The sequence below is a fragment of the Ptychodera flava genome, chromosome 13, assembly GCF_041260155.1.
Source record: "Ptychodera flava strain L36383 chromosome 13, AS_Pfla_20210202, whole genome shotgun sequence".
Lineage (NCBI taxonomy): Eukaryota > Metazoa > Hemichordata > Enteropneusta > Ptychoderidae > Ptychodera > Ptychodera flava.
In genome coordinates this window covers 33,641,570-33,704,531 of record NC_091940.1, presented here as the reverse complement: position 1 = coordinate 33,704,531, position 62,962 = coordinate 33,641,570, and the positions used below count along the sequence as shown (strand labels likewise).

Genomic DNA, 62,962 nt, shown 5'->3' with positions numbered 1-62,962 from the left:
AAAAGTAAAAATCTCCGAAATAATAATGTGTGCGCTGGTATTGCGCAGTCGAGTGACTCCACTAGCTGTGTAGACTAGTCGATACTCTGTCTCTCGGAACACGCTGTCGATGACAGCCTGCACTGTTCTACGCTACGGCGTGATTATTATTAGTTTGATAAAATCGGTACAAGAACACATATAAATAAAAGTTTGAAAAAATAACACGAGTCAATCTCTCCCGTCGTAACGAAGGGCGACAAGTTTGCAGTGCGGTGCAAAAGCTAAGAAAATACGACAGACATTTTATGTTGTCAAGAGTTACATGTGTTCGTCTCATCTTGAGGTAGGAAAACTAGCAAGTGACGTCCCGTTCGCACAGTGTCGGCGCTAACATGAACTTGACAATCACTTTTCACAAAGAACATGCATAAATTGCCGATCGCGAGACAGGAAGTAGACAACTTGAGTCAAGAACAAGTGAATGCCCGACGCGATCGCGCGACGACAGCACACAGGTCTCGATCTGATAGACTTTTTTACACAAGTTTCGACGTCTTCGTCTTGACTGTGAACACTGGTAACCAGATTGTAACCGTTGAGTTAACAGTATACAGTTAATATGCTAGTTAAACGTTCCAAAAATGGATTAAATCGCTAAGTACCCCTCTGTGTTTGTTGTGTAAATACCACACTGTAAAGTTAAGTGTTAAAGGATAGAACACCAATTAAACGCCTTTTTGTAACACTTTTTGAACGCGTCTAGACGTTCAGAAATTTAACACTACGTGTTCAACCAACGTTCAATTTTTTAACACACGTGTGCAGATTTTGAACGCTACGTGTTCATCAGACATTATATTGAACACCATGGTGTTCCATATCAGAACACTCGTTGCACATGAAATGTGTTCAAAAAATTGAACGCATTTACGCGTTCAAAGGGCTGTAACACTTTTTGAACGCATGGACGCCGTTCAACGATAAGTGTGTTAAAGGCTAGAACACTTGATGCGCGCTTGTTGAACACCTTTAATTTTGGGCGTTCAGGGGGTGTTCAAGCCTTGAAATAATATTACAGACCACTGATATTCAGTGAAATTATTTTATTCTAAATATGCACAAAACATTTACATGGTAAAATACAATAATTTACTGTAAAATGGGCAAATAAACATTGCTACTTTGTATGTAAAGTTTGTCAGAGGAAACTACCAACGGTGTAAACACCCTATCAAAAACATAAGCAATAAAAAATCCCCATAAACACTGTAGATCGTTTTTAAAAATATGAACAAAGTAATAACAAAACTGGTTTTACTTAAATATTGTGGATTACGTTTTATGTTCATACTTGTTTAAAACGTACAAAACTCATCTGAAAAAGCTCACAATTTGGCTTACTTATTGTGTTGAAAACACGTATATGTATGAAATGCATACTCCATTTTTTGTGAGATGGCTTCTTAAAGACATTTCCTCTTGTGTAGACAATTGTAAATTTTGAAGAAAAACAGTTAGTCAAGGCTTCTAGTGCACATGGTATATAGTTGTCCATATTTAAGTAAACACAACATGTCAAGTTGTCAAATTGTCACAGTAAGGCACAACATGCAGAAAGTGGGGAAAGTGGGTCCTTGGCAGAATAAAACCTATTTCCTTGTCCAACGAAGTCCTTCATAAACAAAAAGGTTTGTTTGTTTGTAATATCTTTAAATAAACCCTGAAATAAATCGGTGACATTTCAAAATCTACTTTTCAGAAATTAAAAACATATTCGTAAAGACCTTTCAAATTCTGGTGTACCCTGCTATTAATTTTTATACAATATTTTTTACCAAAAATGGTAAAAATCGCCCTTAAAATAAAAGAAATCGTAGATTTCATCATAACTTGAATATATCACATTCTGGTAATCCCTAATATCTTAAAAATATCTGAAATGTCTTTAATGTCTTAAAAATACAAAGTTGCAAATTTCTCCATAATTTGAACAATCTGAAAAAGGCTATCAGTAGAGATCTATGTCCTAAATATCAAAGCTGTTAAATTGGCAGTTTGAAGAAGATTTTTTAAAGATTTTTTGACCAAAAATGACAAAGATTGCCATGAAATATGAAATATAAAAATTTGAATATTTCATCACAATTAGCACAAATTTGACTAAGGTCATTATTAGGGACATGTTTACCAAATAATGAAGACGTCAGTAAAAGAGAAGAAGATTTTTACCAAAAAAAATAGCAAAATCAGCCTCAAAAACATAAATTTGCATATTTCATCATAATTTAAACACATCTGATTAGGGTAATGCCTGGGAACCTGTAATCCAAAGATTAAAGGATTCGTACAGGCTGTTTTGAAGAAAAACCTTGTTATGTACAAATTTGAGTACAATGCTACACATCCACTTATTTAGCTGACAGCAAAGCTAAAAACCAGTTGCTAAGAACAAGAAACGCGTTGAGCTACAATACAAAACAATCTTAGGTTCGATAGCAGGCTACGATCAACTAAATGTTACAGGGGCATAAGCTTTCAAAAACGTGAAGTCTCCTTCATCAGATGCAAGGGGAATGAAAAATTGAAGCAGAAAGTGACAGAAAATTCAGAGTGAAATTTAAGAAAATTCAGTAATTCAGAGTGGACATTTTTACTCTGAATTTTCTGTCCCTTTCAGCTTTAATTTTTCATTCCACTCTTGCATCTGATGAGGGAGACTACACGTCTGTGAAAGCTTATTCTCCGGCAACATATAGTTGATCGTAGCATGCTACTAAAGCTTATATTAATTAAGTACACAAATACAGAAACTTATCAAAATTCAGTTACTGACCCTTGAAAGTTTAAATCGACATTAGAGATGAATTGGGGTTCTCAAGCTTGGTTCCAGACAGCTACCTCTTCTGTAACAACTCTTCGATTTTCAGTTAAGTCAATTGTTTTATATCCTGAAAATAATGCAACAATAGGTATTATGGCGAGATGAGACTTTCTATAAAAGACAATGGGCTGATTAGGTTAAGGAAAAGGGGAGCCTCTTTTCAATACTGTTACAAAATATTTGCTTATTCTTGTCATCAACTGATTAAAATAAAAAAGCCAAACTCTCATATGCTGAAACAATACATTGTATAATCTACGATGTTTAATTGATGTTTTCCATGCGATTGTCTCTACTAAAAGACATGTGTTAGCTGTGATTACGCAGCGGTACTATGCAAGGCGTATCGATCGCGCTCAGGTCAAGGGTTATCGCTACAGTGTGTTCCGATGACCCTTGACCCGAGAGAGATCGATCGATAGGCCATGGCCAAAAGTACCACTGCGTATTCACAGCTAGTTGTTGGTATACCAGCCACTGAAAGAAAAAAGGTTTCTTCACGTAGTTAAGCTTTTTCAAAGCACAATACAATTAATTTCAAAGGATAATAATACAAATGTTTCAAAATCTAAGACCTTTTACTATTTTGGAGAGAAAACTTACCCTTTCTGGTCTTGTTTCCGCACGATCACGACTTCAGCATGCGCTTACAAGAAAAATGTCGCAACTTCCGTTTTGATGCATCATGGGATAAGAAAAGGCACCAAACTTGAACACCAAGTGTTTAGAAGTAGAACGCCTCTTGCACGCCGATGTTAAAATTTAAACGTTCATGGTGGTTTTCTGATTGTCTTTTCAAATTTTCAAAATTTCAACCCGAAATAAACGTGTAAAATTATTTTTTATACTTCCTTTTTAGAAAAAACATGCTTTCAGCAATTGTAGACCGGAAATATTTTTCACTTAGTGTGAAATTTGTCATACCAAAATCCGTGTACGTATGCCGGACAGCGAGGCAGTAGTAAAGTTAATATAGCCATTGTAAAGTAAAAAACACAAAAGATTGTTAACTGTTTCAGAGTATTGTAAAATTTCTGTGATGCTGAGTTTTTGAACACTTGAAGGAGATGGTTGTTAACACATCGTGTTCAGGCTTAGAACATCATTGTTAATAATATGAACACTAGTGTTAACAATGTGAACACTGGCCGTTCAAATTTGAACACCGACATGTACATTTTGAACGCGTAAAGACGCGTCTAGCGTCCGCTATTTTTACAGTGCACACTGTAAAAATAGCGGACGCTAGACGCGTCTTTACGCGTTCAAAATGTACATGTCAGTGTTCAAATTTGAACGCCTAGTGTTCATATTGTTAACACCAGTGTTCATAATATTAACAATGATGTTCTAAACCTGAACACTATGTGTTAACAACGATCTTCTTCAAGTGTTCAAAAACTCAGCATCACAGAAATTTTACAATACTGTGTAACAATTAACAGTCTTTGTGTTTTTACTTTACAATGGCTATATTAAATTTACTGTTGCTTCACTGTCAGGTAAACGTACACGGATTTTGGTGTAACGAATTTCACACTAAGTGAAAAATATTTCCGGCATACAATTGCTGAAAGCATGTTTTTCCTGAAAAAGGAAGTATACAAAATAATTTTACACGTTTATTACGGGTTGAAAGTTTAAAAATTAGAAAAGAAAATCAGAAAACTATCATGAACGTTTTAATTTTAACATCGGCGTGCAAGAGGCGTTCTACTTCTAAACACTTGGTGTTCAAGTTTGGTGTCTTTTCCTATCCCATGATGCATCAAAACGGAAGTTGCGACATTTTTCTTGTAAGCGCACCCTGAAGTCGTGATCGTGCAGAAGCAAGACCAGAAAGGGTAAGTTTCCTCTCCAAAATAGTAAAAGGTATTAGATTTTTGAAGCATCTATATTATCGTCCTTTAAAATTAATTGTATTGTACCTTGAAATAGCTTAACTACGTGAAGGAACCTTTTTTCTTTCGTGGCTGCTATACCAACAACTAGCTGAGACTACGCAGTGGTACTTTTGGCCATAGCCTATCGATCGATCTCACTCGGGTCAAGGGTCATCAAAACACAACTGTAGCGAAAACCTTGACCTGAGAGCGATCGATACGCCCTGCATAGTACTGCTGCGTAATAGTAGCTAACACATGTCTTTAGTAAACACAATCGCATGTAAAACATCGTTAGACATCGTAGAGTATACAATGTATTTGTTTCAGCATATGAGAGTTTGGCTTTTTATTTTAATCAGTTGATGACAAGAAGCAGCAAATATTATGTAACAGTATTGAAGAGAGGCACTGTATATGAAAGTCTCCCCTTTCCTTAACCTAATCAGCCCCTTGTCTTTCATTTAAAGTTTCATCTCGCCATATTACCATTGTTGCATTTTTTTTCAGGATGTAAAAAGTTGGATCAAACTGAAAATCGAAGAATTGTTATAGAAGCTGGTGGTACAGATAATGAAGAAGATGAGTGTACAGGTAGCTGTCTGGAAACAAGCTTGAGAACCTCAGTTCATCTCTAATGTAGATTTAAACTTCCAAGGGTCAGTACTGAATTTGGATAAATTTCTTTATTTTTGTTCTGAATTAATCCAAGCTTTGGTAGCATGCTATGATCAACTAAATGTTGTCGGAGAATAAGCTTTCACAGACGTGTAGTCTCCCTTATTTAAGTTAAAGCTGAAAGCGACAGACCATTCAGAGTAAAAATGTCCACTCTGAATTACTGGTTTTTCTGAAATTTTCACTCTGAATTTTCTGTCACTTTCTGCTTCAATTTTTCATCACACCCCTTGCATCTGACGAAGGAGACTTCACGTCTTTGAAAGCTTATGCCCCAGTAACTTTATTTGATCATAGCCTGCTACCAAACCGTAGATTATTTTGTATTGTAGCTCAACACGTCTCTTGTACTTAGCAAGTGGTTTTTAGCTTTGCTGTCAGCTAAATATGTGGATGTGTAGCATTGTCCTCAAATTTGTACATCCAAAGGCTTTTCTTCAAAACAGCCTGTACGAATCCTTTAATATTTGGATTACAGGTCTCAAGGGATTACCCTAATCAGATATGTTCAAATTATGATGAAATATGCAATTTATATTTTGAGGCTAATTTTGCTATTCTTTGGCAAAAATCTTCTTCTCTTTTACTGCCGTCTTCAATATTCGGTAAACATGTCCCTAAAAATGACCTTAGTCAAATTTGTGCTAGTTGTGATGAAATATTCAAATTTTTATATTTCATGGCAATTTTTGTCATTTTTTGGTCAAAAATCTTTAAAAAATCTATTTCAAAAATGCTAATCAAACAGCTTTGATATTTAGGACGTAGATCTCTACTGATAGTCTTTTTCAGATTGTTCAAATTATGCAGAAATTTGCAACTTTGTATTTTTAGGACATTAAAGACATTTCAGACATTTTTAAGACATTAGGGATTACCAGAATGTGATATATTCAAGTTATGATGAAATGTACATTTTTTTCATTTTAAGGGTGATTTTTACCATTTTTGGTAAAACAAATTGTATAAAAATTAATAGCAGGGTACACCAGAATTTGAAAGGTCTTTATGAATATGTTTTAAATTTCTGAGAAGTATATTTTTGAAATGTCACCCATTTATTTCAGGGTATATTTAAAGATATTACAAACAAACAAACCTTTTGTTTATGAAGGATTTTTTTGGACAAGGAAATAGGTTTTACCCTGCCAAGGACCCACTTTCCCCACTTTCTGCATGTTGTGCCTTACTGTGACACTTTGACAACTTGACATGTTGTGTTTACTTTAGTGTTGACAACTATATACCATGTGAACCAGAGAAGCCTTGACTAACTTCTTTTTTCTTCAAAATTTACAATTGTCTATACAAGAGGAAATGTCTTTAAGAAACCATCTTACAAAAATTGAGTATACATGTCATACATATACGTCTTTTCAACACAATAAGTATGCCAAATTTTGAGCTTTTTCAGATGATTTTTGTACATTTTAAACAAGTATGAACATAAAACGTCATCCACAATATGGTGATTTTTATTGCTTATGTTTTTGATAGGAAGGTGTCAACACTGTTGGTTTTTTCCTGTGACAAACTTTACATACAAAGTTGCAATGTTATTTGCCCATTTTACAGTAAATTATTGTATTTTGCTCTAGAAATGTTTTCGTGTATTTTTAGAATAAAATAATTTTACTGGATATCAATGGTCTGTCATGTTATTTCAAGGCTTGAACACCCCGTGAACGCCCAAAATTAAAGGTGTTCAACAAGCGCGCATCATGTGTTCTAGCCTTTAACACACTTATCGTTGAACGGCGTCCATGCGTTCAAAAAGTGTTACAGCCCTTTGAACGCGTAAAAGCGTTCAATTTTTGAACACATTTCCCGAGCAACGTGTGTTCAGATATGGAAAACCATGGTGTTCAATATAATGTGTGATGAACACGTAGCGTTCAAAATCTGCACACGTATGTTCAAAAATTGAACGTTGGTTGAACACGTAGTGTTAAATTTCTGAACGTCTAGAGGCGTTCAAAAAGTGTTACAAAAAGGGTTTAATTAGTGTTCTATCCTTGAACACTTAACTTTACAGTGCACCCACTGCTGGCACTAAGCATTTGCCAGTTTAGTGTATAATTTCTTTCTATTTTCACACGATCTGCAATCCTAAACATATTCAAAATTCCCAAAACTGACTCTAAATATTTCAACTTATTCCTGGTATAAGAAAATTCGCAGAAAATAGTGCGCGAGTCGGACTTCTTGGTCACAATGTGTGACGCATAGGTCGTTTACACAAATCGTCGATTTACTCAGTTCCGTTTTTGGCAGTGCGTACATTATTCAAATAAGTATAAGTCGGCGGCGCCTGGACAGACTAGCCTGATTTTTCACCTGTGGACAGTGAATGAATATATCTGAAAGAACGTGTCTCAGATTTCCGATAAAGGGCCTGGAAGTGAAGATATCCTGACAAACGTGAACAAAGGCCGATAATTTATGCAAAAAACGTCAAGTTGACACTTTGAAGGTGCATTGTGCGAAAACAAAAGCGAATTTCAAAAATCCGGGACACGGTTTTTTGCCCAGTATACCCAGCCGTCGATTGCCGTAAACAGATCACCAAGGCCGATTGGAGATTTGTACTTACACTTTTTTGAGTAAAAAAACTAAAAAACACGTGTTTTTCAGTAAAACAGCCGTATGCGCACTGTTTTTGAAAAACTAACAAATTTTCTGAACTCTTCGGTGACCGAGCAGATAAAAAAGTACCACATGTCGGGTGTGTGACCACGTCTTCTTTGTGAAAATGAGGATTGAAAATAAGTGACAATGAAACTGTTCAAACTTGCTCATTCCATCTCAGTATTTACTTAACATTACTGGCGTACATGTCCCCAAGCAGGAACACTGATAATTTTATTTGAAAGAAAAAATCCTCAAAATGATCCGATCCTAATATTTTGATGCTGTTTTCGCGACAAATATGAAAATGCAATCATAGCTACGTCAGAATTTAACATTATGTGACTGCTTTCGACTGAACATATGGGGGAAGTGTAGCCTGCCTTGTTTGCCAGGGATATATGAAGCATGTTTAGCACAGGAAGCAATATAGAGGCGTTAGGACTTAGAAGAAAACAGTTGCAGTGGCTGTATTATTTGCAACTTCCTAACTTTTGTTTGTTCTCTTAAAAACTATCATCACTTAATTATTATCCCAAAATCTTATTCTTTTCATCAAAAGGGGTAAAGGACAACTTCCTCAACGACTTTCTGTTCGCCACGGTCGTGTTTCATCAGCTAGAAGGTACCTTTCCGCGCAATAGCTTTCTTTTGCCACATAATACTATTCTTTGTTAAACTCATTGAATACAAAGTTTGTCGCTTGAAACAGCCTCTTGTATATTTCTCAGTATGGTGAGTCCATTTAAGAGCATACTGTGCAATCGGGCTGGGTGTGACCTAACTTTTTAATGATATATGTTAAGTCGAACAACATTCCAATGTATACATCATACTCATACATGGATTATACGCACGCTCGCAATTAAGCTAGTTCGTGTTATAAAAGTCAAATGTGAAACTAGAAATCGGAAATTGCACAAGCAATAATTCGAAGAAGGATGGTATAAGAAGACATAGGCGGCTGATGTTAAGAGATAAATTGCACAGAGAAATTGGACTCTTCTATATGCCTTAAAGTAAAATACGCCTCGGGGGATGTATATTCTGACTCTAAAACTTTTATGATCTAGCAATTCTGTGGGCTCATTTTAAAGCTCTCGGTGTAAGAATAATTTTCACCGTTATATTTTTTCGAAAATCTTAGAGTTAACACAGGGAGGCGGCCATTTTGAATTTCAACTATTGGTAAATCTTGGGTAATTTGTTTCTCTGATACCAAAATTAGGTGAATCCCCCTACCCACTTTGATTTTGATTTTGAAAGAAGTGATTGAAAGGTTCCTTGAGTAAATTTTGAGCGAAATTTTAATTCTTTCACGTTCAAGCCGCATACTATATATACTTTAAGGTAATTGAACATGTGGTTATTAAGTTTAGGGTATTTTCTTTACGCACCTTAAAAGTGAAAGACTTGTTCTCAGTCTCCTAAATGAAATTTCAACCAAACTCATTCCAAATCAAGAATATAAATCGGGGTACATAGTGCAAAGTTGTGTAGAAGAGGAGCATATTACCAGACGTTTACCGATATTTGAAATTCAAACTGGCTCAGCCATCCCTGTTTTAACTCTATGGCGAAAAAAAATCCATTTTCGAAAAAAGACTGTGAAATGTTATCTAGACTTTTAAAATGAGTCACCACAATTGGCAGACATATTCATTGCTTCGATAAAGTTTGTGTGTGATGTTTGATGGTGAGCGTGTGAGCGTAAGTGCTTCTGAATGCTACAACGTGTGGAGGAGTCTCAGTCAGAAAAAATGTGACAACTTAGCCGGTTATTGAACCACTCTTTTCAGAGTGAGGATTTTGCCGAATGGTTCTGTCAGTTGCTTCTCCGCTGGGTGCCTGATACCGTAGGTTGTGTGTTCGAACCAGATTGAAAACACCGTATGTCTATCCCCGAGACGTTTTCTATGTTGACTTGAACGTCGCACAAGAACACTTAAGTAGATATCACATATGACTTCCAAAAATCAGAGTTTTGATTACGTTTGGGAGTTGGATACATGTGTCATTGAATTCATCAAAAAGCAGAATTAAAATCACAGTACCCACAAGCCAACGGTGATAAAAAACTGTGGCTGTGATACGCATAATAACAGTCAGTTTACGTCATAGGCCATAGTGTTAGAGCCTATCTTTTGCTTTGCAAAGGCAGTCATTGATAAAGTCAATACAATGTATGCTTTAGAGGTTAAACGGTCAAGTCTTTTTGCTGTATTTTTGATACTCTAATGCTCTTAACTGTCGAAACAATATATATATATATATATATATATATATATATATATATATATATATATATATATATATATATATGCTATATATAGGATATATATATATGATCGCTACAGAGGTCACTTGTACCGTGAAGTTCTGAGTAACGCCTAATTCCTGTTTTCTACTTGTTATCAATTTTTACCGTATATCGCTCTGCAATATAGGTATTGCACATTGTTTTACACCGTGAAGATTTACAAACTTTATAGGATATGTATATATATATATATACATGTATATATATATATATATAGAGAGAGAGAGAGAGAGAGAGAGAGATATATACATATATATATATATATATATATATATATATATATATATTAACTCTTCATATGTAAATTTTGCATGGAATAGACATATAGGTATACCGACTTACTAACTGACCAATCGATTGATTGGTATGTAGATTTTATAATAGGTGGCTAGCTAGCTAGGTAGCTAGGTAGGTAGCAAGGCAGCTAGGTAGGTAGCTAGGTAGGCAGCAAGCAGGATGGATAGATACATCGCCTAAATCAAAGTTTAAAATGCCACTGGAAATAACAATCATCATCCAACAAAACTACACGTAACACCTCGTGACAATTTGTCTCGTTTGAACTTTGTTTCACGTTATCCTAAAGACTTTGTAAGTGTGATGCTAGTGGACGAAACCTTGTAACGTCTTTAAGAGAATCATTGACGATGAGAAGGCTTTAATAAAGTAATGATATGCACGTTTAATAACTCAACCACTCCCACTTGTAACTGCCAAGGATGGCATTGACAAACAATAGCATTTTTACAACCATAAAATCGATGAAAAAAATCTGTCATCATGCAATAAGAGTATGATTATTTCTTTTCATCGGCGAAGTTGATTGAAAGTTGCCGTTAAGTCTATATAAATCAACAAAACTTGACCTTAAAAATCGTCATAATGATGATAGCAAAAAATACTACGCAATCTCTGGAATTGCATGATTTTTGCCTAAACCTAAGTGCTACAAACCACCACATTTAGTTGAAAGGTGGGAAACAAAAATAACACAGGTTGTAACATGACGATCATCTTAAATTCAAAGCAAAGAAAACGAACTCATAGCGAAAGTTCCTTTGACCAACGTAATGTATTCTATTCAAAGTCAAAATATTGCCTATTTGTTGACATTTAAGTGATATTGACATTTTTTAAATTGGTTGGCCGATGTGAAGACGTCCTGAGTATTCTTTAGTAGGTCGCTGTTCTTCCAATGTTGGGGCTTTCCCTGAAATAAACAGAGAAACAGTAGTTTAGCAAAATTTGGTATATTGCCGCAGTCCGATGCAAAACTTCAGCGGTAGGTACTATCACATACCCATCATCGACGATCACACAATACAATAGATGCATGTCATTTACCAAGGGGAGGTCTTATCATATCCTAAAGCGAGACGACTGTGGAAAAACCTAGTGCTCCTGGTGCGGCGGAGTGTCACAATGATACCAGAGAGGGCGCTTCGCCATACACTGCAGGGCAGGCTTCATATCCCCTTTGGCAACGCCGGCATTTATACGATATTTAGCAGACAATGAGTACTAGTCAATAAAGAACGAAATTACAATGATCACAATCATCGTCCTCCTCCTCCTAATCATCATCATCATCATCATCATCATCATCATCATCATCATCAAAGCAACACAAGTGTACGTTTAAAAATATCAAGAATATCATTTCGAGCATTCAGTGTTCCGGGACAACACGTTTTGAATGAATTTACACGTTTTTCATCTCAATAAAGGAATGCACCAATCGATTACAAAACTACTTCCCTCCATCAAAAGAAAAATATGAATAAAGCAATGGATAGGCATAATTAGATATGCGGGCAGACATACGTAGACAAAGATGCCAACAGACAGACAGCCGAAATACCGACAATTACTTGCGGGCACGATAAATCTTTCTATAGAAAATACCCCGTCGCTAAACACAACAATCATTTGCTTCTCGACGCAGAAAAGTTTGATGTAACTTACGACATCCATAATCACAGTTTGCTGGGCACCATTCTCGTTGCCATTCCGTATCTGCGCATCCTTCCATCGTGTTCATTGCAGCACAAATGTCCCAGTCATCGTAGTGAGCGGGATTTTCGCACGCCTCTGAGAAATAAACAAATGGATCTGCATTGAAATTCCAGGTGTCAATTGCTTTGGAAAAGAACATAAAAGCAGATTGATGGCTACACCAATGATCATTCGTCCTCTTGATCAATGAAAGACATATATAGAAAAAGCGAGAAATTAATCAAGACATTTCCTTGCTACCGGTGGTCCAAGCTAAGAACAATTCGTGTTCCGGCGATACGATTCGAGTAAAATAGCCGCCAATATGCAGATTGCCTAAATCGGGATAATAGAGATTTATTGATCGATTTTTATCTCGATGATTCCTGCTCATCGACAAGGGTTGTGCGAGAGGTGAAATAGGCAGAACGCGGTACGTCCATTTGGCAATCCTACGCTACCTTACAAACGGAAAAAAGTGTTGCTCATATTGGCTTCCGCAACACTCAAGATGACTAACACTAGTGTAACACGTGTTCATGCCAGGTCCAATAACCTTCACCAAGTGCAAAAAAACAAACTTGTGAGCGTCGTGCTTCGATAGGCGTCACGTTGTATCTAAATTAGATTTACCCTCTACTGTAAAAATGAAGGAGCGTTACGTCAAAGGGGCCAATTAAAACTCTCAAGGATATGTCATGACTTGTGAGAAAGTTTATTATATTTAAACTGGGCAGACAATTGACGTCACGCCGGTGAGCGATTCCCTCTAGGCATATAGGATTTATTCAAAGGACTGTGAATCCAATATGTTAGGACAATCTTCCTCATCTTCAAATTCGAGAAGGGTGTCTGTTCGGAGACATACGAATCAGTAACCACGTGATTGTATACCGTCAAGCGAACGCTAAACTTCTACAGTCGAACAAAAGTCCTTACTCTCCAATAAAGCACACGCAAGGTTCATGTCCAGGTACACTCGGACTGTGGAGCCGGCGGGTTTACAGTTTCAAAGGTCACTCACAAATGATAGCTAATAGGCTGAGACGACAAGAGTGCTCAGTGATGGACACCTGCAGGGGCAGCCTACTACACGATAATCTGTCATTCTACAACGGGTGGCATTGTGCATTTTACCCGATACTTCCACATTTAATACGCGATTACCTTCTTAAAGTATCCATTTTGGCATTGGGCAAATCCGTTTATATCAAAATAATCGCGGCATTCAGAAGGTTATGTAGCGAACGTACAAGAAGGGCTGCATGCTTCCTTGAACCGAAGAATTCAGATAATCATGGAAGATTTGTTAACTTTACACCAAAAGACCGTTTAGGTGTAAAAATATATCATAAGATGATGCGTAATACATGTACAGCAGGCTTAATCTTAAACAGTAACAATTACTCCCTAGGGTATACAATGTTATGTCTGCCAAAAGAGATTGGCCGAGATATGTTACTTTAATTACATTGTACATTAACTGTGCTGACGTTTAGCGTTACATGTTATTTTGACTAAAAGAGAAATAAGTCTTTTTGGAAGACGTATCACATTTTATGAACATGACGTCACAAATACACACAACTTTAATACGTAGGCAATACATATTTGGTCCTATACCTGAAATCGGTGAAATGGGGTCAGACAGGTCTAATCCTCACAGGTGCATATTTTTTGTTCAGATAAACGGTTTTCCGACAGTTTCCTATTTTGCTAGGTATTTTGGCATTGAAATATAACATATCGACATGCCTGTACTAAGTCAACGTCACGTGCAATCATACAGTACCTTCACAATCGTCGCCCCGTCCGTAAGCACATTTACAAGAGCAAGTCGCCTTGTCTAGGATACCTTCACCAATCCCCGGATGGCGGCAAGATTTCTTGCAACCTTGTTTTGAGAAACGAAAATAAACAGAGCGTAATTTAAATTATCGCTATGCGAGCCAGGAATGCTTTAAATAGTATCATAAAAATTACACTGTGTACGTGGTTATCTGAAAGATTTTTAAGTGTTTGTCTGTACGTATATGTGTGCAGTTTTCTCGTAATAAACCTTGACAAGCGAGCGCTCAAATAAACACTTCTTATATGTATGATATACAAAGTTTCGATCAGAAATTTCGACGTCAATTGATATGAGAACTGAAATAGAGGCTAAGTGCAGGGTTGACACATGGAGCCTAGAGTCAAACCAGAGCCTTTATACTTGATGTCAGTCCTCAGTGCATCGTCTTGACCTCTTCACCGCCTTTAACCTTCTTCAACTTGAATTAAATTTCTAACTTATTATTATGCCATTAGCATCGGTCATATATTAACTTAATCTTTTAGGACGTATAGCGATATTAATAGCGTAACGATACTCATGACCAAACTGTGTTCCACTGCGTTGCCAGTGTGCAAGTTGAGTACGTATTCCTTAAGGATGTACGATCGGTAAAAATAAAAGTAATGTCATTTCTCTAAATTGTCAATTTTTGGATTCTCCTTTGTAAGTATTATCAAAATGTGTGATAAAATATAGGGGTCACGACGCTCGTTTGTGAGATAACTGACCATGAATTTTGCCATTTGTGAGAAAAAATGCTGAGTCAGCATTTTTTCACCAATGCATTTTCTATGGACGAAATAATTCAATGCTGTTTATCTCAAAATTTAGCGCGGTGACCATATAATTTTATTTGATCAGTATTATTTATTTCTCTAGACTGAGCTTTGTGCAAATTTTCATGAAAATGACATTAGTAGAAATTGATTTTCCAGCAAATTTCAATGTAATCCTATGGGAAGTGACAAATTCCACGAACGCGTACCGCTCGTACATCCTTAATCACGTGATGGTGAATAGATTTCACTAAATGTACTAATTTCATATTCATCAAGTTAAAATTTTTCAATCCTCATCGGATTGAAAAACACCGTTCATGAGACTTCTATGTCTTGGCGTCTCCTATTTATACTCCTCCAATTCCAAGGAGACATTGGCGCAATCACTTACCACAAGGCAGTCCTTTAGTATCGACGCAATTGGGAACTTCATCATGTAAGACAAAAGGAAACAAAAATCATTTTACATATCCGCCAAAGGCTGTTTCTGCGATCTATACTTAGTATCGCAACACGTTAATCGAAAAGACAGTTGGAATATTCTAATCTTGGTGACAGTATTTCTATGTCTATTTCATGTAGCATACATTTGCATAAAAAAATTGTTGTAAATTTAGGATAACGCGAAATTTCGTATAACTCGTTACAGCAAATGAGAAGAAGGTTATTATTTCCTTCAAATCTCCTGTCCCTGAATTTGCTTTTCCCGCTTAGAAGTATTCATCAAAGTTTCTGTTGAGTTCCGTTAGCTAGATTTATTTTCCCCGCTTCTCCAAATATTTACTTTCAAATTTTCATCAGATATTGTAATGTATATTTCCGTGCTTGTTCAAAAACAATTACTTGGTCTGTCTTCCCCGTGTTTTAAAGAAGATAATCTGAAAGTTAACGTAAATCCCCAACTACACGTAGGCGACTTTACAAGACCGCGTATCAATCTATAATTTTCGTCGCAATTCGTCGATTTATGGTTACGTGGGATACGCTATTTTGTTGCTGATACATGCGCAGAGACAGTTACCGGTGAACAGTTGTGTGACTGTTCAGTCTATGGATATGAATTAGTAAACTCACCACAAAGTCCACTTTCACAGAATCCAGCCGAGCTGTCACATCTAGAACATTCTTCCCCGAGTAAAAATGGCGGCTCAAAAGGAGTCGCGCTGGAAGAGATGAAAACTCCATATATTTGCTTAAAGCTCTTTGAAATGAACATAGTCTAGGATCTCCAGCTCTCCGGCGTTCTGGAACACCCGAGAGATTCTAGATTAAAAAGAATCCAAATCCAAACTCCTGTTGTCTCCTACGAAACTACCTGTCCTCTGAGACGAGTACAGTGTGAACGATCTCCTGTCCACTACTATAGAAATAAAGGGCGACACCCAAACCATTCACGTATATTTATGGCTAGCAATGGCGAGAGGAAAGCCAAAACTTGAAGGACGAGGCTTGCCGAGCCCGTTAAGTTTGGCTTTCCTCGAGCCCGCGCCCTTAAATAAACGTCAATGGTCAGGGAGGAGTCTTTTATTTCCACTTTATTATCAACGAACCCCCAAAAACCGGTCCAAATTTGAGAAAATTTCCCACGCGAAAGACTCACGGGTCCAATACTTTGTATTAAATTTTGTGGTCAGTCACGTGGTCCAGCTCCACCAATTAAAATGCGACGGACAGGGCATGATAATAATAAAACTTTCCAGCAAAGTTCAGTGTGACTTGAAGCCTATATAGTAAATACTCGCCAACACTAATGACGTCTATGACCGCACGCTAAGACCAAAGGAAAAAAAGAAATGTTTCTGGTCAGGTCTTTCTTTAAAAAATGGTGCGGCGACGCGCATTTTATTTTGGTTATTTTTGTTGTTTTTTTATTTCCCACAAGGGAGGGAGGAGGGTCAGTTTTATACTTTTATCAATATAGTCACATATATACTGTTCATGTAGTCACTGATCATGCCCCAAAAAGAATTTTCTCATTCTCTTCAGCCATTTTGGTTTGGTGTCAACTACTGCCGCCGGCCACAAACAGAAAAAAAAGGGTGACGCGCTGTTGTTCAAGTGACGCGCTCGCTGACCAGAAACATTTCTTTTTTGTTTGTATTAATCTGAGAGAAATAAGTTGCAGATACTCACGGTACATTGTAAAGGCAAACAAGAAATGTCACCATGACACCTCCATGAATACAGCCACGATTCACCGCACAGCCGATTTTGTCAGCATCCGCCCAGGCTAGCTGTGAAGTCGACAAACAAAGAGAGGCTGTGAATGTTTGTCGTGGTAGTCAGTAGCCATCTGAGCACCAATTAATTTTCCTTGTTATAATAGCAGCGCATTTGACATTTCCTTTCAAACGTGAATATCCTTTGCTTTCCAAACTGACTAAGGACATTGCAATACTGTCTTCGCGGAATCACTTGCAGGGAATACTAAGTAATTAGTTTACAGCTGTGTGTCGACTAGTTTTTCAAGTAAAGCTTGTTTCCCACGGATTTCGCCTTCTGCTTGATTTTTTTATTGCTTGTGCATTTCTGTTAAGATTTGTTTGCTCTGCGCAGATAGGAAAACCCACAAAACAAGCCATTGGTAAATACTCGTCGTGAATGCTCATGGAGAAAACTTTCATTACAACCAACAGAACTCGCCGACTTGAGACAGGAACCCGACGACAGGGCAAGTGACTTTAGTAGCTTGAACAGTTGCTTGTTCTAATTGTTCTGGCAAGTGGTTTATATATTGATGTGACTGAACCGAGCTTGTTAGATGCTCTGTTTTGTTCAACTGACGTTGTGAACCCTTCTTTGCGTAATAATCTTCGTGCTTCTTTAATGTAAACTCGTCCTCATTCGATTCTTGCGTAATATGCCATAGATTGTCTACAGTTTAAGTATTGACTCTGGCAAATGTCGATCACATTATACTTGAATGCACTGTTTAAGGTAGTATGCGCCTCGAAATTGAAAGACTTAAACTTTTGCTCAAACTTTCCTCGTCGAAACTTTCAACCTTTCTCTTACCAAATTAAGTATAAAAATCAGGAGTCACCGAACTGGAGAAACAAGTTGCCTCACATTTACCGACATTTGAAATTCAAAATGGCCGCCAACCCTGCGTTGGGAAAAATAAAATTTTCGATTTTCAAACAATCCACGAGGTAAAAAATTTTCCGACTCCAAAAGCTTTAAAGTGAGCGCCCACAAACGGTAGACCACAACGGTAGACCAGAAAAGAGTTGGGAAAATTTTGAGAATAAGAATATCCGTGCCCGAGGCGCGTTCTACCTTAAAATAGGTACCTACCTGTAGGAAACCATCACAGTTTTTCTCGGGCCTGCAAGACTGCCATTCGTAACTGTAGTACTCTCGTTGATTGAACCATGTTTCGATGAGTTCCCTGATTGTTGTCTTGCTGTCGAACGCCGTATTCCTGCCCGGCTCCTGAACCACTTCGTCGCCATAGAAGTGATCGAATTCAGACAGGTCGGTGCTCACCTCACGGCCGATGTTTTCGCAGACGGCGTAGTCTCTTGCCTGTTTAGCCAGGTCATAATCCCATTTCTACGGGGGATATGAAACAATTCGAAATGATTAAAAGTGCGATAGAAAAATTTGTGACGTAGAAAATATTACATGAAAATTACGTCTTTCTTCAGATTAGCATTCGCATATTTGGAGGGTTTTGTTAGATAACTTCTATATGCATTCCCAAGACATCCATGAACGATTACCAGTCATAAAACAGCTAAACCCTACACGAACTTTGACGGTTTCATAGCCCAATTATTTTAAGGCCAAAAAATTAAATTGTGCTGTTCCGATAACATGGTTTTCAGAAATAGGGTAGGTAGGTCAGAACGGATTTTTTTCCAAAATATTTTTACTTTTAAATATGCACTTTTCAGGGGTTCAGGGCGGTGAAACGCTGGCCACAACATAAAACGTATCATACATATAAAAGGAATAAAAATATAAAAGACGTCCTCTTTCAAGCAAAAATCAAATGCCAGGTAACAAACACGTGATTTTACAGGTTTTTCCTTCCTTTTTTTAACTTCCATTTTTACGTAGCTCTAAAAAGTTTAGGGTCGGCAGGCAAAAAATAGGGTAGGTCGGGTTATCCTAACAGCACAATTTTTTTTTCTTAGCCTAATAGAAAATCGTAACTGAATACTCTTCGATCGGATAGATGCGTCAAATCCAGTAACATTCAGAGTACACCTAAGTATACTATAAGACGGCAAATATACCGTTATATACCAGCATGTTGTTTCGTTAATTTCACATGTCAAGCAATCCAATCAATCGCTTCCAGGCCCATCCCTCTGTCTTTTAGTCCCGCGACTGGTAGTTGATTTTCATAAGAGACCTTACAGGAAAATCTCTCGAATCAAAATTAAAAGATTGGTTTCATAGAATGACAAGAAGACTAAAGTATTAGACTAGCCGGTTTACAGGAATATTCGGCATTATTTTATAATGATCGAGGGATATAGTATCGCCTGTGGTACCTACCCTAACAAGGTATTTGTGCAGTGTAGAACCGCGTATGGGGTCACGTGACAGGTTGCGTTCATTCATAATACAGATTACCGTACCTCGAACGCTTGAGAAATTTAGCCAGGGTATGAAAACGTGTATTTCTACCTGCAGTCTTTAACATTTTTGCTTCACTCACGAGCGAAATCGCAACACACCTATAGCGTAAATTTATATATCAACGCACCATTTTAATGCTGTTTTGCCGCCTATATGATTGCCCTTTTCACTTCATCGATAAAATTCTCGTTTATCGAAGGAAGACTGTCATCTATATCTGTGAGAGCTAAACACTGCTTTTCCCTTCGGACGCCACGCAAAAAAAACGAGTGCGCCACCAATACTATACGGTGCTACTGAGGCTGTATGAGGTAACATTACTGTTGAGCATATTTTACCGTATATCGATGTATGCGAAAATTGCTGTGACCTCATGAATCGTGAAAATGCAACCAACCCAACCCCTAGTCCCCACTCAAATCCTCATATCCCCTTCCTTTCAAAACCTTTCTGTGCGATCATCGACAAACGGCAGAATCTGACGTTATAAGAGAGTGCAATGGGAGACAAAAAGTACTGCCGACCTACTTAAAACTAAATATCTCAAATGCTTGTTACTGGCAAACATATTCATTTTTAACTTTGCCAAAGGGTCGAAACCATTTGGTCCATGAAACGTAGGTGGATATATAGGCTAAGCGACATTTTTGTCGCCCATCATGGCAATATACTCATGGCAATACGCTCGCACGTTTCAAAGTTTAATGTGGCAACACCTGCAAGACTCAACAAAGTGTAATCGTCCGATCACAGCTTATGCATAAATTCATGCAGCGCCTCGTACACCAATTCGCCTGCTCAATTAGTCACCAACGCTGTGTTCACTTGTCTCAGTAGTTGCAGAGTGTGATAGGACAACATGATATTGATAATTGGAACTGTAAATCCAAACGTGGCACTGTCAGAAGAATTTAACATTTTAAGATTGCGTGCGGTCCTCATGGAAATTTCCGAAGAGTGATAGTCGGAGATAATGACACGAAAAACGTCAACAAAGAGGCACATGGCGAAACAACATAACCAGCTAAATAAAAATTAAAAAAGTAACTTATGGTGTTTTCGGATCATACGAGTATTATTTGTCTCTGGCACAAGGTAACAAAAGAAGTGGTTGACCCCAAGGATGACAAAACATAAATCATTGGATATCATTTCTTAATAGCACTGGTGTTTAGACTCCGTGGAATATTGCTGTGGTTTGGTCTCTCACCAAATTCCGAGTAGCTTTTTAATCTGAAATTCTGACCGCTGATTTAACCTTTTTTCATATTGTTGTCATTGTCAAAGGGTATCTGTTCCGACGAGGTGAAAAGGGCAGGCATGAATTCAATTGTTTGTCATTTTATTGTGTATGGCAAAGGATTGAGGATAGCTGTGCTCGAAAATTCATGCAATGGTCTTTTCATAAGACTTAGGTAAATGCATGAAGCAAAGGCTGAACTGTAGCGGTCTCGCATAGTCTATCACTGGCCAATCTCTTTACATTTCTTTTAAATTTATTTGCTGGAACACTTTGTAAAAATTGTACAACAGGTGCCTAGCTTATAACAATGGCAGTATATTTTCCGACGCAATATAATAATAAAGTTCATCTTCAGCCTAATAAGGCATTCTTATCTCACTAGGAAACTGCAAGCAATAGTTATTTCGGAATTATATTGATTAAATGTATAAAGGTTAATCAGTGCCCTGTGGAATGTAGGGTAAATCTCTCATTACTTGATTGGTATACCATGTACAACAAATTGGCCATTTTAATGACCCCTACATTACCAGACATCCCAGTAATTCTTTCGATATGATCCACCTCAGTTAAACAGTCTGATGCAGCAAACTGTACTCCCTGACTTATGCATTGCAATACCACTGTAGCTTACTGTTTATAGCCAAAGAAAGACATTTTACTGGGTCCAATAAGGAATGGCAATTTACGTATGGCTGAAATGTCAAGACGTGAGGTCGTGTAGAGAGACTTATGGCAATGACCTTATGGTCTACTATTTAAATTGATGGAAACATATAGTCTTCCAATCTTGAAGAATCATTTGTCAGAAATTGCCGAATTTCATGACGTACGATCGACTAATCATGACTCAAAATTGTGTCGGTCGTTTAAGGCAGCAGTTCCGACGTGTTCGCACATGCGATGACAATTAACGATCAGGCACAGTCTTGCTGCTACAGCTGTCCAATGTCATGAAATCATCAAAGTGTGTTACCCATATGACGTTTTATACGTCTGCGGTATCAACTGACTGTATTCTCGCCCATTCCTCGGTCAATCAGAGGGAAACTAAAAGTGAAGCGGGCCACTTCCTCTCACCCTTCCGGTACTATTGATGTAATGGCGCGCCACCTGTTTGCAGTGTTTTCAGACAGTGTGGCTGTTTTCATCAAGGTTCAGTATGAACATGTTCGTCGTGCATATGAAACATGAAAGTGTGGTTCATGGAATTGCCAGATTACATTTTATGGTAACTCGTTTACCGTTAAATTTATAACCTGCCCAACCGTACCATTATTTGTTCGTTGATTGAACAAGACATCCACTATTTTTTACTATAAGTTCTTCCAAATGGTACAAAATCGGCAGTATCATTAATTCGAAAGACAACGCGAAAATATCATTGACTGTCAATTATTGAGAAAGACATTATCCCCACCTTCGTCCGCAGCACATCGCTTGTACTTTCATCGCTTTGGTACACTCAGTGACTTTATGTGAACACGTCACGCAAACTAGTCAGCGTCTAGCACTGTAGGCGACTTTGTTTGCCGACAAAGCTCAATCGATCGATGAATGTAGAATTCAAAATTCATACTGGACATCGTGTTTTAATAGACATTAATTGATTAATGATCCGTAGACATTACGTGAAGGTAAGATAGTAACCTTTTGGGATAAATCGTCTTTCCCGTGAGTCAACTCGTAAAAAATCGACGAATAAAGACAACAGGGAAAAGTCATGTCAGAAATTCTAAAATTATTATGGCTAGGACAATAAAATATAAAAACGATAAAGTATAGCAGTAGAACCGCCGAGGGGAGAGTAAAACTTTGCTGATGGATTGTAAAGCGATTGTGACGGTTAAACTGACAAGGCACTGTGGTGACAAAAATACTCCGCGTTGTCCAACATCCACGGAAAGTGACAAAATTTTGCGGCTTCAAAAACTTATGACGCCAAGTCAGAAGACTATACCTGGCTATTCTTCAAGTCACGGAGGATAAGTGTTGGTGTCGCCTTTTACACGTAATTGCGCTGCACAATTGTGTCATATACGTTGTGTAGCAGTTCCCTCATGTTGGCCTATAGCGACAGCTTAGAGCTGCATCACGTTAGAGACGCGAGGGAATAAAGCGATTTTGATAAAACCAGCGGTGATTTAAAGTTCACAACAGATTAATTCTATTGCACTTTACTAGGCCATGATGCGGAAATCGGTGGGCTTGCGGACACCGTTGATCGCATATTACCCTAAGCTGGCTACTTTAATGTTCTCGATCTCAGAACAGATGATACGGCTATCTGGCAACGTAGGATGTGCACTTCAACAAAAGTTGTGGTATAGGACATTTATTCAACATGAGGACTTTTTTGTCACGATGATTTGTACCACGTTTGTCTCGCTTAGAACTTTAAACCAAGGCTTCAAGTGCAAACATGATATAAGACTAGACTGAGTTGTGCATTTAATATTTGCAGTAATTTGAAAAACAACACGAGTACGCCATCCTGAATGTGCACATGAACACGACAGCCATTGTCTCGTCCCGTTGGTTGAATTATGGGTAATTTATGAGTCATGGGGTCACTATTTCAATCCTTTGTGATAGATTTGGTAGATTACATTCAGGTGCCTTTTTGTATATTTGCGTCGGCCATACTGTAATTGCAACTCGAACATTATTTGTTGTAATCTAAGTTGTGAGTCGCCAAAGATTTGTAAAACATTTTGTTGTCACATTTCGGTAATCATTTTTAGATAAATTGCACATGATTTCAAACCATCTTCAGGGGGGGATGTAAAAGATACAGCTTATGGGATTTTAAGGGCGTAATTCGTAGATTAATCGTGGTAAAAAGGTGATCAAGATCTAAAGACAGAGCAATCAAAATAAAACATCAATTGTCAAAAACATTTGGCGAAACTAAACACAGAACTGATCAGTGGTCGTTTTTCCTTGAATATGCTGACATGTTTTCATGGATAAAATCTCTTTGATACGCATCGCACACTTAAAGCGATTGATATGCATGCACTACCAGGTAAGTTATAGAATTTGACCCATTTGGAGGTAATAATTGGCAATCAACGATGTTTACTGGAGTGACTCGCAATCACGCAGATAAACAAGATGCACAACCCGACCTGCCATGTCAAACGGTGATGTCAAACTATTTGGGTAACGCAGGTCGTGAGATGAATTTTGATAACAATTCTATTGTGGCTTATTTGTTGTGCTTATAGGCAGTAGGTAGGTACAGAGGAGAGATATCCTTGAATAGGTTAATAGATTAAATTTCCCATCGAACAAAATAAAATTTCCTTTAAAGGTTCGTCTTCTCAAGCCCAGTTCAATGTAGTTCACGACACACGGTGTTCAATTCCTTGAAGGCCGCCATTTCTTAAGGGTACAGGTGTACATACATACGCCAAACTGATTAACAATAGCTTAGCTATGATTAATCCCAGATTTTGTGTCTTACAGAAATCCGAGGAGTCTATCCACTGTCACGTTTCACTTCCCATCGAGATTGCCCCCTATAACCAGTGGGGGTTGTGCAATCGAATCTACAGACCTATCTTGGACTGGGAACGGTTTGGTCATCATCAGCATTTAGATTAGATTTGCATTGTCATCATGCTAGAAAACCAACGGTATATCTGTTCGCTAGTAATGTATACGCATTTGGCCTGATTCCTTAGAAACTTTGCGCATAAATAGGTTAAAGATCAGATCTACCTATGCAGGGACGGCAGACTTGCTGCCTTCAAGAGTCACACGAGTACCAAGGTAGAGAAGAGAGAAAATGAAATCATGAAGATCTTCGATCAACGACCTCGGACTGAAAATTACCATAAACCAAAAGGTCGTCAATATCGTTGATATTGCACTGGTATATAACCTTAATAAAAGCAAGAATTACGAGTACATGAATCGAAACCGTAATACCATACGATTTACCTACACAAGCGATCTAACCCCGACCGCCCCCCCCCTCCCCGTCAATAATCAATCACATCCCTGATTTGATAGAAAAACGAATATTCAACCTCTCCGGTGATGAGATCGTATTTGCCAAATTTGCCAGGCATTAGAAGGATGCGTTTAAGGACAGCGGCAACGATGATCAAATGCATGACAAAGAGCTGGCCTTTCAAGGAAGAGAAATTTAACTAGAACAGCAAGATTACATGGTTTAATCCAAGAATGTATACACAAACATTGGAAAGGTGTTCCTTGTTCTTGACATCTCCAAGAATTGAAAACTCCACAAATGTATTCAAAAGAGACACTGTAAAAGTAAGGTACAGCTGCACGAAATATATGGCCCAAATTATCCAATTGAACAACAGCAGCATCAATAGGAAGAACGACATTTTAAAGCCAACAGAGTACGGATGTCTGGATAAACCCAATACCCACTCCAATGCGCCTGCCAATCGAAGCGCATTGTATAAGGTTGTAAGTGGCGACAACACTACCAAGCGCTGGCGCAGCACAGGACAAACAGACACTAAGTTCAAGACAATATTATACGCTAATCATTTACAATCCTTCAGGAGCAAAACCTATAGCAATAGCCAAGAATTATACTAGATATATATAGAATCTCAATCTACAACATACAAATATATATATATATATATATATATATATATATATATATATATATATATATACATTCTTGATAAGGCTGAATAGAAAGCAAATTGTTTCAATGAATCTAAAATTCAATGGGAAACGACTCAAAAATTTATAATAAGCGCACAAAAAATAACAATAAATGGAGACATCGGACATCAAATGACAACATCGGCATAGAAGATTGACTGATGAAAGCATTACACAGCTTTTAGAGCTAAAAGGAGTCACCGCGTGTATGCAGTGAAACTTCAAGTTCCTACAGTTTGAGTGAACTAGGGCCAGAATAGCTTGGCATATGTACTAACATGAAAAACTTCCGACTGTACGGCCGTGTTCTGTTCTGTGAAAGTGAACTGAAAACCACATCCCCCTATAGTGTATGAGCGAAATTAAGTATGGTGACCTATGGTGAGTTCAATCGTTGTGTACCATCTAGAAGTGTATAATACAGAGACAGTGCATGTGATTTTCATGTATTCTGTATGGGAAACTCTAAGTTCACGGATATTCTAAGTCTCCGGTATTGAAATTCCTCCCACCCACCGCTACTATCCCTTCCAAAGAGCAGTACCCAAAGGACATAATGTTTCTCTAATTGATATCATTGGGGATGATTGTTGCATTGAGCTATACGAATTTTCGTTCCCATTAGGAAAATCCTTTTGTTCAGTGATGTTTACTTTTGAGTCGACCATCCCCTCCATGACTCTAGATCTTTAACAGTGTGCTGACTATGCACGTGGAATTGCCTTTCAGTGACAATGTTATGGGCAGGCAAATGTCTCAAATAGTTTTAATGATTGAAATGAGAACATGGTGAGGGGCTGAAAATCGGTGCCCGTTGCCATAACAACTATTGTTTGCTTCCTTACAATTATTCTAGCACGAATTCGAACAGTCTATGCAGCGGAGGTCATGGCAAGATATTTTTCACGAGGTTTTTTGTAAAATGTTCCCTTCAGCTGTGAGAAGCAGGTAAAGAACCGGCCTGGGAAACAACATATATGCATGTGTGTATTTTCTACAGCACATTATGCTGTGCATATTAACCAAGGAAAACCTGGATGTTACAATCACCTCGAACACAGCCACCATTGCCTATACTGCAAAGACAGGTGTGAATATATTATATCTTTATCACTGATATCAGCGATTGAATGTGTCCAAAGTTTTCGTGATAACATTCAAATCATCAAGTCACGAGTGAGGATATCAACGCAGTTTAACAAACAAACATAAATGGAAGAAACAAAAGCAAACTCAAGCTTTCAACTGTAATTCAATGATTATAACAATTCAAAGAAAAGAGATTGGCCAGAATAATGTAATCTGGAGTTGCTTTCTTTGATTTACAAGAAAGAAATCACACAATTTCGTAATAATGATTTAAAGACATACAATAGCTCTAGACAATGAACCTTTGACATTGACCTATACAGTGTTCATGAGAAATCGAATCCTCTGATGGGATAAACCCGAGATTGGAAATTGTAGGAAATGCCTTTAAGTGACGAAGCCATTGGCTAAATGTACAGGATAAAAAGAGACATATTACGGATATCGAGCTCTTTCAAACGTTACATCGAGAGGTTTTTCCATCAAACCTATGAATGTTAACAAGCTAGAAGACTTCTCGTAATACATGATTTCCTGGTGAAATGTTTTGCATGAAGTAATTCGTTCTCATTGAAATTATAGGTAACTACAAATCAAGAAAAGCGAGTCTAATTTTTGAGCATTTGAAAATCCATGATGATGATGGTTGTGGTTGAGGTGGCGTTGGTGGAAGTGCGATTTTGCGGCGTCCGCTTTGTAAATTCTCATTTGAAAATGCACGATCGAACCCAAAGTGAAAAGAACGCGAACAAATGCAACGTTGAATTGACCGGACTTTTCAGGCGGAAAAAATCGTCAAATTTTGCCATTATTTCGCTTCCTTTCGCTCGTTTTGATGACGTCACAAATCTTTCTAGATTTACGTACATCCAGCCTTTTACTTTTTAGCAAATGCATCGCGCAAAAACTTACAAATAACGTAATTTCCCCTGGTTTTCTTCATCCAGGAAGTGCCTATTATGAACTGAAAAAATAAAGGCGGGAGAATAAGTCGTCTCGGCAGACAACTTGGCGCGCTTAAGTCAAAAATAATTTACGACGGATTACGTCCTACACGAAACAGCCATAAAGACGTGTAGTGTCAAGAGATGGCAACTTTATCATTGTAATAGAGACATATTACTTTGTATTCAGGGTAATTTGTTGATATTCTAGTACTCATCCTCATCATCAACAGTATTCTCGCGTTGATTGGAAGGGACGGTGTCAGGTAACATAATACCTCGTACAGGTGGATGAGAAATCAATATTTTCAACCTTTGAGACCGTACTCCCGTTATAACGGCTCATCCGGTCGCAGATTTACCATTTTAATGGATTTACGATAATCACTCAGTTATCCCATCGCTGTCAACACTACCATCCGTTGGAAATTCCGTGACACTGAAATACGACCACCGTTGCTGCCATCCTTCAAGATGATCGCGATGGCCTCGCGTCGACTATATCATCATTTATCCGGGCAAAATTAGCTCGCATCTCTATCTCCTATGAAACGTGTCATTATTAGGAGTACAAGGTGCCTCGGCTAGAAGGGTGTCTATAATGAGTTTCCATTCTCCACTTTACGAATGAGATTGAACGATAAAAATTGCACTGTGTAATAATACGCACAGCAGAAGATGCGTCCTGTTACGAAACTGTGCGATACACGTTTCAAGAACAATTAACATCTAAGTGGGTTTTTTCGTAAATGTCGTCCACTCAAACTGATACAGCAAGTCTATTTTTGCATCCCTATTTTCCATATCGTACATCTCAGATAAGGACAAAATATGACAGTCAAATCGGAGCATTAAAGGTTCTAACACCCCTGACAATCTTCATCATACATAGATAGGCCTATACAGCGACGAGTTAGCATTTTAAGCGATAGGTATGCTCAGTCAAAGGCTCGTCCGTAACGCTTGTATCCTAACAGGTTTCTCCTGTCAACGTGCAACTAGTCCTAGTGCCTCGATTCGTCTATCTCTGTTAATACGAAGAACACGACGTTTTACTCTCACCGAGCGTTTAATTTGGAGACATTATGTGATACCTAAAATGAAATGACAGTTTTTTATAATCCATCTCTTGGGCAGATTTTTTATTAGCTCACTCTGGCAGTCGCATGCGAAGAAAGATTTCAATTTTCTATCCCACAGAAAAATCGTAGTGCAGGACAATTATATGGAATAACTAATAGAGCTACATCCAAATTATACCCCAAACACATTTTCTATTTCCTACACTTTCAAATTCTCTTCTTCAGTCAAAATTGTGTATGTACTCAATTTGAAGCTATTTTCAAAATATTTTCACCGTGTCACCTGAAACTCCTTAGTATTGATATCGATTTCGGACTAATTTGTTTCGGACTAATTTGTTTTTCGGACTAATTTTCTTCTCTGATCCAAACATTTTCTACAGCGACCCCTTATTTGTCTCTGATGATATCACAAGCGCATTATTGAACCTTATCTTTTAGTTTTCAACGTTCATTTCGGACATGCGCACAACCCTAACAGTGCAAAAAAGAAAGTCGTGGTTGATAACCGACAATAGACTCTCGTCAAAGTCGTTGACAATCCGGTACTAAGATAAAGACATAAACCTCAAACAAATTCTCGTCACCTAGTACTATAAATTTGACCATGTTAACCAGGAGTTCGGTTATTTTGCCTTAGCGCTGGAAATTCAATAATTTTTTTTCAGAATCCAGTATACATTTTATTGTCGTGTACATATTTAATCTTTGGAACACTTGTTAGGCGTATCGATAAACTTCGCGCGCATTGTGCAGAATCCGTTATGGCTGAAACTTTATCCACACCCGAGACCTGCTTCTAAATTCTTCTTATTTTTGTTTGGGGGTTCCTGTCCCGTTTCTCTTTTTAAGGACTCGGAAAAGAACCAAAACGAGACCAGCCTCCAAACCAGCGGTCACAATTACTACAGTCAATTTATTAAAAAAAATATTGCTTGAAAATCGGGAGAGAGTGAATCTTGTCGGGCGCCATACATGTATCTAAATACGTCTTTCACGGAAGTACCCAACACTCAACATCCCCCCTCCCAAGCAATGGGGGTTTCATATTGTTCGCTGCGCAAGCATAGATGGACTGGTCAATGGTTAATATTTATACATATTTAGTCTTGAATGAAAGACAAACAGTACGTGAGCACAGGGTCATTCACATATAATGTTTAAATGTTCGACAGCACAGCTATCATCGATCCGTGATTGCTACTAATGTGACAACGGACCGCACCACTAGACTCGAAGTCGATTGGATGTGCTTCTGAACGACCCTTGGCAATAATCTCCGAGAGTTTTGCCCTGGCGTAGTTGGTTGGTGGGTGGGTAGATTGGATGGATGGATGGATAGACAGATGGATGGATTGATAGATAGATAGATAGATAGATGGATGGATTGATAGATAGATAGATAGATGGATGGATGGATGGATGGATGGATGGACAGATGTTTTTCTTTTATCGTCACTACTACAGGTGCAATCAAATCGCACTTCAGAGAAAATTCGTTGTTGAGCCAGAATGGCCTATCACAGGATATGATAGACACTCCGCTGCAAAAAGGAAGCACACAACAAACACAACGTTTTAAAAATAAAGTCCGTGGTTCTGTTGGTGTAACCATAATTATAGCAAAAGCTCGTATTTTAAACATTGACGAAAGTGAATCAATTGAATGTACAGATGTATTTTGAATCTAAAAATGGCATCTATAGGATTAAGCAGACAAATTACAAAAGTCTCTCAGGACATATCTCTTCATGTCAACAAGAATTAATCAGATATGATCAACATACCAGATCATCGATGGACATCTTGAGTCAAAAAGACAAAATTAGTAGCACTGAAATCATAGGCAATTGGGCAAAGAATACATAAAATTATTAAACTGTCAGAGTTTTTTAATAGACAAGAATTATTGACGATGTTAAAACATTCACGAAACGAGCACGGTGTTCCTACAATTGAAATAGGAAGTGATGACAGATGTTCCGATGTGAGTGTGCTCACCCTTCTTCGCGGGCAAAGAACCAGCCATATGGCCTTACACAATTGGCTTAGCAGAAAAGTGGTCAATCGACAGTTTATGCAAAGACCTCCTGACATTATTGTTGAAGAATATTGTCACGTCTCTTCAGCTGGACACAGCACTTCATTGAATTTGCGTCCAAAGGATATGGACTCGATTGCCTCCTTCATAACGTTGTCAAGTAGGCGATGCAAAGGCACAACATCTGGGCGTTAGGTTTACCGACTGACACTTTAGGCCCTAGATATATTCTATTGGCACAAGAGAAAATGAGAGTCACGAATGTCACTTTGTACCCACCACCTGTTCCCTGGTGCCTTCGCAGTGACGCAGACACGTGTTCACGACGTGTGAATATGACGAGGGACTTTCGAAACGTGATTTGCGTAATTGATTGGACATTTTTTGCTTGATCTTTTGGACTGGCTAACAGAGACAGCAATCAAGGTTGACACCAAACTGTTTACTCTGACAAGGAAACCATTAGCGATTCAAATCAATAAATTTGTTCCAGCAATAACATTAGAGCCAATAGACAACTTCAGAGCTATCTGGTCCTCAGGTTCACTCAATAGACTTATTAGTTAAGATTTTCATGTAATGACGTAGCAGAATTCGTTATGAAAATCTTGGAACATGAATCCTACAATGGTAAATGAGAGAAGGATGAAATCTAGACTTCAAAAAACGACTCAAGAATCGGTACGGAAATCGTAAAATCTGCAAGATTGTCCTTACTTATGCAATTTATGTTATATCCTAGTTTGAATTAATTTCTATGAACTGTCTCTAAAGAGTCATAAAAAGTCATAGTGTTATTGAGGAAGAAATAAAATTATGCATTAGAGCGTTGTATTACCGATATCGGAGAAATATCTCGTTATAAAAACTGAAAAGGCTTTTAATGAAGCTCATTTGGTAAATATTCAACCAACAGTAAATTTTTTCCCGCCCACTTCCCAAACCCAAAATAAATATCCTGTTGAAGTATCGACTCGACATAATTTCAAGTTCTTAGATTTCACTCATTAGCCTGTAATGCTAATTATGTATATAGGCATTCGCACGTGGTTTGACGGGGCGGGGTTGCAACTATTCTCCCATCGAGAAAAACAGCAGGCAGGTAACTTCCTTTCGTAACAAGAGGACGTGAAAACGTTTTGTCTTCAAGTTGTTGCTCTTTGTCAGCACGCAACTCTGAAAATAACGTAGGATTCGCCTAATCATGGAAAGTTTTGGATACGGAAACAAAATCATGCGGCTGGAAGAGGGTAGTAAGGGTCATTTTTGTGATGACGCAAGTGTCAACTTAGTTATTTTCATTAAAGGAAGTGGGGGACACAATTGGATTGGAAGGTGAAACTTCCAAATTACGAAAGGAACGAACCAGGTTTCAACAGCTCTCACTTCAACTCCCAGCTAGTCCATATTTTGCTTAAATGCCTTCGAATGCTATATTTCAAGCATTAACACCTTGGACTTGACTTTCCCCGAAACCATTTGGCTGACTGCTGTTAACTAGTGTCTTCACCATAATTGCAGCATTTCCTAAACCGGTAACTATATTCTCATCAGTGTGAACAGAACAAAAACCCTATCGAGTGTGACTTGTTTTGCGCACTCAGGTAGGCGCATTCGCCTGTACATATAGGCCATGGTATTAAGCAGTTTCCAATATTAATTTAATTTTGACCAAGTATTCATTTTGAAAGCAAAAGCATTTTGGGGGCGATAAAATATAAAAAAAAAAAAGTATAAACTTAAAACATACCAATTTCTTCATATTGGAAACATAGAAATCCCCGTTTTCCCATTGTATGCCCACTTTTCTCCGCAACGAGTTGTGGATGTTTAGTATGTGTTGACTTTCCTCATCCAAGGATCTTCTTACTTGACGCGATGACGCTATACACAGCTGAGTGTTGAAAACTGAGAAGACGACAAGAAAAGAATACAATCGAGTGATCAACAAAACTGTGAAAGGAAGGGTACTATGATCTGGTCAGGCTACATGACTTGACAACGGTCAAAATTTCACTATATCATAGAAGTGTGTAAGTAACGTTAAGGTGCTTCAAATAAAATTCTTTGTTTGCCGTCGTCACTGGTAGGTTTTCAGAGAAGAAACAAACACAATGTTAACGCTATTACAAGTAAAAATATTATTTTTCCAAAAGAACCAAATAAATATTCAGCTAATGTTAATACTCATGTGTATTTTGTCTGTGTTTGTTTTTTTTCCTGGCTGGCTTGTAGGTTTTCAAAAATCCAAGGACAGTAAGCAAAGAATTTTCTTGAAATGACCTAATACTCCCGTCTGATTGAAGGAGACTCGACTGGCACAATAGGCCAATACAGAAGCCAGAGCGTTTCAACTACAGGGAAATTCGAATAAGTACAAAGCGGCAAAACTTGCGAATGCTGGATCTACATTGAACAGTTTTACAGATCAGCGTGATTATAGGGCGCCTGACTGCTTCCCTAGCTATCAGGCGGCCCCTAAGAAAGCCTGAAATGCTATTGAAACACTTGACGTTCGCCTGAGAATTGGAATAGTCTGTCGTCTGCATCAATTCTACTGCCATAACTGACAGCTTTGTATCGTTATTTTAAAAATACTCGATCACGTGCTTGCACTGAATTCCCGTTCAACGTTGCTCGTTCAATTTTCAAATCGTTTTCCAGTTTTACGATTCGTAGACAACCGAATAATGAGACACTATCTGAAACGCCAGCTGATGTCATACAACAACAATAAACACTTAGTCAAAAAATTTAGCTAGTTATTGAACGTAAGGTCATACTCAATGAATTTGCAGGTCAAATTATCTACCACAAGTTCCACTATGCCTCATACGTCATGATGTCATAGGTAATACAAAATTCGTTTCAATTTTAGCATAAAGGTGCCTCAATCAAGTTTATGATAAGACCGAAAACAAAGTCGCCCCTGTTTCTCGTTTTCATTGACATCAATCTAGACCAGAAAAGCACTTACATTTAGTCGAAACTATTAAAAAAAACATCAAGCACTGACATTTTGATCCACAGCTGTACTAACATTTATTGATTATTATAATCAACCTTCAAGACCGTACAAAAACATTAACGTCAATCTAGACCAGATAACGACTGACATTTACACGAAACTTTAGACAACCTGATCTAAAGCTTTACCAATATCTGTTGATTATTATGATCAGACTTCAAGACCGTACAAAAATATGAAGCACCTCCAAGTTGATAAACGTAACAATTTCCCGGCCGCAGAACGCAAACATTCCGGTTTTTTGGTGTTTTGGGGTTTTTTGTTTTGTTTTTGGTGTGTTTTTGCGTGTTTGTCGTTAGTTGGATCCCGCATCATTTTAGAAATTATTTTAGTAAGAGACTTTGTATAAAAATTGAACTCATATTTCTGAGCGTCTGATTCCATTGATGTAACTCTGGATTCACTGACTCTATTCAAGAACAGATGTCTAACAAGGTCAATCTCTGCCTCACAAGGATTAATCTATTTAGCTTAGTTGTCGAGTTCAAGTGTTTTAGATAGATAATGGCTGACGGTCATCATAATTGACTTTCAAACCGGTGACTATCAAACAAACATATAATTGCTCTTTCTAATCATGAACTCAACATGAATTCGCTAAACCAATAATTAACTACCACCCGAAGACTATATATATATATATATATATATATATATATATATATATATATATATATATATATATATATATATATATATATATTTGTGTGTGCGCGCGCGTGTCTGTCTCTGTCTCTGTCTGTCTGTCTGTCTGTCTGTCTGTCTGTCTGTCTGTGTCTGTCTGTGTGTTCTTACATATATATATGTTCTCTGCTTCCATATCGAACCTAATAAAGCTACCTTGAAAGAAAATATCTCAAGATATTTTTCTCTGGTCCATATATTCATCACTTCAAATAATTGCATGCAAGACAAACGCGATCATATCAATGGTATCATCTCAGAGCAAGACGGTAAACACGAGATCCCCTTTCCGTTCAAACCTTGGCAAACAAGATTTGGCGTCGTACTTAGGAGTGTGGCGGCGGCTACCTGAGATTGCGTCGAACTCTTGAATATTTTATGAGAAGTGGGAATTCGTGACCCTATAGACTTTAGTTACCGTTCCGTTGGCAAGAAAAGCCGTGAAGCCCTACGGGTCGAACAGTTCTCAACCATCTCGTGACAGAGTGAGAGTAACATACTATAAGAAATTAAAGGAAAACGTAACATAAACCTTCCATTGTACGGGGTTCTGGTAAGAAAAAGTCCATTGCACTGGTCATTGTATAACAAGTCTTGTACTTGTAACGCAATAATCGGTGTTGCAAACTGACGATCATTTATTTTCTTCGTGAGAAATCTCCCCCCCCTCTCTCTCTCTCTCTCTCTCTCTCTCTCTCTCTCTCTCTCTCTCTCTCTCTCTCTCTCTCTCTCTGTCTCTGTCTGTCTGTCTGTCTGTCTGTCTGTCTCTCTCTCTCTCTCTCTCTCTCTCTCTCTGTCTCTCTCTCTCTCTCTCTCTCTCTCTCTCTCTCTCTCTCTCTCTCTCTCTCTCTCTCTCTCTCTCTCTCTCTCTCTCTCTCTCTCTCTCTCTGACATGCCGCTGCAACGCCTGCACGCAGATATGTGAAACTTTGCATCATCGGACAGGTACGATGTTTAACAGACTCATCAATCGACAAGGTGTTTCCCTAACACATTCACTCATTTAGTGGAATGGCTCTGTCCAATTGTACGTATTGCTGAGTAGGTGCTTTGTGTATCGAAAGAATTAGTCCAATTTATATCGAGCGATCTTCATTCATTCCCTCCATGAAATAAGCTTGTCCCAGGGAAAATAATAAGGAATGATTGCAAATCTTTTCAACTTGTGAATAGAAAAAAACTGCGTTTTGTTTGATCGCATGATTCATCGCACTTCAAGGCTGTTTACGTCATCGACGTGTCTCAGACATTGGGGATGGAAGTTTGTTCCCCCCCCCCCATTTTCTTTCGTTTACTCTCTCGTATGTCGTCGCTATGTTCTAATCACTGAGACAGACAAACATGCAGACACTGCTTACGATATTAATATCGCCCCATACGTCTCCAACTATTCATATTGACATTGCAAACAGCACTGAAGTGAAGACATCCACCTGTATCGCCAAAAGGTTTTCAAATTCCTGCGGTCGTGTTTTTCCTATCCTTGCATTTCGTGTCTCCAGTTTTGTTCGCGATGGACATTGTCCGAAATTGAGTAGCGGTCACCATAAATAGAAGTGGCCATCTTGAATCGATGTTCACGCACACGGATACGTATGGCAGTTTGCACAGTATACAAATATATTGAACCCCTCGTACTCTCTCCTTGCGTGCATTTTCTCTAAACTTGCAGTACACGTCACATGTCACGTGGTCATGTCCTTACCAGTTACATTACACGGCAAAAGAGTGAGCAACGCACCATTGCGAGAAGCAATAACAACACTAGTTCCGACTTCGTCTTCTGCTGCGACAAACTATGCGCAGAACTATGCGGATGTCTTGTCTATAACATTTCCATGTTTTGTTTGGATTTAGATGAAGAAAAATTGACAATTATACGGGGTCTTTCTGTGTGGCATGACGTCACTAAGTGTGAAAATTCTGGCTTGTTGTGACTTAGTGAAAATAAAAACGATATATCCAGATGCATGTGCTCATTCTATTCACCTCCTTTTGCTGATGCCCGACAACTTGATATGGAACTAGTTTGTAGAGTGCTGGATGCTAGATCCCAGAGAAAAATATCTCAGTCTTACTTCAGGATACTTGTGCTGATATTACATTTGTTATCCTTGAATCTTTCACGTGATAAATGTGCAATGACCTTAAACTTGGCACAGCTGATTTGTGCACAATTTTTTGGGACAATAAGCTTTAAACAACTTTTAGTATCAGATAGTGAGAAACAAAAAGTCGTCTCCGCTGCATTCGCGATATTTTTTACTTTGATAACCAGGACTTAAGTCTAAGTGGTTAGGAGAGGCAGAAAGGAAACCAAGAGGCCGGCTTAAGGGTGGAGGTGTGTGCTGATGATGCACATACAGTACAACATGTTTAAACTGAACCGTTCAGGGACTGATAAAATTGATCGGTTTTGAAAGGTGTTTGGTTTATAGAGATTCTTTTTGAAATGGGACTTGGAAAAGGGTTCAGCTTAGACAGGTTTCTAGTTTAGACAGGGTTCGGTTTAAACAGGTTTCACTGTACAAACTTAAATTGAAACTGATAATTTCTCAGTACTTTGAACTCTATACCCCAAAAAGTTTGATTTTGAAAAATGTTTTGGAGATTTATCAGATTTCATACCTCTAGAAGTTTGTCCAAGCTTAGACTGAGCGACCATAGTTTTAATACTGAAATAGATGGAAAACGTAAACCATATCTACCTTTACATGGAAGAATTTATGCGAGATGTGAGATGAGTTTCACTGATTATTCTCGAGTAAGAATCATATTTCTGAGAGAGAACAGTTTTGTATAAAATTAAGCGGTATCGATTTTTCTACTTCCTCGAGCATAAATCGTAATGTATGGAACATGTAATCTTATGCGATTCAATTTCTAAATCTTAGTTTTATTCACAAAGAGAGTGCTTTGTATGGTAAACCCTCAGAAAGCTGACTACAGTGTTATGGTTAGTATTACAATTTACTTGGATGTTTTATCCTTCTGACGGCGTTCTAGTCTTAAAGGGAGACTGTCGTCGGAACTCTGCTCAAAGGTTGTCAGGGACCCCTACGACCGATAGTAAACACTGTATCTTGGGTACGTTGGCGATTGATGAAAGTTACTGTGAATTGCTTTGGAGCATTGGCATTAGACGAACTAGACACATAGTGCACAGTCCCTCTATGGATAGAGGGACTGTGCATAGTCTAAATCGAGGTGTTGCCAACACTGTCAGGTGTAATTATCAGCTGAGCAGTAATTCCAGTCGACCACAGAGAAATCAACTCTGCCAAAGTTGAAACATTGTCTCGCAGCAGGTCAGATGTAGTCAAAACAACTACACCTGAAAGCAAGTGATAAGACTTTAGACAGTACTCTAATAGACATATGTGGTGGTTTTGTTTAGACTACGTCTGACCTCCTGCTAAACAATGTTTCAACTTTTGCAGAGTTGATTTTTTATGATCGACTTATGTTACCGCTTAGCTTTTAATTGCACCTGACAGTGTTGGCAACACCTCGATTTAGACAATATGTCTAGTTCGTCTAATGCCAATGCTTCAAAGCAATTCACAGTTAAAACATGTTTGTTAACAATGAATGTCGTAAAATTTAAATGTTGCAGCCATGTTGTAAACTAGAAAGTCGCACACGCGCAGTTCCGACGACAGGCTCCCTTTAACATTTGTTGTATCTCACCTTGAATGTACCTTACCACACACTCAATTAGTATGTGTTTTGTGATAAAAATTGATTGATTGGTTGAGTGAATGATTGATTGATTGTGATCGACCGAGTGATTGATTGAGTGATCGATCGATTAATCGATCGACCGATCGGTTGATTGATTGATTGAAAACTTAGTATGACTATGCCGATGTGGATGTTGAGTATTGTTCATGTCCGTCTTCTCGAATTGTATATGATGTATTCATGGCAAGCCGATCTACTAATTAATTCCTTCGGGATGTCGTACATAAGCCATGCTTTTACGTACTAGCGAGAAAACATTAGTGGAAACACCTGGACATAAAACTCTGATCTTAATTTAAGCTTGGCGGGAGGACCAACTTATTTCCATGTTGCTTTCATGATACGTTTAACAAAGAATTTTGCACTATGAGAATGGTGTGTGATTCTTAAGCAAAAAGTTATGTGAAATCGTCTGAATACATACATCCTAAGTTTCGGCTTGCGTTCTTTCTCTTTGAAATGTGTATCGATCTCGAAAAGAATTATTGAATAATCTTCACACCTTGTATATGTTAAGTCTAAATCACGTGATAGAGGGACTGTATCCTCTTTAAAGGGACAAAGTCGCCCATTTTTCATGAATTTTGTTGATACTAGATACTACTTATATTGTTTGACATGTTGAAAGATACTGAATGAATGGGTGACCATGTATATATTTGACGCCGGTTTCAGACAAATTAAATGAAACTAGCGCGAAAATGAATTAATGGTCATGACCATTAATTCATTTTCGCGATGGTTTCATGTATCGTGTCTAAAACCAGAGTCGAATATATGCACGGTCACCCATTCATTCAGTATCTTTCAACATGTCGAACAATATAAGTAGTATCACGTATCAAACAAAGTTCATGAAAAATGGGCGACTTTGTCGCTTTAATGAATTGGTCAAAACAGTAGGGAGAAAGTACGGATATTTCAGACTATTCTTGACTTGTTAAGTGTACGGTTGAAATTTCAATCTTGGAAAGTTTGAGCAAAAGTTTAAATATTTCATTTTTGAGGTGCATACCACCTTAATAAAACGAATTAAAACCAGTTCCGATGATTTGCTAACAATCTGTTTTGATATGGTTTAGGCCGTAGTTTGAGAATGTTAATGGCTTTGAAACGTCTAATATATAGAGTGTTATAATACCGTGAAGTGAGTACATGTGAGATATATTGTTTCGTCAGTCAGGGCCACGTGGCTGACTATCAAGACTTGACATATCGGACATGTCATACATCATGCCTGCGAACACGAGTCATAGCAATACATATATTCATCGATATTTGCAGAATATTGCCCAATTCTGCCTAAATCAAATTTCGTTGGCTATGCAACATAGACGTTACGTAATCCGGTCAGTTTAAATCGTACTGTTAAAACAACGAGCTCGACAACATCTGAGTTATCCTACTGCATTTAAAAATACCTGGTGATTTTATGACTTTGGAAATAGAAAAAGCCATAATTATTTGTCATCATTTCGCTCGATCAAATCTCTAATCCAATGCAATGAGACACCAATTAGATAATTCATGGAGACTTTATGGAACGTGTGTCATAAACGTTTAGATAGCCGATCAGAGTGGGACTTCAAACATGGCTTCATGTGGTTCTAATCCCCTCTAATGAGCTTCCATAGATGAATTGGACACCCATGCGGCGTGAAGTGAGGTTGATATATATCAGAGATATCTGGATGTTTGCAACTTTAAAGTCTGTTTTGCAACTGTACTAATCATTATGAAGTCTGCACTTTCTATGAAAAGCATGACACATTCTTGATCTTTTCTGTTTTCTCTATGAGCATTCAGTATCAGAAAGCAACATGCACTTATACATTTGATACAGTGACAAATTTTAGAAAGAGAGAAATGACAAGAAATTTTTCGTTCTTACTAATGAAACCATTTCCTTCATATCACAGGCTTTACGTAATGATGATTTTATCATGAGAAAAATGATAGTTAACAAAAGGCAGTTTTTGTTATCAATATCTGTGCTTTTATGGTTTCAACGTTAAAAGAAACTGTCCTCTCAGACACTGTGCACATTAACTTATGAAAATAGCTCTCTATGGCTTCTAAGGAAATGTAATTGGATGACTTACAACAGTAGAATTACCCACTGAAGTTTTTGTTTTCCTGCTGTTCTCTCTTTGATACAGATGATTGACATCTCTTAATGTAAAACAGTTCTGGACATCTGATTACGCACAGAAAGCGTACATTCATAACTCATGCAAAATACTGTATTGAAACTTTAAAATGTAAACTTTGAAATTCCTATCTCACCGCTGATTCATTTCGACAATTTCACAAAACAAAGAATGACTGAATTGTATATATGGGCAGATAATAGAGAAACAGACAGCCATGCGGTAAGGGAAGGTAAATAGACATAAGGTAGATTGATATACAGATAAGATAGATCATACAATGCGATGTAATATAGTGTGATGTAATATGATATGATATAATATGATACGATACGATATGATATGATATGATATGATATGATATGATATGATATGATATGATATGATATGATATGATATGATATGATATGATATGACATGCATACTATGAAGAAATAAACGTTTACCTTTCAAAAGACTCGAAGATAAAAAAAAAATATTCTCAGATAAAAAAAAATATATTCTACGTCAATCAATCGCTGCTTTTTCACGACTTGTTATAGGCTTTGTTTGTTAACTCATGCCTGTAGGTATGAGTAGATTTTCTCGTCAAATGTTCCACTGCAGCGTTGGAATGTATTCTGTGCCATATGTAGATGGCTGGACAAGCTCAATTAGCATTTCTAGGTTATTGTTCATAAAATGCGCGTGAATTTACAGGGAAAATGAACAAGAAAACGTTTGTTTTCGTCGCATGAGTATCCAGGTGTGAAGCTTGATACAAAATTGCTAATTATCATCAAACAAAAATTATGATCTTCTCACCACCCTGGATTATCAAAAAGACCCGGATGATCGTGTTCAAATGTAGCGGAATCATAGCGTTTCAAAGTGCGACAGATAAATTTATCAACTCGCTGTTTCCTGTACAGTCACGGACACATCATTTCTTCTACCTTACTTCCATTGGTTGGACAGAACATTTGTCTGTTACCATGGAAACCACATCACCTTGTCTTTCTTTAGGAGGAACATCCGTTCAATTCAAAAGGGTCGGCGAATGTGACAATTAGTCCCTTTGCGTTTTGGACAAGCGCTACATGACCAATATATGATTTTCACCGGGCTTATTTTTACGGCGTCTTTCCTGTTTGCTTTGTCATTAGTGTTTCTTCTATAAACTCTGTATATATCAAATTCGTCTTCTATTGATATACAACAAAAACGCTAGAGCCGATTATACAGGTATTTTGACATTTTAATGATCTGAGAGGTGGAAATTTTCAATGCCGATGAATGTCGTCTGACTGAACAAGAGTTATATCTGTCGACAATTTACTGAATAAACAGCTTCCTGCTAATAGCTTGACTCTTTAAAATTTATCATTTTCAACATTTGGTATCATCTCATTGATTCACAGAATACATTCATGCCATAAATCTTTAAACAAAAACGAATTAAAACATCAAGAGCTGGTCAGTTGTAAAGAATAAATATCATGGATCACCGTGCAAGATAGAGTCTGGACAAGATATTGCTCAATATTTCCGTACACATGAAATTCAAAACGGACACTATTAACTCTAGGGGGATCCAAATTCGAATTTCACAAAAATAAGCCGTTGTATACTGTATGCACTTCAAGAGCTTCAAAATGAACGCTTACAAGTGGTATACCAAAATAATATTGTAAAAGTTTGCGAATCAAAATATCTACCGCGAGTCACCATTTACCATATTAAGAGCGAGTGTTTCAAAACAGCGATTCGACTGATGGATAAGCAACATAATCGCTACATTGGCAGACGGTAAACTCTTTTTCCGCGATGCTTTCTGGGTGACAACTATACTTATATTGATATCAAAGCTTTAAGGGTAGAGCATAAAGACGTACATCATTGGCTTTATGGCAATAACACATACGCATAAAAGACGTTATCAGGCTTCCATGAAGAACTGTGAACCTCATCTCCCGTTTATGAGTACGTAATTTGTCAACTTTACTGTTGGGCAATTTATGCCTCGATTCCATTCATCTAATCAAAGTCGTTAGGTTGGAACACGAGTTCTTGTATGCCTATAGTTGTAAAGCTTTTTGCGAGCTTCTTCGATACGGTACACAGCGAGAAAAATAATCGTATGGATGTATCAAACCTGCCCAAGTTAAAACTTGGTTGTCGTAAATTCTCCTTTACGACATCAAAATCAAACTACATGAACAGAAGAGTTGGCTTTTGCGAATTGCGCACGTTGCCTTTAGGTATTCTACACAGGAGTCCCTGACACTCTCAACTAGCAAAGTCATCTGAGAAATAATCCCCTGGCAAACAGAAACTGCTGGTGTCGTAAACCAAACATTTACATTCTCCTCGAGTCTTTTGAAAGGTAAACGTTTATTTCTTCATAGTATGCATGTCATATCATATCATATCATATCATATCATATCATATCATATCATATCATATCATATCATATCATATCATATCATATCATATTATATCATATCATATTATATCATATCATATTACATCACACCATATTACATCGCATTGTATGATCTATCTCATCTGTCTATCAGTCTACCTTATGTCTATTTACCTTCCCTTACCGCATGGCTGTCTGTTTCTCTATTATCTGCCTATATACAATTCAGTCATTCTTTGTTTTGTGAAATTGTCGAAATGAATAAGCGGTGAGATAGGAATTTCAAAGTTTACATTTTAAAGTTTGCATGAGTTATGAATGTACGCTTTCTGTGCGTAATCAGATGTCCAGAACTGTTTTACATTAAGAGATGTCAATCATCTGTATCAAAGAGAGAACAGCAGGAAATCAAAAACTTCAGTGGGTAATTCTACTGTTGTAAGTCATCCAATTACATTTCCTTAGAAGCCATAGAGAGCTATTTTCATAAGTTGATGTGCACAGTGTCTGAGAGGACTGTTTCTTTTAACGTTGAAACCATAAAAGCACAGATAATGATAACAAAAACTCCCTTTTGTTAACTATCATTTTTCTCATGATAAAATCATCTTTTACGTAAAGCCTGTGATATGAAGGAAATGGTTTCATCAGTGAGAACGAAAAATTTCTTGTCATTTCTCTCTTTCTAAAATATGTCACTGTATCAAATGTATAAGTGCATGTTGCTTTCTGATACTGAATGCTCATAGAGAAAACAGAAAGGATCAGGAATGTGTCCTGCTTTTCATAGAAAGTGCAGACTTCATAATGATTAGTACACGTTGCAAAACAGACTTTAAATTTGCAAACATCCAGATATCTCTGATATATATCTCTGATATATTAAAGTTATGCACCCGAAGGGCTTGCGAAAACTGTGACTGAATGATGCAATTTGCGGCTGGTATGATGCTTTGTAAAACGAAGGGCGCGCGAAGTGGCTGATGTGATGCATTTTATACAAATATGAGCCTGTTTTGTAATTCAAAGACACACTGACCCCTATTGAGCATTTCAAAAACATGGTGACCCCATCACAAAAGTGGGGGGGGGGGGGAGTTCACATTGTGAACCCCTATCATGAATCCCCCCATGGCCCCAAGCAAAGAAACTGACCAGTCCCTTAAGGGAAGGAAGGATGAATGGATGGATGTGAGGATATTTTTAGACAGACATATTGACGGGCAGAGAGCAGGGTGGACGGGTAAACTGACAGACATATGACAAACAGGCGGGCAATTAGCTGGCGGAGTTGGGTAGGTAGAGAGATAGAAACATTTATAGATAATTGAATTTATAGATATATATATAGATAGTCAGTAGGACATACCAAAATAGATATACATACATACATACATACATACATACATACATACATACATACATACATACATACATACATACATACATACATACATACATACATACATACATACATACATACATACATACATACATACATACAGATATTAATTGATACATCGGCCATCGACCGATTGATCTTACACATAGATTGATACAATTATTGATCTATTGGTCAATCGGTTGTATGGTTGATTGATTTGGAAATGTTTGCGTCGTCAATGCTCATTCCTTCAAGCCCGTAGTTGTTTTGCAGACGTCTTTCTACGTGTAAGATATTGGAAGATCGTAATCAAAATGATAGACAGTCCAACGAGTTATCTGTCGTGCTGGTTCCATTCGGAAAAAATACCAAATTGTGAGTGAAACACCTATCAGTTTTACTCTACCGTCATGCTTATTTTCCAGAGGTTAAATAATCATGAAATCGTGATGTAACTGTGGTAATAAACTGTTTGGGCGTGCATAGCTCTCCGCGAAAAAGGTGACGGAATATTCAAGATGTCTTCGATTGGGATAAAATGGAAGGGAGTATCAGTAAGTACACTACAATGCGCGATCTTTTGGCAAAGTTTGAAACGAAATCTAACAAACTGTACACTTTATGAACCAGAGTTCGTGCTCAAGATATGACAGGGCATCTACTACATGTATATATTCATAAAATGTTCATTTCGGGTACTGAGATATTTCAAGGGAAAGAAACTGAACAGTCAGTAACTATGGCGATATCCTCCATACTCAGCGCGCTGTTTTCACTGAAACTTGCATTCAACGCTTTTTACTTCATCTTTAGACTTTATAAATGTTCAAAAACAAAAAACAAAGCTTTGACTCAGGAGCAGTGCAATGGGTAGCTTAAAAAGGACTCAGGTGTGCGTACTGCAGACTTACCTGTAAGGAGAACCATTAAGTGCCTAATAGTGAGAGCCATGTTTCCCCCTCTCGTCTCTTCTCGTGTGTGTCGAAGTGAAGCAGTCGTTCTCCGTTGCTTTCTGTACACACACGTCTAAGTACTGTTGCCGTAGACCTCTACGACTTGCCACTTTCATTTGCTGCGGGGCGAACGTCACGTGACTGAGTTCATGACGTCATCGGCGTCGAAATTTGGCTTTGACGAATGATAGCGCAGTACTGTGGCCGGCCTACGCATATGACGTCAGTATGCGCATACTTTTCGTAAACTCTATTACTCCAAAACTTGATGATAGTGCAAAAAAATCTGACAGTTAGTAGTGCTTTTTCCGCTTCTATTTGTAGAAGTCAAAAGCAACAACACTACATGTCTTTCAAAATGAAATTCTCTAAAGCTCTTTTTCAGTGAAACTATGACAAGACAAAGTTCACATGCACTCTATTTTTTGACAATTAATGATATGCAATCCTGGTAGGTAGAATTTCGATGAATCACAGTGAACATTTTCCCCAAAATTCTCAAAGTAAATCGTGCAATTCTGTACAATGTAAATTATAGTAAGTTCAGCCAAATATGACGGCTATGTGTAAAACTACAAGAATAAAGCGTCGACAAACGGAAGCTATTACGATATTATCTTAATGATAAGCAAGATAAGGTCATTTGAGCCTGCTTTCAATAAGTTACGTCGTGAAGTTGCTGTATATGTAATTTGATAAATCAGTTACTTTACAGGCAAGTTCAGACGATGTCTTGTCAAAGTAGACAGTAAAAAGCTCTTTTCCTATATTTCCTATTGCATGGCTGACAAGCGTGAGTCAATAAAATTTTATTATATTCACTAATTTTGACATTCTTTTAATTTTTCACTTTTAAATCTATCTTTATATATTTAGGTCTATTATTTGTTTATTTGATTTATTTATATACCCATTCAAAGAAAACAGGAAATTGTGAAGTGTTGAAAATGCAGAAAACTATTTAGGGTCGTGTATGATTTGGTAAGAACAGGCGGGATCTGTCAACCGGAAATGCATTGTAATAGTCAATATGGGGGCCGGAAGGAGGTTAGAATGCCTATTCTGAGATTCACGAAGTAGCCTTCGCATGCAGTTTTGCGTAAAACCAACGGCGAAAAGGTGTAAAAGATTTCTATTTTCCCAAACATACGACCTCGAGGAGATGAAAACTGAAGTATTTTTGGCTTTTGTGTCAAGACACAGAAGCAACATCATAATTACTAGGGCATGGTAACAGTGACATTAAACTGTGCATAGCGACATTGCACCGAATTGATCGACATGTAACGATGATAGAGCCGTGAACTGTCAAATTTCAATGCCCTCCATTTCTGTTTACCCTGTAAAGATATCTGCATGATTGTTTGAAAAAATTTAGAGTTCGAGTTCGAGCTCTTTTTTACATCCAAGGATGGAGAGAGCCAGAATTTTTTTGTCTGGCGAAGTACTTCTGCCATAAGGCTGTTTAATATAACAAATATTACTGTCTCGGTGTAAGTCGATCGGTTCTTTCCATTCGACACTCATTCTGAACAGTGCTACCAAACCCCATGTATGATGTAAAAGACCTCGGCTTCTAACGCGAACTATTGAATTAGCCAAGCCACCTAAATAATGTTTATTTTTTATGCACAAACAAACAAAATAAAAAACAAACAGGAAAATTAAGAGACATTGCCATTTAGACAAGCTGTAACTTTTTTGAACGCTCATGACTTTTGCTGTCACTTATCAAACTGTACCGAAGGAAAACAATCTGAAAAGGCTCGCAGTCTTTGTTGATGGGGGCTGTATCAAGCACGGAGTAGTCTGCTGCCGGAAGTCAAGTCCACTCGAGACAGGTCATCCAACTATCAAAATGACAACTGTTTTATAAGTCAGCTCTGGGGTCACAAAAATCAGACCACATTAACAGAAAATGTGAACAGTCAATGTAACTTGTCATTGTTCCAGAACACTCTTTGCCAAACTTTCACGATTCGCATTCGAAAAAGCTGACAATCAAGATGGAAAAAACACAACTGCATCCGAATACATATACTACAGAACCACTTGGTTTTAGATACCCTGTCCAATAAATGGGCCTTTTGACGTCAACTTCCTTTTCCTGTGACTGTACAACTCTTTCATTTTAACCCTTTGAGCACCAAAGTCAGTTTTGTCACCTATATTAAATATAACTCAGTCAATTTTTTTTCAGATTTTTGTGAAAAATTTTGATAAAAAACCGTAGCCAATATAATATTATGTCCATTTGGTCCAAAATTTTAAAATAATGAGAGGAAAATTCATGAAAATTGGTAAAATGTTGCACTAAAATTTTGGTGGGAAAAATTACAGCACTCAAATTAAGGGTTAAGGATCGATAGCACACTTCTAGGCAATAAGGCAGTCTTCTACAGAGTTTGCCTGTCTAAGACCTTCACTCTCTCCTGGCGCGACCAAGCGTACAAAAAATTAATAAAGTGCTTGTCCATATACTTGGCACTCCTCTTAAATATTTACAAAAGGTATGACGTAGGTCGGGGGTGTTTCAATAGCAATCTCTCCTCTTATAGGATTAACATTGCTAATAATATACTCCTTGAAATTACCGTGATTAGGCCGTGGGCATGGCTGAACAGGACAAAACCAAAAGATAAGAGGGCTTCCACGTCAATATCTCTGTTACTTTCAAGATCACCCTGAGATATACATATTAAATCGTATTTTCATTGTTAGTCCATGGGAATTATTAGTTCCGACTTTGCACCAGAGTCAGTACGCTATTTGTTTGCCGTTAGTTAATCACTGACTATTTTCCTCTGTGGCTCTTCATGTGCCAAACGCCACGGCGATAGACACTGCTATTCTTCGGTAATTTTTGCAGAGGTGCAAATACAACTGCATATGTCTCTGCCTATTTGACTTATTCCTATTAAGGTGGTATGCGCCTCGAAAGTGAAAGACTTAAACTTTTGCTCAAAACATTCCTCAAGAAATCTGTCAACCATTCTCTTTCAAAACCAGGAAAAAATAGAGGGTCATCGTGCAAATTTTGGTAGTAGGGAAACAAATTACCCAAAATTAATATTTGGAACTCAAAATGGCCGCCATTCCTATGGTAAAAAAAAATCGATTTTCAAAAACATGAGACGGTGAAAATCTTTCTTTCTCCTAGGGCTTCAAAACGAGCCCCCTTTAGTGGTAGATCAGAAAAGAATTAGGAAAGTTTGAAAGTCCAAATATCTGTCCCCAAGCGCATTGTACCTTAATTTTATCCCACTATATTTGTACGCCGTATTTAAAGTCCCTATGATCTATACAGAATAAATTTGTCACTCAGAATTTGAACGCAAGCTGTTAACAAGACGGGATGCTCTGATGAGCGTCCAATTGCGTAACGACGTTTTTCAGTAGAAGGAGTGCAAAACAAACGATAACCTTTACGGCTAATATTCTTTGAAGAGTAGGTGTGACTGGGTTCTCGGAGAAAAGAAACAGGGTGGGGGAAGGCGCTTCCAGGAAGACAGATGTCTCCCGTATGTTCCAAACAACGTGGTTGATGGATTACACTCGAGATGGGGGGGGGGGGGGAACCCGAGATGGCAGCACTTCCCATAAATGGCTGCACTTCGGGCATGGTTTTCAGCATTTCGGTCTGAAATGACGTGCATAAACTGTTCAAGTTGTTGAATTCTAAAATAGGTTCCACCGTTTTACAGCTTAAATTATTAACATTTTGTACTTTGCCGATGATGATCTCGGTTGTGTGCCGCGTTTCACAAAACGAAACAGCGAGACACAAGTTAATTCATGGATTTAACATTCATGGTGGATTTGAACATGCTCATTTGAACACCAGTTCAGACGCCATATAAATAGTCCAGTCAATCTACGAGATTTTGGCACCCAACCAACCACAAAGAGAGAGGTACCCAGGGGAAATATGTCTAATTTGCATAAATCAAATATGGCTGCCACCGTCTGACAAAATAACATGATTGGCCATATATCACATGTTAAACAAACTATTTCAGTGATTTCAAAGTTTGACATTAGTCGTTTGGCTCGGAGAATCATTTTGGAGATGTAATGTTTTGTAAAGGCAGTTCGTTAATTTGCATAATTCCGATATGGCGGCCAACATTCCTGCAAAAGACATTTTCGGTCATACATCACGTATTAAACAAGTTATTTCCGTGATTTTAAAGTTAAAAGTATATTTCTTGGCATGGGCAAACGATTTTGGAGGTGTAATCATTTGCGAAGGAACTTTGTTAATTTGTATAAATCCAATATGGCGGCCAACATACCTACAAAATACATTATCAGTCATATACCGTGCATTAAACAGAATGCATTTTGGAGAGGTACCCAGAACAACATATTAAAAGTTTACTAGAATCCACTTTGGGGAAATATGTCTAATTTGCATAATTCAAATATGGCTGCCAGCCGTCTGACAAAATAACATGATTGGCCATATATCACATGTTAAACAAACTATTTCAGTGATTTCAAAGTTTGACATTAGTCGTTTGGCTCGGAGAATCATTTTGGAGATGTAATGTTTTGTAAAGGCAGTTCGTTAATTTGCATAATTCCGATATGGCGGCCAACATTCCTGCAAAAGACATTTTCGGTCATACATCACGTATTAAACAGGCTATTTCCGTGATTTTAAAGTTAAAAGTATATTTATTTGGCATGGGCAAACGATTTTGAAGATGTAATCATTTGCTTAGGAATTGTGTTAATTTGCATAAATCCTATATGGCGGTCAACATACCTACAAAACACCTTTTTTGTCATATACCATGTATTATACAAGCTATTTCAGCCATTTTGAAGTTTTAAATGTATTTCTTTGGCTTGAAGAAACACTTTTTAAGGTTCAATGTTTTTAAAAGGTGCTTTGATAATTTTCATAAATTAAATATGGCTTCCAAACTAATGCCCTATTGTTTAATAGCTTCTATTATAGATAGTTTAATAGCTTCTAATATAAATAAGGTTCTGGTATAGTTTTTAGCACTTGGAATATTGAGAAGAAACTAGTATTATGCGCTGCGCCAAACACAGCGTATTTTGCTCAACATCATTTTGCAAATATTCATTCAATTTTGATTATTTGTATACCCAAGATTAAAATATTGGTTGGGTTCACCTTTTAGCTTGTCAAGCAGTCGTAAGTTGCATGATAAAGAAGTGTTAATTCATACAAATGTATGCAAATCACCCAATTTCATGGCTTTCCTTTTCTCCCAATTACAAGATTTCCGGAGAATTGAACTCCACACTCTGGCTGGATCAAATTTTCTGAAATTTTCACGTTATGTTCTTTAATGCTACATGACAAAACGAAATAGCGATACAATTCTTACATTTTAAACAACGGGCATTTTTATTTTGCTTATCACGATGTTAATAACTTTTTTTAAAGTGTCAGTCTTTCAACCCCTTTCATTTTAGAATGAAGATAGATAATGAATAATAAAATAGTCGTTTGTTCTTCATATACTCTTGTTCCAAGTGAAATATTACATTTCATAAAATAGTTTCAGGATTTAACTTGAATTTATATCATTAATCACCAAAATTGAGGAGTTTTAGACCAAATATACCCTCCCTTCATCCTTCGAGTAGACTGTTGCTACCATATTAAACTTCAGAATTTCTTCTTTTTGAAATATATAGCATGACGGGTTTCCTTGTCAATTTAGAAGAGAATTATTTTCTTTGACAGCAATTGTGTTGGCAACGTGCAACTCCACGCTAAGTCCTTGATCGTTTATTTGGAAATTTACTTATGATAATGAACCATTTAAGAATAAAGTTGATTTTAATAGGTGTATGTGATAATTGAATGTGTTAAAATACTCCATAAATATACTGTATTTTGAAAAGAATGTTAAAGCAAATTTGGCAGACTTATGACTAACAAACAGATTAAAATACGTATATGTTGATGTGTGTTTGCTATTGACATGTAAGATAGTCATGGAATTTAATTATTTTGCGATTTTTGAAGAGATGACAACTGTTAATTCTTCTGAATAACATTATCTAACTGAATATAACATTCCATTCATCTATGTATGGCATTTTTGTAATTTGTATGGGTGTATTACACTTTACAGTGTTCAAACATGTAATCTATAATGTTTACTGTTTAAAAAAGACGTGTACAAAATCTTTAGTTTATAATTTAGACTGAACCCCTTCTTATGGACAAGTGCGTCTTTAGTATAACAGCAAAAATATAATAAACACAACAAAACTAATAAAAACGCAGAAACAAAAAATAATATGACCAAAAATAACAAAGGCCACAACACAAAAATTAAAACTTAGCGTTGTTGCAAACAATGTCTGACTCATACAAACCTGATCAACACACAAACTTACAAAAAATGAAAACTGCATGCTTAGCAAAGCCTGAAAGTTAATTCAAACATCTAATCAGCCAAAAAGAATCCAACTGTTACACGATACAAACAAGTACATCTGGAAAAATGACAATTTGAAAATGACTCAAGATGTACTTGTTTGTATCGTGTAATAGCAATTCTGTTGGGATGATTAGGTGGTTGGATTGATTGTAAGTCTTTGCTACGCATGTAATTTTCAGTTTTCGTGAGTTTGTGCGTTCAAAAAGTTTTTATGAGTCTGACATATTTTGCTACAGTGCCAAGTCTGAATTTGTGTGTGTTATGGCATTTTCCTATATTTTGGTCATATCATTTTGTCTGGTGCTTTTTTAAGCTTTGTTGTGTTTATTGCATTTTTGCTGTTAAGTGTGATGACTTCTTGCCTATTATCTAGTGGGGTCTACTGAAGGAGCACTTGTCCATAAGGGGGTTCAGTCTAAATTAAAAGCTTAAGATTTTGAACACGTCATTTTTTACCAGTAAACATTACGCAAAAAATAAAATAAATAAATCGTGCTGTTTCAATAACATGGTTTTTAAAAATAGGGTAGGTAGGTCAGCAGGGTTTTTTTTTCCCAAAATATTTTTATTTTCAAATATATACTTTCCAGGGGTTCAGGGTGATCAAACACTGGCCACAACATTTCGAGAAAAACGTATCACATATTATAAAAGCAATAAAAACATAAAAGACGTCCTCGTTCAAGCAAAAATCAAATGCCAGGTAACGAACACGTGATTTTACGGTTTTTTCTTCCTTTTTTTACTTCCGTGTTTACGTAGCTCTAAAAAGTTCTGGGTCGATCGGCAGGTAATAAATAGGGTAGGTTAGGTTGGATTATCGGAAAAGCACACTTTTTTTCTTTGGCCTTACAAATTACATGTTTTGACACTGTACAACCATACAAATTACAAATGTATATTATTCAGAAGACTAACAATTATTAACAGCCGTCATATATAGAAAAATCACAATTTTAAAAATAAATGTCCAAGGACTTAACAGTTTCTTCATGATAGATTGCTAGTGCTAAAAGCTATACAAATACTTATTTATATTAGAAGATATTAAGCAATGGGACATTAATTTGGCAGCCATATTTAATTTATGCAAATTATCAAAGCGCCTTTTAAAAGCATTGAACCGCCAAAAGTGTTTCTTCATACCCAAGAAATATATTTAAACTTTAAAATCACTGAAATAGCCTGTTTAGTACGTGGTATATGACCGAAAATGTCTTTTGTAAGTATGTTGGCCGCCATATTGGATTAATGTAAATGAACAAAGTTCCTACGCAAATAGTTACATGTCCGAACTCGTTTGTCCTTGCCAAAGAAATATTCTTTTAACTTTGACATCACTGAAATATATTGTTTTATGCGTGATATATGACCAAAAATGTATTTTATGGAAATGTTGGCCGCCATATTGGAATTATGTAAATTAATGAAGTGCCTATACAAGACTTATATCTCTAAAATGATTCTCCGAGCCAAATAACTAATGTCAAACTTTGAAATTACTGAATTAGCTTGTTTAGCATGTGATATATGGCCAATTATGTTATTTTGTCAGACGGCTTGCAGCCATATTTGATTTATGCAAATTAGACATATTTCCCCAAGGTGGATTCGAGTAAACTTTTAATATGATGTTCTGGGTACCTCTCTAAAATGCATTCTGAAGAAAAAAATTCTGTTGCAAATTGTGGTGGATCTAACCCTATTTTGACTGGACTAAAATGCTAGGTAGATCGATCGTGGCGATAAGGCAGCTTTGCTTCACTCATCATACGTTTCGTATTCCATACGCTGTGCTGAAATCTCTTGCGCATGCAGACAATGGAAAAATAATTGCAAGTTAGAAACTTGGCCTGAAGTGTAGGTATACTTGTTTTTGCATGATAACGGTACAATGGCCCAAAATGTGATCTCTTATCTACTACTTTTTCTTGCTAAGCACGATGTGTTGTGTATCTCCCCCTCTGGGGGATTAATTTGTTTCACGCGGTTCGTGGACACAATTGAACACAGATACCGGTAAGCACGTCAAAGGTGTATTTTAATGTTTTCCTCTGTCTGATTCGCTGCGAATGTTTTAATGAATAATATTGTGGAATGCTTTGATGACGCATCCCTTCAACATTGACTATTTTCCTTGAGGTAACCGTATTGAAATGGAAACGGATATCAAAGTATCAGATAGCCTGATAATTTTAATATGATATATTATCTACCTTTAGGCAAACTACGAGACAAAGTATCTACTGTGAATTCGCACACAGTAGCTTCGTTTTGTTTAGTTCATTCATTCATTCATTATTCAGCAAATAATGAATTATTTACCTTCTTCCTGTAGGCGACGGCGTATTTCACACTACTGAAAGGCCAGCAGAAGGTACAGCCAACTCACGTCTTATATCCTTGTGATACGTTGAACGGCTTGATTTTGAAACGGTAGATATTTACACGCTGTTGCCTGAGGGTGGACCATTCGATATTCTTGGGGGTCTCGAAGATTAGCAACGAGGCATTGTTTTTTTTTCATCCTGCTTCACTTGGAATTATTGTTTACAACTTGGCCCATTCTGGCAACTTTATTCTACTGTCTCCCTCAAATTTCTCTTATTTGTTGAGAAGCTTTTTTTCTTTATGCCAAGAAAAATAAAAACTTTGTTTCTCATCCTCGCGCGCGTCAATTCAGATCCACCGCGTCAACCTTTTTTTCTGCTCATGAGGAAATGAAATGACAAACCCGCAAAAATACGCGACGATATTGCATAACACAGAGTGTATAAACCAGCAACAGTATATGGCTGTAAACAAAATAACTGACACTAACATTCCATTCAGAAATACACACACACCCGGGTATGTCACTGTTATATTAAGCTGTCAAAACTGTGCATTGCTGAAAATCAAATCACAGAACAGTTGCTGTAGAAAAATACTAAAGCAACACTGCTGTGCATTTATCTGTGCGTCCATTCTTATGTTGTTTTCAGTTTTTTTTGCGCATTCTTGTTGGTTGAAGAATAAAAAAAATGAGAAGAAAAATGTCTAGGATGAGAAACAAACTTTTTATTTTTCTTGGCCTTGCATGACATACGAAGAAGAGTGTGTTGGGAAAGAATCGTACTTCGGCACAAAGCTGAGAGCTAACTATAGGCTAACTCTTGGCGTCTGCTTAGGGAAGTGAGAAAGTTTGAAAGAAAATAGAATGGAATCTGCCTGTACTGCACCAAGATTACTGATGGAGGATGAGGTAATTGCAATAGAAGTCACTGCCACTGTTCAAGCTTATTCTTGTTAGCAGGCTACAAGCATTCATAACAAATCCACCGAGGTTTTGAAAGAATGCGCATTGCATTGCACCGAACAGACACGGATAACCCAATTACCCCGGATGAGGTAAGGGGTATAAAGTGTAACCCTCCCGGCACCGAATTTTTTTGATATTACAAATCATGATATAGAGTCATTCGATGACCATTTTGGAGTGTTTTAAAATGCACTTTTCATGAAGACTCAAAATTATATTCGGTCTACACAACTGAATACCTAGCATTACCTTACCAACAGAGACAAGTGAACATCAAAATTGGGATAAAATCCACAAAAGTTGCAGTTTAAGGCAGTGTACGCCTCGAAAATGAAAGACTTAAACTTTTGCTCAAATCTTCCTCAATAAAACTTACAACCATTCTTCTACCAAATCAAGATTGAAAATGGGGGTTAGCGTGCACATTTTGAAGCCAGAGATACAAAATATCTAACATTTGTCGATATTTGAAATTCAAAATGGCCATACTGTCTGTGTGTGAATGATAGGGATAAAAATTTTGAGTTTTGAAAAACGGAGACGATGAAAATGTTTCTTACTCCAAAATGAAGTGGCAGATCAGAAAAGAATTGTAAAAGTTTGAGAGTCCGAAAATTTATCCCCGAGGCACATTCTACCTTAAATTAAGAAATTAGACTTTCACCCCTTTGTTACTGCAAAGATATCAAATGGAGCTTATGTACTACATACACGTATATGCTGCAGCAGCGCTTGGAATTTCTAAAATTCCAAAAGTTTGCACAGTGCATGGGCTCAAATTCAGTGTACGGCTGTTCAGCTTCTATTTGGAAATTAAAGGGTTATCTTGTGATATACTTTGAAAGACAGAAATCAGTCATTAGATGAACATAAAGACCTAAAGGCATTATAGTAGGTATATTTGTAGGCAAATTTTCGTGCTCTTGTCTAATGGCATTACAAACGTTGTGGTTGAAGTAATTTCAAATTGAAAAACAGCGAGAAATTCCGGAAACATTCAAAATTAGGGTGGGTGCTGGAATCCCTTAAGGATGTACGATCGGTAAAATTAAAAGTAATGTCATTTCTCTAAATTGTCAATTTTTGGATTCTCCTTTGTAAGTATTATCAAAATGTGTAATAAAATATAGGGGTCACCGCGCTCGTTTTTGAGATATATGACCATGGATTTTGCCATTTATGAGCAAAAATGCCGAGTCAGCATTTTTTCACCAATGCATTTTCTATGGACGAAATAATTTAATGCTGTTTATCTCAAAAGTTAGCACGGTGACCATATCATTTTATTTGATCACTATTATTTATTTCTCTAGACTGAGCTTTGTGCAAATTTTCATGAAAATGACAATAGTAGAAATTGATTTTCCAGCAAATTTCAATGTAATCCTATGGGAAATGATAAATTCCACGCGCGCGTACAGCTCGTACATCCTTAATGTACAACAAAACCTTCTGTTCACAACAAGTCGGGACAAGCCTGGCCCATAATTGTAAAGAATAACAGTGGATATCAGATATCCATCGCACAGGGCTATACGGACAATCTGAATTATTTGAGTATTCCAGCATGTTTCAGGGAGAAGGGCAGAGAAACTAGCGGCAGCCTGATTAGGCAACTGTCTGTGCATTATTATTTTTACTTTTTTATTTTTACTGCCACCCTTGCTTGATTTTTCTTAATTGCAACCTTTTGGATGTTCCAGATCCCCCAGGATATCAAATGGTCCACACCTAGGTGTCTACCGCCTTGGTGTGTACCGCATGCTTTGAGGAGGACTTCTCATATAGCAAGCATTGACGAACATGTTGACCCTAATCTATTCAAAGATACGTGCGTAGGCAACCCGTGAAATTGTAAGCTTGTCTTTATCTCACTCTCCAATATTGGCGTGTTACATATCCGTTGGAATTCGTAAGTTTTACGGGCTACATCGCCCGAAGGCTCGAAATCAAGATGAGTAAGTCTATAATTTAATAAAATTGCTGTTTGTATATCGATAGTTGTGTGGGTGTCACGGACGAATTAAGCTACCACGTGTTGTATCAGCTTTTATCTGTGGTACCTGAACAGGACAGCGACTGCGACTAATTTAAACGTTCAATCAAATAATCTTGTATCACACACAGTGACAGGAATTCCCACCGGAATAACATTCAAATGGTTCAAACTTTGATCTCCACAAAATTAAAAAAAATTATTGTTTCCTTCAATATAGCTTCTGCAAATAAAGTAGACGTGTTTGTGCAGAAGGCGTTAAATTGCTCCACCTTTAGGGAGTGTTTTGCCAAATAAAAAGAGCAACATTGTGGAAAAAATCACCTACTTTGCCGGACTTAACCCCAATGTGGTAAAAACTGTTAGATTGGTAGATTAGAAATAAGCTCAGATGAGCCACAGGACCCAATTCCTCCCTCCCCCCCTCTCTCTCTCTCACTCTCTCTCTCTCTCTCTCTCTCTCTCTCTCTCTCTCTCTCTCTCTCTCTCTCTCTCTCTCTCTCTCTCTCTCTCAGCTTGCTTTTCTCCGGTTGGAATTGAGTTGTCATGGAATCCTTACAGAGTAAAAAGCTTTTGGGAGATAACGTTTGGAGGAAAAAAATGAGTAGTGACCAGGAGTTAACTGCATGAGCAGCGATCAATTGCCGAGTCAAATATGTATACAGTTAAGCAAACACCGAATTCAGTTCGTCTGAAGGATGTCTTCAATTCTAAACTTCACTAACGTGTCACGTGTTTGCTCTGAAATAAACCACTCACGCCTGTTCATTTTTACGTAGGTTGTTGTGTACAGGTGTGCGTAACATTTCAAACGTGGGTGGATAAAAGAAACAACAGTTTTCAATCGACGGCAAGTAGATCACCTTGATGGTTTTGAATCTTCGCCGAGTTTTCAGCGTTGAAAAAACTCCACAATGACAGAAATGAGGGTACTTTTACATAAAAGAAAACGTGTGTGTTTCTGGCAATCAAGTACACTGTATTTGAGAACTCTACTTGACATCCTTCAATTCTTGTATTCAAAAAGGCATTCTGAAGACAATTGAAACAACAGACCTCCATATCGTACATCTTATTTAACATAACAAGAGAACTGTACCTGTTATCGTCTGGCAAAGCAGCAGCGAAATCCGAAATGCAGGAGAATTTCCGACTTGAAAACTTTCCGACTTAAATGTCTTGATCGGTATTTCATTGCACGTCAAAACCGAGGTAGCACGACTCCTCATTTTCATCGCTCCTTTCATGACACCCCGATGATTCCCTCATTAATTCAACATCGACGAGCAAATCTTTGAGGTCACATTCCACAAAGAGGATAATATTCATCGCAAGGTCATTCCCTTGGAGAGGTATAAGCCATGAAATTGAATAAAAATATGAAGATGGAAAGCGCTTCGAAAAGAATTTATCATTAATGATAACCTTGGGCATTTGTCGTCATGCTAACAGACACCTGTCGTACCTTCAGACAGGGAGGTAACTTGAATCAAGTTTTGTATTTACATTTCAAATAGATTACTATGTGGCCATTGAAAGCTAGGCCTATACGAAATCGCCTGATAAAACACAATAGTCTCTCTCTCTCTCTCTCTCTCTCTCTCTCTCTCTCTCTCTCTCTCTCTCTCTCTCTCTCTCTCTTAATTTCCTCGAAGTCCTGGAGTTCTTTGAGTAAAAAGCGCTGTGGTAGGGAGGGGTAGACGCCATATTGAAGGTTTTTACACTATGTCATCCCAACGCACATGCACATCCTGTCCAATACCAACGCATGAACACACACACACAGGGCCATAAGGCAGTTTTAGTCTTGACATATTTTTTCCATGAAGATTCATAATCATACATTTATTAAAAACCATTTTTACACTTTTGCTATGACTAATAATAAATTATGTCGCTGTGGAACACTTACACGAAATCACATTTTCACAAAGACAGATGACCACAATAGCGAAGTTTGTTCACACAACCTGTATAAAGATTTTTGGATTTACGTTCTAATTTTAAAACAACATTATCTCAACATATCGTCGTCTTTTTATAGGACATTACAAGAAATGTATGGAGATATTTGAATGTCGAAATCGCATTTCGAATGCACCAGAAAGTACGCTCGTCTTTGTTTAACTCGATGGACACCTTAACATTAAGTATATGCAAAAAGAAAATATCCAAAATCGATTAAATGAACCGACCCTTCTCTACCCACAAACGAACTCTGTAGTCAAGTTTGGTGCTTTTTAGGAAGGATTCAGAATTTGACAGCTGTGGAAACGATCAATTGATAGCTAATCGTTCACGGGTTCTCTGTCTTATGCAAACATTTTAAGATTCAGATCCCTATTATGTGAATTCAAAAGTTGTGGTGATCACAGCTAGCTTTGCAATTGTAGCTATACCTAAATGGGAATTTTAACGACCCAGTAATTTTCAATTTTCAATTTAACATTCGAACCATTCCGTCTGAGGCTCGAAGATATCGTCATATATTGGGCTATATATTCTCAAAATATTCGATGCCCTGGTGCTTGAAGCATCAACCTCATTAAGCGACTAGTATTTGATTTGATGCGCATATATTTTTTTTGAAAAATTCAGTGTTCAACAGTTCATCAGTCAAGAATAAGTTGTATGCGTAGAAAATCTTGTCCAGCAGAGGTAAATGAAATTTGCATTGTCCATCACTAATAAAATGTAACATAAATGTGCATATAATTTTTTTAATACACAGACATTCAACACAATCATGAACGTCTAAACCTTTGAATTAAATCTAAATGTGACGTGCAGGAGTAGAACTTCGCTATCGTATGTGTTTAATTGTAGCCGGTCTGGCCAGGTTTGTAAAATTTACTCTCCCCCAATATCCCGGTCATAACCCCTGTAGTTACTGACGCATCCCTTGTGAATAGTAATCCTAGGGTCATAGGACTAGCTCGCTATTTGAGGGGGTGGGGGTGAAGTAAAGGAAGAATAACTGGTATGGTATATAGAAGATAAAACATTGATAATAATGCATATAAACGTAGAGAAAGCCAGTAATCATGAAATCTAATGTTGTGGCTCATACAGACTTGATCAATTCTAACGACAGCCTTTGGTGATTTGTTTTTCGCAAGTCACATGAGTGACTGTTTTATTTGTTTTGCTCTTTCCGTTTATATTTTTGTTGACTATATTTTTATCTTTCTAAGGGCATACTCTTTCTGTATTTGTTTGCCAGATTTAAACCACGTTACTCATTTCTGACCGAAGAGGATTCAATCGAGGTCTGGGTCTGACTAAAAGACGTTTCAAATTATTAATCTCTCGAGAACAGATAGAATAAAACGACTGGCACAATTGATAGTATCTAGCGCATTATGAAAATGAAGAGGTGACAGTACGGTGATCTTGTTCAGAAGATTTACTTTCCTTTGGTGTCGTGATCTTTTAAAGAAAAAGCGCACAGTATCAGTACACTGTGCATACAGTGAAACGTTTGAAAGTGTCCATTCAATGTGTTAATTAATTTGGTGTTAGGTATGCTGTTTGTAAGGTGTTGGCTAAACTTGGAACTAATTGTCCATTCAGGTTTATGCAATCGTTGAACGTTGATGTCGAATGCTACATGTGAAAGAAACTGAAGATAGAGTTTCGCTATTCACATGGTGATTTAAATACAGAAGAGCACTTTTTAACATCGTGCAATAGTCAGGCGTATCCAAGGCGCGACCTGACAGGTCTCGTGCTGGGGCTACCAGGCCTTGACCTGGAGATGGGGTTTGGCATTTGACTAGGAGCAGTCTTTCCCCTCCCTGCCGGCGGTAACACCCTCATTGGGTGCGAGATCTTCGGTGTAATATCCATTGTTGCCATTTTTCTTTTGTCGGGCAAACATTTTTTTTCTTACGAAAGGCAAACTCGTCTGAAATAATACAATAAGAAGAAAATTAAATATATATCCTTACAGTACGGTTAATTCTTGGGGTTTTGTTGCTCATACAGGATCTAAAATAATATTTACATAATATACATAAGATATAATGTAAACTTAAGATATGAACGTATTAGATGCCCAATACTTCGCATGGCATTGCCGATGCATTGACACTGAAATTAAAACACGGCCAAACCTTTGATATCCTGCCACATTCTACACAAAACCTCTTCTAAGAACTAAGTTGTATTGCTGCCATCTTCTACCTAGGCCAACAGCTCGAAGGAATCTGGGAATAATTCCAGCAAAAGGAAAAAGGGTCGCTGAGCTTATTTTGAAAACGTGAATTGTTGGAACTGTAATAGTTGTTGCCGACAAAATAGGACACCAAGATTGGTAGTATTATTGTCTGATATCTCTAACGAACGAAACTAAATGTCGTCTGAACTACATGTCGAATTCTATCTGTTATGACAATGGAAGTTGTGACGTGCGGCTTTGTCTGAACTCAGAAGTCCAAGAAAGGACCATACGATATCGTCTCCATTGAAAATGTCAGACAATACAAGACGATTTACCAACATTATCTGCCAAGGCTTACATTCAAAATTTTGGAGGCCTCGAGAGACAGCAATGTATAAATATTCATTTCATCCTAGTTTCAGAAAAGGTTTGACACCACCGGTAATATCCACGAAGTTTGCTCACGACTTTGTCTGGAGATATGCAGGTATAAACTAATCAGTGTCTCGTTTAAAATAGAAATTGACCTCTTAAGGTGCATAAATTCAAGATGGCGTTCAACAATCCGTGACAAATTGCGTCCACCCCTTCTGATGTCGTGATTCTTGATATATCATATTCTAAAACACTTGTTTTGACATTTTCGATTTGAAATTTCGATGATCTAAGTCGTGACAATGCCCCAGTCCTCAAACGTTCACAGTGAATAAAACAGAAGGCAGATGCAAGACATCCTTCTTTTTATATATATAAATACAACGGCACCAGACTTTAAATCAAATAAGTCAAAACGTCTTTTTAGCGTGACCAATCACGTCCAGGTGATGTGTCATCTTTCAGCTGTTCTGGGCTATCATCGTGCCAACTATATCATTGGGCACATTGCTTTTATTCCTTCTGGCCTATACAAATTTAATATTCGATAAGGTACACTTCTTGCATGTGAGTTTGACCCACAGCGCCCTCTATCGTTAGTTTGATGGAAACGGGGCAGAATATACAGGGCAATCATCATTGCTAAAAAGGTTTGCTAGAGAGTGAGATTGTTTAATGTTTCTTGTACCGTGGACGAAAACGACAATTCTCCGCGCTGTGTCAATATCTTCGCGCTGTGTAAAAATCTCCGCGCTGTGGGAAATTTATCTCCGTGCTGTGTAATCTCCCCGATGGAGGGAAAACCGATAAAGGGAAACCTAAGTCTAGGGAGTGTCACCATTTATCCCTTCTAAAATCCACCTTGAATAAAATGCAGCTCAAATTTGCCACATGTTTGCACCCGCCAGCGACTGCGGCGCGACGAAGGAGACGTTGAAGTAGACGACATTTACGAAAATAAACTCGAAATCCCATGGGCGCGAAAGGGCTCATGGGAGGAGCGTGCGTGATGTCATCGGCGATACATGAGCGTGTGTGACAGTAAAAAACAGAGGATAAAAACTGCAACAAGTTAAAAAAATACAGTAAAATACTGACCGACCAGCGGGAAATAAAACACTTGCAAAGCACAGAGAATAAAAACACAGACGTTTCGAGTGCGACACTGACGAAGGGTCGCACCCGAAACGTCTGCGTTTTTATTCTCTGTGCTTTGCAAGTGTTTTATTTCCCGCTGGTCGGTCAGTATTTTACTGTATTTGTTTTAACTTGTTGCAGTTTTACCTCTGCGTTTTAGCAAGTATATCTCTCGCTGGTCGACCTAATTTTTTACTGTATTATTTTTCACTTGCTGCAGTTTTAGCCCTCTTTTGAGGTCGTTTGTAATTTTTATCGTGTGTGACAGCTTACCGTAGCATTGGAGTCTATGACTGTCTAGTATAGTTCTGCATGTTACAACTTTTTAATGCTCAGTAGAATGAAGAATAAATTAAGTGCAGTTGGGTACTAAAACAACTAAAGGAAGAACAAAAACGGTGTTAGTTTTAGCGTTTTCCCAGAGAGCAGCTCCTTCGAAGACAGTGGCTAAAGAAAGCCGGCGAGTCGGAGGTAATAGGGCCTAAAATGTTAAAAACTGTCAAGATACTAAGTTATGTTCTGCACCTTTCAAAGGTCTGCGAAATGCCGATATAAACCGATAAATATGGGCAATTTCA

The 62,962-nt window shown here is 37.5% G+C and overlaps 1 protein-coding gene across 1 annotated transcript; it reads right to left on the bottom strand.

The window, feature by feature from the left end:
- Window positions 1-11,029: 11,029 nt before the first annotated feature.
- On the bottom strand, window positions 11,030-45,078 carry LOC139148226 (cysteine-rich venom protein VAR8-like). Its single transcript, XM_070719539.1, has 9 exons — window positions 44,938-45,078; window positions 32,382-32,539; window positions 18,278-18,535; window positions 17,114-17,214; window positions 16,055-16,143; window positions 15,372-15,407; window positions 14,160-14,261; window positions 12,338-12,463; window positions 11,030-11,582 (listed from the first exon to the last, which is right to left on the bottom strand). Exons 1-9 carry the CDS (start codon window positions 44,975-44,977, stop codon window positions 11,506-11,508), a joined length of 987 nt encoding a protein of 328 aa, XP_070575640.1. The 5' UTR covers window positions 44,978-45,078; the 3' UTR covers window positions 11,030-11,505.
- Window positions 45,079-62,962: the final 17,884 nt, after the last annotated feature.

What these genes read in the sequence shown, in the direction of transcription:
- LOC139148226 (XM_070719539.1), bottom strand. Translation starts at nt 44,977, where the DNA reads ATGGCTCTCACTATTAGGCACTTAATGGTTCTCCTTACAG. An exon ending in CTTAATGGTTCTCCTTACAG is followed by an intron (nt 32,540 to 44,937) that starts GTAAGTCTGCAG and finishes TCGTCTTCTCAG; the next exon opens with TTTTCAACACTCAGCTGTGT. An exon ending in GTTTGCCTTTACAATGTACC is followed by an intron (nt 16,144 to 17,113) that starts GTGAGTATCTGC and finishes CATCTCTTCCAG; the next exon opens with CGCGACTCCTTTTGAGCCGC.